This window comes from Schistocerca americana, chromosome 2 (genome assembly GCF_021461395.2).
Source record: "Schistocerca americana isolate TAMUIC-IGC-003095 chromosome 2, iqSchAmer2.1, whole genome shotgun sequence".
In the NCBI taxonomy this organism is placed as follows: domain Eukaryota; kingdom Metazoa; phylum Arthropoda; class Insecta; order Orthoptera; family Acrididae; genus Schistocerca; species Schistocerca americana.
In genome coordinates this window covers 227,254,547-227,326,635 of record NC_060120.1, presented here as the reverse complement: position 1 = coordinate 227,326,635, position 72,089 = coordinate 227,254,547, and positions in this window count along the sequence as shown.

Genomic DNA, 72,089 nt, shown 5'->3' with positions numbered 1-72,089 from the left:
AAGGAAATGCTTTAAAAACCAAGTATTTATAAATTTCAGCTAAAGGCCACGTTAAGAAAAGACTTTAAAGATAATCTTTTACACAGTACAACACGAGACCATCTTAAGAAAACTTGAAGTACCTTGTCGGATGAAGGCCGAAACAATTACTCAAGAATAATTAAAGACAACCTTAAGATAAACATTTACAGAACACTACTGAAGGCAGTTTCAAGAATTCGAGATAATTAAAGAGAAACCTTACAGACAAGGATTTACATATTGAAGCCTCAGATTCTGAAACAAACGCGGCTGAACGCCTAAATACGGAGCAACTAGAATTTTCAATGACACACAGCTGAAGGTCTAATCTTAAAGTTGAAGGCCATACACTGAACATAAAACAGACAATATTAATACACAGCTGAAGGCGTGGCACAGTACCTGCGACCAAATAAAATGACAACCACAAACAACAAACAGTGGTGCTGAGAAGTGTTGCAAGGGTCGGCCTGGGGAGGGAACTCTAACCTCAGTTTAGGTAACACTAAACAATCGGGTTGCAGCACGACCTACGGACGGCTGACGAACCAACCAACTGCATAATCAATTTCCTTCCACCTGACCAACAGCACGACAACCAAAGTATCAGCGAAGACGAGGATCGCAGCAGGATTATCTCTTAATAATAACTGGCGTATAAACACCGTCAAGACGCAATAAACACTCAAAGAGATAAAGTGAACAACACCAAGCCGTGGAACTATATGCCGTGCCGGACAGTGTAAACACGGCGAGGAAAACACACTGCCGCAAACTACGCTAATGACCAGGGCAGGTAACCGGAACGTTAACAGCCACAAGACAGAAGATACCACTGGTGCACTTCACTAATAAATTATAATCATTTCAAAGCTTAAACACCATACAGGGAGACGGCTGCAAAATTTGCCGACTCCAACACACCATCACGCTGCTGCTTGCAGGGACAGCCCAGGATGCAACAACGAAGAGATGTCACAACGGTTGAGCTTTCATGACAGGTTCACTCATTACACAACTCCAGTATGCAGGTGCGGTGGGCGACGAACTTAGTTCTCGCAGCTAGTGCCACACAACTCCGACTGCGAGTGCATGCCGCCAGCAGCCCCGGCCTGATCACATGTCGCACAGCCTTCCTCATTGCTCCGCTGGAACCGACCAACACAGAAATATAACTGCCACACCAAAGAAGTTACAGCAGTACTGGTATCGATAAATGCTGCTGCTACCATTGATGGAGGCAAGTGAGCAACTCGTTCAGATAGTAACTGAGGGAGGAATAAGACGTCACTCGACGGTGACAGAATGCCCACAGCTCAAACTCCCACCATCAAACACCAACCTGGTGATGGTGGAAGTGGGGGGGTGGGGGGTAACTCGATAATCAGACTAACCAAATTTAACTTGGATAAGGTGGACCCGGTACTGTTTACCGTTGTGGTTATCATTAACCAGCACGTTCACCGGGCCCAAAACACGCACAATGATGCAAGGCCCCAAAAAACGGGGAGTGAATTTACTAAGATTTCCAACATGCCCCTGCCTCCTGGGAAAATTGCGGACATAGACCATTTCTTGGCCTTCCCCTAAAAGCTCGCCCTTTAGGATTATAGCGCTCAGCTTGCTTATTATGAGCCTTGAGTATATTACGCCTGGCACGGTTCCAGTTTTCCCTGACGACTTGAGGGGTGATATCCGCCAGAATCAAATCTCGAATTCCCCACAAGTTCGAAAGAGGGGAATTGACAGGATAGGCAAGAATCAAGGAGGCTGTAGTGGCTTTTAAGGCCTCATGGTTGGCGGTATTGAAAGCAAAACTAAGTCAAGGCAGACTAGAGTCCCACTAACTAGCCGTCTTCTGATGGTAAATAATCAAAGTGAATTTAAGATATCAATTGACCCTCTCTGCAAATGATCCCTTTGGACAATACGGAGTAGTAGTGATATGCTTAACACCATTCCGAAAACAGAAAGCTTTGAAGGGAGCCGAAAGGAAGGTGGGTACATTACCACTAACTATTTGTTTGAGGGCCAAAAAAGCCTGAAAACATTAGTTAAATGCGAAATAGTAGTGGTGGCAGTCACGTTACGGCTCGGAAGGAGCCAGCTAAAGCTAGAAAACGCATCGATAGCAACCAATACGTACCGATTACCCCTCTTAGTACGAGGTAAGGGCCCTACATAATCGATATAGAGTTTGTGCATAGGACAGGGTTCACGCTCGGAACTGATTTGTGAAGGAAAAGGAGTAATGGAATGTCAGGTAAATACAATAATGATGTTACTTTATTTAATTATTGCTGCGTCATCGAAATGACTTGGTTATTGTACTGAAAGTTGCTAGATTTGAGAGATAGAAGAGTTTATTGTTTGGGTGCTTATAAGTTCATTAAATTTAAAATGTGCCTTGAGCAGTTTCTCACAGTATACAAAAAACTTAGTGTTGTCATTTATGCGGATATTTCATTTTCTTGCCAACCTTTCTCTTATAATTCTTCTTCATTGATTATCCTACCAAGTGCGTTTGAAAGTCGGTTAGATTTCCTATTAACAGAGAACTCATTAAACTTTTCGAGTGTCTCTGTGTAGATACAGTTTTTTGTCGCTTTAGCGTAGCGGCGAGCAAGACAGAGCAGAACTGCACACGTTATCCAGATTTGAACAGATTAGAGATAAGGAGAAAATATTTTGATTTCCCTTTTTATTTATTCGATCAGGGCAAGCTTATGTTATTCAGAGAGTGTTTTTGTGATCAATTTCGCAAAGCCAATTACTCTGGGTTTCATGTCCAAGTTAATTATTCAGGCAATTTACACTAATCAAAATTCTCGCATTTAGATTGCTAACTTTTTCAGTATGAAAGACTCCCCCTTACATTGTGACGATTAATTGTTATTACAATGCAGCATTGCTTTCACATTACGACAGAACAAGTTTCTTTACGACAGTTCATTTATGATTACAGCTCAGATCTTACAACCAGTAACAGTGCCTCAGTCATATTTTTATTCGCTTCTGTGTCTATGGTATCTTCCAAAGAGCTTTCCGTGATGCTGACTCAAATCAGATCAAAAACAGAACGACGCAGCTGGCGCCAGTCCGGTGTAAAATGAGGCGAGTAATTCTAGCAGATGCCGTGAGTCAAATTAATCATATGATATTTTCCGTTTTCTAGGTTAATCAACAACTTTATTTGATATTATGTTTTCGACGATACTTAATTATGTTAAGGTTTATCATAAACATATTAAATGACAAAAGTTATAAAATGTGTAAATAAAAAAATTAGAAACACCCTATTATGTTTTGGTATCGAAATAAATAAAAAATAACAATAAACACATGCTTCATCCGTGTTTAAAAAAGAAATATATAAAAAGCAAAATTAATATCGAATTCGTTTCAGAGTATTTACTACCGCTTATTTTTCAGGTACTTTTCATCATGTAGGTCTAAGAAGAAGTTTTAAATATATCTCAATACATTTAAATGAAAAATTATATTTACGGAAAAATTGTGTCAAATTGCCAGATGTGACGTATAATTTTATATATATAAATTTTCGGTGCCTACAGTGGCACGTCTTTCAGTGCCACACAAATTTTTATTTTTAAAGGGGATCACTTAAGACTATTTCCATGGGTTCGCCCCTCAGATTTCTCCTTCATATCACAAAATTGTCGTCTGATGTAGTACAAATTGAAAAAATAAATTCCTTTTAAAGCACAGTTTCGTATATAATTTGTATTCAAACCCTTACACCTGTGTCACAGAACAAAGCCTACATCGAGAATACTTTACACAAGTTTAAGGGAAGAAATGCTTCCGATAATTATTACAGTATTTAAAGAACATCAAAATATGAACAGGCTGAAATGAACAAACAGTACATGAACATGAGACTATGTTCATCAATTCAACTGTAAAAAGCTAAGGAGGATATTATTAGTAAAGTGAGAAATATGCAAAAGCGAAATGCCAAAATGAGCACTTCTCAATTGGGAGTAAATCAAAACAATCAGAATGGCTGAAAGAGAGCACAATAACATGAGCCATAAACGAGTAAGAGCTAAGCAAATAAGAGAATAGCCAAAAATGAGATGCCAACAAAATGACAGCTGGCCGAACTCCGTCGGCACATATACAGGACGTTACAAAAAGGTACGGCCAAACTTTCAGGAAACATTCCTCACACAAAAATAAAGAAAAGATGTTATGTGGACATGTGTCCGGAAACGCTTAATTTCCATTTTAGAGCTCATTTTAGTTTGTTCTTCTACCTACGCTCAATGGAGCACGTTATCACGATTTCATACGGGATACTCTACCTGTGATGTGTACGACACAACATGTGGTACATGCACGATGGAGCTCCTGCACATTTCAGTCGAAGAGTTCGTACCCTTCTCAACAACAGATTCGGCGACCGATGGATTGGTAGAGGCGGACCAATTCCATGGCCTCCACGCTCTCCTGACCTCAACCCTCTGGACTTTCATTTATTGGGGCATTTGAAAGCTCTTGTCTTCGCAACCCCGGCACCAAATGTAGAGACTCTTCGTGCTCGTATTGTGGACGGCTGTGATACAATACTCCATTCTCCAGGGCTACATCAGCGCATCAGGGATTCCATGCGACGGAGGGTGGATGCATGTATCCTCGCTAACGGAGGACATATTGAACACTTCCTGTAACAAAGTGTTTGAAGTCACGCTGGTACGTTCTGTTGGTGTGTGCTTTTACTCCATGATTAATGTCATTTGAAGAGAAGTAATAAAATGAACTCTAACATGGAAAGTAAGCGTTTCCGGACACATGTCCACATAACATATTTTCTTTCTTTGTGTGTGAGGAATGTTTCCTGAAAGTTTGGCCGTACCTTTTTGTAGCATCCTGTACAAGGTTGCGCTCGTGGCGGCACCTCGCGGCCCGTACGCAACACGCGCGCCTGCGACCGCAATGCACTCTTAGCGCTCGCGGCGGCGTCTAGCGCAAGTTGTGCGATTTCTGTCGCAGGTCCACCCTTAATCTATGATGTTACACAGAGAACTTAATAAAAGTTATAAATTACGGAATGTACATATGAAAATCAATTCACATGAGGCGTGAATTGAGGGGGTATAGTAAAGTACATCAAGTGAGCAAAGGTTCCGATGAGATTGGATTCATCCCAAGTTCTAATAGGTTGTATTCTGTTATTACAGTGACGGCACTGTGGCATTGTCAACCATAAATATTCTTAGCCATGTCACAGCATAAATGTAACTTACAAGTAATGGTTATCTTGAAGGGTGGTGCCCCAGTTGACTGTAATGGGTGCAACAGCTTTGATAAGTGGCTCAAGGAACATAATGCCAAATTGTCGCCGTTGCCTCATGTTCTAAATGGACTTCTGTATCTATGTCCATACTCCGCTAGCGACTGATGTACTTTCCATTGTACCAGTTATCAGGGATTTTTCCCATTCCACTCATGTATATAAAGCTGGAAGAGTGATTGCCTGAACGTTTCTATGCATGCTGTATTGCATCCTGCATTCGCAGACACTAGGGAGCCATGTGTAAAGGGTTGTAACATATTCTCGGGTTTATTGTAAAAAGTTGGTTCTTGTAATTTTGTAAGTGGACTTTCACAGGGTAGTTTACATTAATTTTGGAGCGTCCGCCAGATCAGTACTTTCGTCATCCCCGTAGCGCTTTCCCGGACAAATTCTTTACTGTTCATAGATCCCTTGTTTGTTAAGTGTATTTGATACTGATTCCTTACACAAGCAATAATTTTCAGATGGGCTGCACGGGTGTTTAGGAAGCTATCTCTATTGCGAACATTCTACTCATAACTTCGCTAGGAATCTACTAACAAATCGAAGTGTGCTACCTGTTTCTCGTACAACTGAATCCATATTACCATTCCACTTTATATCACCAGATATTCTTACTGCTAGGTACCTCTTTCAGTTGCGACTCACAGAGAATTTAACAAGTTATAATGTGTTTCATCGTTTTGTGAAGTGCACAATTTACTTTTCTCAACATTTAAAGCAAGTTACAAATCTTTGCACCGAATTCAAATCCTACTAGTCTGACCCAATATATGTGCAGCTTTTTTCAGACAGTACGGTATCATGTTGAACCTGTACGATAACGTTCCTAGGAACGTATGATGTTTTCTGGCCGATGTTTCAATCTTGCGACTGATTTTAGATTCACATGAAGAAATCATCACCATAAATCGCCATCAGCATGCGGGCTTTCCAACAGAAAATGTGACGAGTGGCCCTCAACTACATACCCTCTGATTTAGAGTAGAAATATTGAAAGTTTTGGCTGGTTTCGTTGTCTAGGAGCTGGGATACGTAGTTGCCGCATTTACAAGCCCAATATTGCTGAGTCTACTGTATACAATACGGCTACACACATGAATCGAATAGTCGAAGGTTCCTCTCACTCGGAAAATGCGGATTTTGAATGTGACATAGAAATTTATAACTGAAAGATTTCAATTAAATAAAACCTGAAGGTACTACTTTAACGACTTTAAATGACGAGTACGATAGCAGAAGTATCTTTAAGAATGCCGTTTATTACGGCAAAACACTTATTGATGTCGATGGTTCAGTAATTAAACAAAATATAAGTTGAATAACAGGGAGACAATAGATTAATACTTCACTTAATTAGTTATGAATGACGACATAGCTCGTGAGATATTTGCTTCCAAATAGATATTATGTCTTCACTGCAGAAGCCACGGAAATCTCACAAGTACACAAGTCGACACAACGAAATATTTCTATCTCCCGCGACCATGCGCAAACTGCTCCACTCTCCAAGTATTTCCTGCGACCGTCCCTCGCGCCTCCTCGCCCAGCACTCTCCTGTCCTATCCCGCACACCTCCCCCACCTCCATCCAGTCTCCCCATTAACGAGCACTGTGACTGGCTACAGCGCTCCCGCCATTTCTTCAATCCAACGCACGCTCACAAACATATTGAAACATATGTGAAATACTGGATTTTCATTTAAAGAACTTGAAATTAAGTAAATATTCCTTCAGCTGGACAATAAACACTCTCTAACACACATGATTAATAAACAAATCAAATAAACATATAGCAAAGGAATAGAAACAAAAGGTAGGCTTGATGCCTAATGTCTCTGTGCTTTCTAAAACATTCTAAAACACGGTAAATATTTAACCACCTTCTTCATGAATATTATATATCCAATATAAACAAAGACATAGACGAATAAATATATTTATAAACATACTGCTACCGTTTTCTTGTGTAACTGATGAGAAGTTATGGCCTGACACGATCAAAAATAATCGGCCACTTTGACCTCCGGTAACTCATGTCCTATTCAAGTTACATGCCTGTAATTCATACCAATTCACGTTTACACTAAAAGCTTTCTAAAGACACGTCGATCGACAAAATTGGATGAACGGTTTAGATTTTGGAAATCTGTTGCTGGATGTTACTTGTATAATTTATAGTCTGATACTAAACTTTAAACTTGAAACGGAAGGAGGTCTTCTACCACACAAAGATGTGTGCATATGAACTGATGTTTGCATATGAACTGAATTTCTTTAATATGTTAACAATTTTTCCTTTCTTGAAAATGGAAATCAGCTTTGGTTACCAGTAGCTTCTATTCAAAATGTTTTTAGCTTAAAAACTGGTTCCTGTTAATAATACATGTCCTTAATTTATTTTCACTTCCTGATTATTTATATGTAGTACAGTAATAATGTAACAGGTAGAGTATTAAATACAGTACTGGCAAGATTTTCTCGCTTGCAGCACTTTAAACTTAAACAGAATATTTCTTCCTGGGTACATGACCACACTCTACTGTAAAACAATTTTTGGACATTTCGAAAAACGTTGACTCTCCGAAATAATTTTAGTAATTTCAGAAAAGACTGTAGCACCTTATACAGTAAATGCTATCATTTCAGAGGGGAATAAAAAAATACATATGTAACACTTCTATCAAGGAGCATGTCTGAAAAGTGTTTAAGCTATGCTACGCACCCCACTTTGTATCATCTGACAAAAGGTGGGATAATTATTAATATTGTAGCAAGCTTATTAATGTACAACATGAAAAACGATGGTTCCAGCATACTTCCCTGGGCAAGACTCAACAAGTTCCTTCAACATTTTCCGGTCACTCTCCCTTTAAGGTAATATCCCGTGTCCTCCCTTCCAAGAAATTCTCAATTCAGTCACAAGTTTCACTTGATGTTCCATATTACAGTACTTTCAATAATAATCGAAGGGGTGGAACTGAGTCAAACGCTTTTCGGAAGTCACGACTAACGGCATCTCGCTGACTGCCTTGATAGGCTCTACGGCTTTCAATGTCTCATGTGAGGAAAAGTGCGAGTTTTGTTTTCCGTGAGCGATATTTTTGTAAAAGACTTTTTCCACCCGCAACTGTGCTTCATCGGACATGTGAATAGCAAATTTTGTTTCTAGCCGGAATTATACGACTGTTGCTCCCATCGCTATAAAGTGTAACACAACATTGCACTACCATTACTGCTAACGTACATTTGTGGTGTGACACTGCGTCGAAATTTTATGTTTGACGATTGCATGTTGCCGAAATTACCACAGCAGAATTAAAAGTTTTGTAACTTGAGAACCTCTTACTCCTTTTTAAATCTAACGTACGTAATTGGTATCGCCGCAGTGCTAATTCACCGGCTCTGAACTTTGTTAATGAAATATGTGTAACATGAAATGTAATGTTATAAAGAACACATATTTAAATAACGCAAAATTTTGGCTAATACGTTGAAGCTTGGAAGTGTATTGTATCCTGTTTTACAGAGAAAACGTGTTGAACGAATATGTAGAACCCATTTTGTATAAACTAACACTACAACATTTATGGCATACTGGATCCAATACAAGCATAATACCGTGCAATGTGTAGCATGTCGGGCTTTGCGATTTTGCTGTTCGAGACTGCTCTTCTGTCCCAAAACTTTACTGTGAAAGAGATTGAGAAGCAAACATCAAAAATTTACTGAATGATTAAGGTCGGTCTGCGCGATGAAGAGAACCCCCAAACCCTCAGGCTATAGAAGAAGAAATTGTAGATGTTAAACTGCTACAGTGTAAGGTGACAGTGAAGATGCCTCTCGGTTGGAGAACGTTATGAAATTTGTTTCTATCGACTACTGTTTCTTAGAGTACGTAATTTAATTCTAAGCCAGTCATTTTTGTTACTGTTTTGTGGAATAAAAAAAAACTTAGGGAGACGGATTGTTGTGATGGGTTACGGCGTCACAACGCATCTGGATACATCATAGTCGCTTCCTGTTGGCTGAGTGGTGGTGGTTGTTGGGATGTTTAAGGGGGACTAAACAGCTAAGGTCATCAGTCCCCCACGTTGGCTGAGTGAAACATATTGTTATTTAATAGCAAGAAACCTAGTGACTCTTGACTGGCTGAAATGTTTTAAGACAGAAACTTCAGTGTCAGTGCATAAAAAACGTTGAGTTGTGCCAGCCACAATTAGCAGTCGTGCAAATAAGGTCATTGTAGATAAGTTTGCTAATTGAGTCAAATCTTTCTTTCTAAGTGTTAATTGTGTCACAAAGGTGCATTATAGGAGCGGAGCGGTGGTAGTATATGGTAGTGCAGGTTGTGACTGTAGCCAATGGTTAATAAATATTGCATTATTAGACTCAGGCATGGGCGGTCACATATGATTGACAAGTATGAAATAGCATTATTTATTACTGTTACTGACAACTGCCATGTAATGCATATTGTGTAATACCTCATGTGTGAGGTTAACAGTGCTGTATTAAGATGTATAGCATGAAACTAATTGCATCCCTTGAAACAAATTTTAAGTGTTGTTTACTGAAAGGTAGTACCACAATTTTTTGTGATTTGCAAACTGCAGCTGCACATTATCAGCTAAGAAATGATGGAGGTACTGAATGCACGTGGAATGCAATAGCTTTTGATGAGGGATGCGATGTAAAGGACTGACATCAAGAAACCAGACTTCGAGGTTCCATGCATGATAGACAACATGGCGTGAGAAGGCCAGAGGCTGCGGGAACCCAGCAGCAGAGGAAGGTTGCGGCGCAGTGCGACAGCCATAACATCAGATGGCACCACAGGGAAGAAACTGAAACTGAAATTCACCTTCTGTATATCGGGCCTATGCAAACCCTCGATACCAGAAGGCCGGACATCAGTAAAAGGGTAGGCTAGTCTGATCTTATCTTTCCTAACGGCGTAGCATTGCAGCGTTACTCCATTCCACGCAACAGCAAAGCAAATCCGCAGGCAGCCTTAGTAATAAATAGATTGTAATTATAAATATTAGCAAAATTTGAACCATGAGTGACAATAAGAAACTTTTGTTTTAAGTTATAGGGAAGTAGTCACTTATCGCATGAAGGGAGGACGAGAACTAAATTTTGTCGGATTTCAATGACGAGATTTCAGATGTCACGGAAGACACTGCTCAAGTGCACACTACATAAGTACGTTCAGATGAACATGTGTCAGATGTAAGTGTACCGAGTGAAAGTCAAGCCACTGCAGTGGCAACCCCTCAACCTATCGACTGTTATGGTTGTGTAGCACAGTAGTACAGCAGTAAATGTCACTGCTGGTGACGATCTGTTGCTGAAGACTCTAAGAGAATCTCAGAAAATTTTAGAAGAAATCGAAAAAATTCTATTGAAAATAAAAGTCAAGAAAATGATACGCATACTTGAAAAATCGTATCTTCAAACTGCAAAACTAAAAGAAGCGGTTCATTTATAAGCCTCATCCTTACATAAAGAGTATGAAGACAGACAAAAATTAATAAATGGTGTTTTATTGAGAGAAATATCTAGGTGTGAGGAACTATTTGAAGCACATGAGCCTCAACTAACGTGTTTACAATATAATGTTATGCAGTTAATGAATGGATAATCTAAAGGAAGCTGATGAGATCTGTGAAATGGTTCACAAGCGGCTAGTTAACAAAATATAAAAGTCTCACGTTGATTTGTTTAAGAGAGAAGTAGACAAAGAGACACGTGGTGCGAATGCCGGCCTATTTCTTTCAGAACTGAAAGGAATTTACGGAAAAACTGACAATAGACATGAAGCAGAATTAGACTCACTGAGTCAGTATGCCACTCGGGATAACTCTGAAATAAAGTAATGACTTGAAGTTAGGTACGAGTAGGAAAAGCAGAAAGGACAAAATTAAAAATTATGCAATGTCTGACGATTAGTATTTGCGAATGTGTAAGTTTTATACTTTTTGTTTGATAGGAACGATACATTCCGCTGTGTTCAAACAACTGTCTCAATTTAAATATCGGAAGCATTTGGAAGACAAGAACATTGGTTGTGTGGTTACTAGGCTAGATGGGGAAGCTTTATCCTGCGGAATGCTAATAGCTTCGCAATGGAACACATACGATCCATTTACAAGTGCATTCGTGAATGAATATTGGTCGAGCAGCGTACAGAATGTCGTAAGAAGAGACCTACTTGAAGACAGCATGTTCAGTATTAGTGGGTGCAAGAGTTATAAACAGTTTCTTCAGGAATGTTAAAAATAACTTGTATTTAGATTATCCATTTAAGGAGTCGGATCTGGTTTCAGTTATAATGATTAAGTTACTAGTATCAGTGCACGAAAAGTTAATTGGAATTCCAGAAACAGACATCGATGCTGTTTTGTAGGTGTTACATCATTTAGACTCATTGGCAGACAATAATCAGAATTTGGAAGGTTGCTGGAGTGTAACAGATCTAAAGGTAACAGGCAGAACATTGTACAATGACATGAAAAATTGTTACCACCGAGATTTAGCATGAAATCAGCGTAAATAGGCACACAACTAGTCGGGAAAGAGAAGTGGCAATATGAAGCACAAGGTTAGTGTAATTACTGTTACAATCCTGCCAGAACGGATAGGAGTGGATTTAATAGAAGAAGAGGAAACTATCATAGAGGATTGAGACATTTTCATGAAAACGTGAAAAGAAATAATGAACAACAGGCTTTTCCTCTGGGAAACTCAGGGGAAGTTCGGATAAAGTACAATCGCGAATGGCTACGAATAAACATTTACAAACATATATGAAGAGGGGACGCATTTTAAAGGCGAGTACCGTGATAAAGATCATATGAACGAGGTCATTAATGTATCTGACAAGGATATACTGACGGCAATTAAGGGTAAGAAAGGAGAATTGATGGTGTCTGCTGAACAGAAAGAGGTGGGGTAAACTTCGTATCAGATTGGTGTATCGTCTTGTACAACATATGGTTACAAGGAGAACACTCCACAGAATTTTATCGTTTTGGAAATCCAAGGTTAGATCCAGGGAACGATGTTTCATTAAATATTAATACCTTAGAAAGCAACGGTAATGAATGTAAAGAGAATGTTAAAATAATGATTAAAGAAAGTACAGATAAGGAAGAAAGGTAAGTCAAAGCTGTGGTAAGATGATCACGGCAGGTGAAGCATAGACTAATTTTTCAGTGTAATTCATGAAGTCAGATTGCAGATAGAAAGGGAGGAAAACAGGATAAATGATAAGGGGGAACAGCATACGGTATTACAGGAAAACCATTAGGAATATTATAAAAATCTTGCATAAGCCAGGGTTACTTAGACGTTGAAGATCATAGAGAGGTTGAGGATGACGAGTACAATAAGTGTAGTAGTCGACAGCTAAGTCTCAGGGGGCTTACCATTTTACAGTGTACGTGGTTGACGTCCACAACGTCCTGAGTTACAGGTGATGTTACTTATCAATCACCAGGCAATGTTCCAGTATTATATAGATGTTTCGAAGCTCAAAGCTGATTTTTCTCTACCTCTATCTACAAATAGCACACTAGATACAAGGGTAAATATCGAACAAGAAACACAAATTTAAAATAAAACAAGTCATAACACGATATTTACAAGAAGGAGTAACACGTGCATTAGAGAAGTAAGTGAGAGATGCAGAGAACAATTTGTGGAGCGGACAGTATGGACCGAAAACAAGTATCATAACACGTTGTGAATGAAATGTCAACCTGGAATGGTGAACATTATGATAGGTATACAGACATAATCCAGAGACAAATGAACAAACAAGACAAATTAACAAATACCTTCATCAGATAGAATTGTTAAGCGTGATGAAATAATTAACAAAATGAGGAACGACGTCTCAAAATTAAGGTAAAATCAATTGACTCACTCGAATAAACAACCAGTGTTAGCAAACATCTTTCATTATTAGGAGCTAGAGGAGAATAAAGAATCTAAGTGACAAGCAGTGTATTACATAGTAATATTCAGATGGTGACGAGTATTCTCACCATTAGAAGTATTTAAGGTAAAGAGAATTCAGAGGTTATTCTTCAAAGGATGAGCAAAATCCTCCTCTGAAAGTGTTAATGGAAATAGTATTAGGCGATGAGTAATTAAACCAATAATTATCTAAGAAGAAAAAAATAATTTGGCAATTACAAGTAAGAGCAAAGTATACATTAATTAGTACCGTATGAAGGTGCATAGTACAATAAGGTGAATAACGGTTTTCATCATTTTCATCACATGACGAAAAAAGTTTCATATATGGTAAGGGGTGTTATAAGTGATAGAGGGAAGTACTTCGTTGACTGACAAGACAATGAAGCACCAGCAGGATCAGTTACTTGGGAAAACACTACCGAGACGAATGTCCACACCATGCACTGATTTCAGGTAGAAAAACATCTCAGTGAAGCAGTAACTGGTACTGAGTGAAACACCATACTCCATAAGTACAAGACGAGCAGTCCTTAGAGCAAAATATCTCAGGTCAAATGTATAACTTCTTCATTTTAACGGGGAAAAGAATAAAATAATGTCTACATTGTAGCGATTGCATGAAAACATATACTAAGATGTATGTTTTAAAAATAAGAATTTTTGCAAGGAGTGTAAGCAAAGGAGCGTCTATATCACTGAAGCCTGAGCAGTGGAACGAAGTAACGCTAATGGATTTGGCTTGTCATCAGGCTAGTGGCACGACGGGTGCAGCGAAAGTGAACGGTTGTGCGCAGCAGGAGGATCGAACATTACTCTTAGCGAGACGGCCCGAAGTAGCGTTACAAAAAAATAAGAGACTGACCCAAAATAGGTCAAGACTACAGCTGGCTGGTTACGCAGCGATTTCAAACTTCACTTTCGGTGAGCGATAAAATACATGCGATGACTATATGAGAAAAAGTACCACCACAGCTTATCTTGGGAATGCTTTTATTCTATCACACGACTAGTTTCAGCAGCACAATACCGCCATCGTTACGCCCCACGACTGCATTTGATTTCCTTGGCGCGTTTACTGTGGGATCCTTTTACTAGGATACGTGGGCTAGCTTTCATCAGAAATCTATGCTCTACATCGTGTTGTCTCCAAGGCACATTTGACTCGTGTGATAGAATTAAGACATTCTCAAGATATAGGTGCAGTGATATTTTTTCTCATACGTATCATAAGCCGAAGTCCCTCGTCCATGTTATCAGATGGAAATCCATAAATTGAACATGTGGCGACATTCGTGGAAAATATGGACCAAAGTGGATCACGATTGATATAACGCTAAGATAGCAGTAAGACATAGACATAATTAGTAAAAATCGTAATTATTTTTTGGGTTTAACGTAATCTAATTTGTAACTAATTAATGTTAATGTCTTCTGTTGATTAATAGTAGATTCATCTGATGAGGACTGGAGAGAGAAATTCACTGAATATCACTGGACTGCTCCAGTATTGATGAGGGAATATATTAACAATGCCAACGTGGACTAATCCTTGACTGGCCCCACACTGCAGGTGAAGCCATCGAAATAAGCAATGTATTATTTGTGATGAGACTTTCTTTAGACAGGTGGCGTACACATATGGAACTTAGTGATGCTTCACGTTTAGTGTTTAAGTATAGGAGATGGTTTGTGGAACACAGACGACAGAGTTTCGAGTAATGACAAGTGTTGATAGAATAAAGTAGCAATTACAAATTACTATGATAAATATGAATAGAAGCCAAAGTGATATTTTACAGTAAGTAACAGGATTATTACTTATTTGAATTTGATGACCGCCAATTACTATAATTAGGTGGTGGTGGTTAGTGTTTAACGTCCCGTCGACAACGAGGTCATTAGAGACGGAGCGCAAGCTCGGGTTAGGGAAGGATTGGGAAGGAAATCGGCCGTGCCCTTTCAAAGGAACCATCCCGGCATTTGCCTGAAACGATTTAGGGAAATCACGGAAAACCTAAATCAGGATGGCCGGAGACGGGATTGAACCGTCGTCCTCCCGAATGCGAGTCCAGTGTGCTAACCACTGCGCCACCTCGCTCGGTACTATAATTAGGAAGAATATCATTACGGTAAATTAAGGTTTGGCAAATAAGTGCGTCAGTCTTAAGTTCACAAAATTTTTATTGTGTATGAGAATTATTCATTTTCAAGAAACAATGAGCGGGGCAGGGGAGCAATGTACAGCAGTTATGACAAATTAGATTGATTCTTAGCTTGGTGCAATATGTAGTAAGCTCCACTGTTGGGAGAGCCGATTACAATGTGGAGGGTCGTTGCGGCAAATTAAGACGTCACAATGCACCTGGAGACAACATCGTTGCTTCTTACAGGATGAGAGAAGCACGCCATTGCTTACAAGCAAGGAACGTCGTGGCAACTGATTATCCGAAACGTTTGAAGTAGAAACTGCAGTATGGGTAAGGGGGTTGGGGGGGGGGGGGGGAAAGAGTCGAGTAGTGGTGGGCACAGTGAGCAGTCGTACAAATCAGGTCACTGTAAAGAAGATCGCTAAATGTGTTAAATCTTTCATTGCAAGTGTTAACTGCATCACGAAGATGCACTTCAGGAGTGGACACATGGCGGCCGCAGCGCACGCCAGCCACATTGCGGCTGCAACCAGCTGTTAACATACATTGCATTATTAGACTCAGGTGCGGGCCGGAGATGACTGTGGTCGGGCATGACTAGTATGAGGGTGAAATAGTGTTACGTACTGAACATTGTGTAATACTGCACATGTTAACAGTGTTGTGTAAAGCAGTACAGCATGCAATAAATGGGATTCCCTCTTTGAAAAATTTCAAGTGGCTTTTACTGAAAGAAATATCAGATTTCCTTCGATTCTCGCTGTTACAGAATCACATCATTAACGAAGGTACCACAGAGTGCCATCCTCCGCAGAGATAGAACGAAAGATCTTACAGAAGACGCTAAGTAGGAAAATAAGGAGAACATGCGGGGTGTTTCTGATGTAGTGCGTCCCTAACAACGACACTGACGCGTACGCCAGTCTGTTATAATTAGATATGGGGACACATCGCTCTTATGACTTAAATGTGCTGTAAAAGCTATTCGGAAGTAGTATTAGCCACAATCGGCACTCCTAACATATCAGGATCTCCATGTGTCTCAAAGTTCTTAGCAGCTCAGACCTACCTCATACTTCCTATAATAAGCATGCAACGAAACAAATGTACCGCCTTCCTATAGCAGCTTATCAAAATGTTCAAATGCGTGTGAAATCTTATGGGACTTAACTGCTAAGGTCATCAGTCCCTAAGCTTACACACTACTTAACCTAAATCATCCTAAGGACAAACACACACACCCACGCCCGAGGAAGGACTCGAACCTCCGCCGGGATCAGCCGCACAGTCAGCAGCTTATCTAAATAAAAAAATTGTTGAAAGTATAACGTATTCCGTGAGAAAGAAAGAAAAACTGGCGAGCAAATGCTATCCAACCATGAAAGCTTCTTAAATTATATATAAATTCTGGATGAAAAATAACTGAGAAGAATTGGGAATAACAATTGATTGTTTTTCAAGAAAAAAATACGAGAAGTCAAGAATGAAACTATAAATGTGCTCCATATGGAATACAGTTACCACAAATACTCGAAAACAGAAAAAAAGGAACCCGTATAATTTCTATGAACATAGCAACGTAAGGATAGTTGGTTGGTTGTTTCGGGGAAGGAGACCAGACGGCGAGGTCATCGGTCTCATCGGATTAGGGAAGGACGGGGAAGGAAGTCGGCCGTGCCCTTTGAAAGGAACCATCCCGGCATTTTCCTGGAGCGATTTAGGGAAATCACGGAAAACCTAAATCAGGATGGCCGGACGCGGGATTGAACCGTCGTCCTCCCGAATGCGGGTCCAGTGTCTAACCAGCAACGTAAGGAATGACATATATTCACGGATAGCTTAATGAATGACTCGTACTGATTCGAGAAAGTGGAACAGTGTTTCTCCGTCTGAGTAACAGATTAACTTTGACCGCAAGAAGCAACATCTATAGAGTTGAAAAATTTCGAGAACGTTACGCCAAAGCACTCTAGCAGCCGACGTTCTCGCCATAAAGTAGACTGCAGAGCTGGAGTGGCCATCACAGTAAAACATTTGTAGATCTCCTATGCGGGAAATGCACTGATGAAATTCTATAACATCTCAGGATACATTTATATGTGCTTTATTAAGACCATGAGGACAACGGAAATATATTCGCACAGCATGGAAGTCAGCAACATATTAACTAACTCCAGAGGGATTACACCTGCCCTTCCACGTTGCGGAAGAACAAAGATGTTCTTAGTGTCAAAGACTGCAGTTGATGACATATTCCACATCTCCGTTGGGTGAAGCCCCCACACGTTAAATACGTCTGATCTCAGCCTATAGAGTCATGAAAGTTGCAAGCAGTATCCAAGTGATGAGAAGAACCCAGAAGGACAGCGGAAACACAGGCATGTTTTGTCTCCGTCCAAATGGGCCACTTAACTGAAATTTCAGTCTTCCTGTTACAGTGTTCGTCATAAGTGCTCCGCTCCAAAGTACCGCTTACGGATATGATTTAGATTTGTAGCCAAAGACTGTGACTTCGCTAGCACACAAAAACAGTGCATAGATGGTCTTGAGATCTCCTCACTAACCTACAGCATGCATACAGCTCAGTTACACAACGGCAAAACAACGAATGCCCATCTCGATGTTGGATGCCGCATGGTGGGATTGCGGGCACGTCACGAGGTAACAAAAGTGTGTAGGCGTAGAAGACACGGACGGGGGATCACTCTGGCGAAGATATGGGGTACAAATGGGGAAATACATTGTTATAAACGACTCTAACAAAGAGCATATTATTATTACGCAGAGCCTGTGCACGTGTACACCGAAAACGGCGAAGCTGGTCGAATGTTCACGTGCTACTGTCATGAACATCTACGAAAAGAGGTAGACGGTAGACGGACAGTAAAACTACCACTAGACACGAAAAGGTTGGACACCAACGACTCTTCACAGAACCTGGTGTTAACAGGCTTGTTTGCTCTGTGAAGTAAGATAGATGGTGATCTGTGGCACCTCTGCCGAAAGAGGACAATACTGGTACACGCACAAGAGATTCGGAGCGCACCGTTCATCTTATATTGTTGAACATGCAGTTCCGCGGCATATTACGGCCACGCGTTCACATGGTGACCTACCGATAACGTCAGTTACGATTTCAGTGGGCACGGGACCATAGGGATCCGACCGTCGATCAATGGAAACATTTGGTTCTTTGGGTGAATCACGTTTTTGCTACACTAGGTCGATGGTTGTCTCCACAAACGCCGTTCGGCGGCTCTAAACGTGCAACGCGTCTCGGACGCATCTACTGGAAGCAGTATTACGCTATGGGAGACATTCTCCTGTGCTTGCATGGGACCTGTGGTAATAATCGAAGACACGCTGGCACCTGCAAGGCTCCATGCTTGATGTCTACCCCTACAGTGATGTCATCTTTCAGCAGTGTATCTGAACAAGTCTCGGACCGAGAACCGTGTCTCAGTAGGTTGTGGAGTATTACAGTGAACTCGCGTTGATATCTCGGCGATCAAAACAGCCTGATGCAAATCCTACGGAACCCATCTGGATCGCTATCGAGGCCCATCACTTCATACACAAACCAGTGGCCCGTTATTTACGCTAGTTACATGGCCAATGAGTAGACATCTACAGCCACATACCTTCACAAATCTACCAACAAACTGTGGACATGCAGAATCATTGATGTATTTCATTCCAATTGGGGACAAAGGTATTAAGTAGGCAGTCATAAGGTTTTGGCTCGTCATTGTACATCAAAGAGGTTTTCTAAGAGACGGATTTTTTCTCCGAAAAAGGGAAAAATATAAAGTTGAAATTTATGTCACTTAGTAGAGCTTCGGATCACTTGGCAGTGTAAAAAATGTAAGCATCTAAGTTAATGCCATCGAAAGATACAGTCAATTATATCACATATTTTGATACTCGGAAACTCAGTTATCAATACCTATAGGGTGCTTCCTGCTGACCTATAAGCATGAAATTTGGGAAGAAGCAAAATTTAACAGCACAAGTAAATGGAAATATCCAACAAGTGGTAATTTGCTATTATATGAAAGAGAAAAAACTAATTTTTTGTCACTTTTTATCCGATTGTATGACATAAGCACAGTAAGCAAGCAAATGGATGTGGTAAACAGAGCCGCGATGAGTTTTTATGTGGTTGCGCTTGAGATGCTAGACATTTGCGGCCAGCAAGTGACGACGGAGAGAAACTCCTGAATAAGCAAAGTGACTTCATGTATAGTAACTATTACGAAATTTTCAAAGACTTTTTATAACTTAAGTTTGTGATGCTCTACCAAACATCAGCTGCAGCGGCCTCATCACACTGACAACGGCGAACTGGTGACGACAGAGGGAACTTCAGCGCGGTGCAGTGTTCGGCCTGGAGCAGTAATAATTCTGCGACCGCCAAATAACAAGAAGAGAAGAGAACTTTGTAATTTTGTACGCTATCTTTATATTAAAGTGCTGATTAAAAAAAAAGTTTTGCTTAGGAACAAATATGTGTTATTTCAGTCAATAGAGGGCAGCCTTGATCGCTAATGGCCCCAAGTTCGCCAAATGAATGGAGAAGGAGAAGATATTTTTGGAGTGTTTTAAAGTTATATTTAAGTTCGTAATAATAACAAAAACCTGATCAGTGTCTCACTTGTTACATTTAGGAACATTTTTTTGTGTATTAAGACAGTCTACAGAGGGCACTTCCGAGCACTAAAAGCTTTGCGTCAGTTACAGTTCTTATAAAAAATATTTAAAAATAATTTTGATGATCGTCATGTAAAGATCTTTTAAAATATTTTAATGCTATTAAATTTCGTATCAAGGTTTCATGTTGTACTTAGGAGTATTTCTTGTGAATTAAGTGATCCACACTCTACAAATAGCGCTTTTGAACTTTATAGGTGTAGCACCAATCAGGTTTCTTAAAAAAAATATTTATAAGTTTTAGTTCCAGTTTCGACCGCTTATTCCGTGAATGTAACAGATGGTATGCTGTAAAGATTTGTATTATAACTAATCTCCCAAGACTCTTGAAACTTTCTAAACCATTTGCAAAAAAAAAAAATGGCTCTGAGCACTATGGGACTTAACTTCTGAGGTCATCAGTCCCCTAGAACTTAGAACTACTTAAACCTAACTAACCTAAGGACATCACACACATCCATGCCCGAGGCAGGATTCGAACCTGCGACCGTAGCGGTCACGCGGTTCCAAACTGAAGCGCTTAGAACCGCACGGCCACACCGGCCGGCAACCATTTGCAGCTGGTCCAAAACCGGTCACAGTGAAATAAAGGAAATCGATTTGGCGACTGTACTAGGAGACGATTTAGCTACTTTCACTGTTTCTCGCCTGCCTGCACAGGGTGCGTTTCTGACAGGTCGGTGTAATCGACAGTTTCAAATAAAATTCTACGTGAAAGATGAACTTTGTCTTGAAAATAGTGGTGGTTAGGAAGGCGTCCGTATGGATAATGCCTACAGTCTAGTTGGAATCGCATGTAAAGATTTAAACAGTTTATATTAATCAGTGAAGCTGTATATTTGCCACCAAGCTCCACAGTGTGAGCCACAGCCTTCTCTCTCTACTCCAGTATGACATGGCTCGTGCTCTTCATTCTCACGCACAGTGATCATGTGTTGATTTACAGCATGCGGATCGCTAACGATCATAAACACTTGCTGGGGCACAGCAGCGTAATCCTTCCTACTCATTACTTCGACATGCGGCGTAAGCGCCACACGCCTGCGGAGAAAGTTCTAACAGCTCTTCCACGAAGCTTCGCCATACAGAAGCTGGAAAAGACCAATGACAATTCCTACATTCTGCTCCTGAGTCGGACTGGTTGGATGCCGTGAATGTAAAATAATTTCATGGAACGTTGTGGAGCTCCGACTTCAGCACTTACGGTGTTGAGGTGGTAAGTGGACCCACTGGAGCAGAATGTGTATGTAGATAGTGAACCTCCTGCTCAGCAAGATCAAAAGTCTGTAAAGCATTCGGAAGTGCGTTCTCGTACGTGGACTTGCATTTCTGCTTCGGAACTTTCCTGTTTTTCCCGGCGTCTATTGACTGTTAGTGAACATGTAATTGTTTTCGGTGGAAAGGGGCTCCAGAGCAACCTGTGGACCCATTAGCTTGCTGGAGCTGGTGTTAGATAAAAGTGAGAGACTTGTCTAGGGTTAACTGAAACAAATAATTGTCGTTTTGTTCTATACAGATTAGAGTATGGTGTTTTTGTGTGACATTAAAAAAAATGAATTTCGTTCAAATGGCTCTGAGCACTATGGGACTTAACTTCTGAGGTCATCAGTCGCCTAGAACTTAGAACTACTTAAACCTAACTAACCTAAGGACATCACACACATCCATGCCCGAGGCAGAATTCGAACCTGCGGCCGCTAGACTGTAGCGGCTAGAACCGCTCGGCCACCCCGGCCGCCTGACATGTACACTTCTGACGTTGAACTGTGTACCTGTTTCGTGGCAGTGGTGATTATCGGTGGGAGTTGCTAGCTACAGGTTTGGACGCAGTGTGCTGAGCTGTTACCGGTGAACATACGCCAGACCAATGATCAGATTTCGGAATGCTTCCTAAGTGTAGTTACATAGATAGAGGAAATATAGTCAACGAGTTTGGAGGTTGTTAGAAAGATAACGGTGTCTCGAGTATCAAAGTGAGGTTGCCGACCTTTACTTAGGCTGATATTACATGTCTAGCAGGGCAGAGAATTACGCCTCGTCATCCAGTAAACGCGTCGCATTAAATCCTCGGAGCAGTGCGTCACCTAATTTGTATCGCGCGCTTTACATCGCTAAGGGAGCGTGGTTTGAAATTGTAGCCGCGAATGTGATTTCGCGCGACACCACGGAAGGTCCGAGCGAACTTTCCAATCTTGCTTCCTAGGCAAGGAAATTCTTTCTCTTTCAGTGTGCATATAGGTAAGGCGCTATCTTTAGTATTTGTCGTCCTCGAATCATGGCAATTGTCAGTTCCCCTTACATACCTGCTCTTCCGAAATTTTCTTTCACTTCCTTCAGAGCATCATCCAAATATTTACATCTACATCTACACTCTGCCTGCCACCGTGAGGTGCCTCGCAGAGGGTACGTTCCATTGCACCAGTTATTAGGATTTCTCCCTGTTTCATTCACGTAGGAGGTGGGGAAGAATGATTGTTTCATTGCCTCGGTGCGTCCAACAATAATTCTAAAATTATTCTCACGATCCCTGTGCAAGCGACAGATAGGGGGTTGTAGTATATACCTACAGTAATCATTTAAAGCCGGTTCTTGAAATTTTGTTTATAGGCTTTCTCGGGATAGTTTACGTCTGTGTTCTAAAGGAAGCCATCTCAATTCCTTTAGTATCTCTGTGACACTCTCACATGGATTAAACAAGCCTGTGACCATCCGTGCTGCCCTTCTCCATATACTTTTAATATTCCCTGTCAGTCCTGTACGATATGGATCTTACACATACGAACAATATTTCAGGATGGTCCGCACGAGTGATTTGCAAGCAATCTCTTTAGTAACTCATTGCACTTCTCCAGTAATATACCAAAAAAACCTAGATCTACCACCTGCTTTATCCACGACTGAACCTATGTGATCATTCCATTTCATATCCCTACAAAGTGTTAACCCAGGTATTTGTATGAGTTGGCCGATTCCAACAGTGGCTCATTAATACTGTAGTCATAGCGTCCTACGTTTTTTTCATTTTGTGAAGTGCACAATTTTACATTTCTGAGCTTTTAGAGCAAGTTGCCAATCCCTGCACCTGGTTGAAATCTTATCAAGATCTGACTGAATATTTATGCAGCTTCTCTGAGGCAGAGCTTCATTATCGATAAGTGCATCATCTGCCAAAACCATGATTTCACTATTAATGTTGTCTGCAAAGTTGTACAACATGGGTCGCAACACACTTCCCTGGGGCACACCAGAAGTTATTTCTACATCTGGTAACTCTCCATGCAAGGTAACATGCCTTGTGCCGCCTACCAAAAGTAGTAACACATCTTCAGTGCTGATAAACTGTGACGTTGCGGTACACCTTACAGAAAAATCTAACTTTCACGCTTCACCTATCAGTCTTAGACTACTACTTTGTAGATACTGTAAATAGTGCGAGTTTTGTTACAACTGTGATCACCTTAGTCGACCTTAGTTTATTGAAAGCCAAGCTTCGCTAAACATAGGAAAGCACACTGACTTATCTTTAAGTCACCGTTAAGAAATTGTGTGACAATTACTTCTCTGGTACGTTTTCTGTTCATGAAACCAACGCGAGCTCTTCCTAGAAGGACTTAATTTCTTTCTTTCTATGTATTTCTGTGTATTACTGTTTGCGTGCGCGTGTTGCCGGATCAATATTTTCGCATTTATCTACACATGCTAATAACTAAGGGTGATCAAGAAGCTACTGAAGTTGCAAATTACGCTGATTTGGGGTCATTGGAATGCACGTAACAGGGTGTCTGTCTCGGAACTGTCTTTGGAGTAAGCCATTTTTAACAGTTCGTTGTGTCACTGTGGTGGCAGCTGCTGCTCATATTGCTGCTGTAGATCCAGTATGATGCTTCATAACCATACGCCGAACACGACTGTTTTCCCTCTCGCATTCGGGAGGACGACGGTTCAATCCCGCGTCCGGCCATCCTGATTTAGGTTTTCCGTGATTTCCCTAAATCACTCCAGGCCAATGATTCCTCTGAAAGGGCTCGGCCGACTTCCTTCCCCATCCTTCCCTAATCCGATGAGACCGATGACCACGCTGTCTGGTCTCCTTCCCCAAACCAACCAACCAACCTTCCTTCTCGGTGGTGCCACGTAGATACTGTAAATAATGCGAGTTTTGTTACAACTGTGATCACCTTAGTCGACCTTAGTTTATTGAAAGCCAAGTTTCGCAAAACATAGGAAAGTCTGGAGCCCGGTATTCTTGCGACCGTACCCGCGACAACCGCTCCCAGTAATTATATACAATAGCTACGTCTCCGCCAAGTCTTCCTGCAGTTTCTCAGAAATAATATCCAGCCAGGTTTCTTATGGGGGCACGAAGTCATAGTAAATACCGACCACGAGGTCTTGACGTTTTAAAAGAACTGTCTGTCATTGCACGATAGGTTGAAAAGATGGGCATTGTATATACAATAATTTGATTCCGAGGTATGTCATGTGAGGGCTCTAGACAACTTTGTAGCCGACGCGTTGTCTAGTCTACCTTATGATACTGATAGAGTAATTAACAAGTAGGGTGCAGATTGTGTGTTTAAAATAATGTACTTCAAGGAAGATGACAGAAAAAGGAAAATAGAAAAATTGTGTAGAAACATAGCTCGCTACCAGAACGAGGACGAATGCTTGAGTTTGGTTAAAACAGAGTTTGATGCAAATAATGAGAGGGATGAGAAACTGATGAAGTGTTAGCGAATCTGTGGTGGTATCCTATACTTACGAGAGAATACAAATAAAGATGATTGGCGTGTGAAGCGGAAAGAAAAACGTGTCCCAGAGTCGATCGATTGTCTTCATATAGCTGATGGTCACTATGGAGCGAAAAAAATGTGTGCATAAGCTAGGTGAATCAGTGAATTTTGACAACAGGAAGAGGAAGGTGTCTGAAAAAATTCGAACATGTGACAGGTGTGAAAAAGTTAGAGGGACAAACGTGACTAGCCATGGTCCTATGCAAAGTATACAATCTTAGAATAATTCAGGAATTCTGGCAACGTACCTTTATGGTTTGTTACCCAAAACAAATGGTAATTTTACATACATTCTGGTCGTATTGGTTATGTATTATCCGACAATGGGCCGCAATTTACACTACTGGCCATTAAAATTACTACACCAAAAAGAAATGCAGATGATTGATGGGTATTCATTGGACAAATATATTATACTACAACTGACATGTGATCACATTTTCACGCAATTTGGGTGCATAGATCCTGAGAAATCAGTACTCAGAACAACCATCTCTGGCCGTAATAACGGTCTTGATATGACGGGGCATTGAGTCAAACAGAGCTTGGATGGCGTGTACAGGTACAACTGCCCATGCAGCTTCAACACCATACCACAGTTCATCAAGAGCAGTGACTGGCGTATTGTGACGAGCCAGTTGCTCGGCCACCATTGACCACACGTTTTCAATTGGTGAGAGATCTGGAGATTGTGCTGTCCAGGGCATCTTCGTTGTGTAGCATTTTTAATGGGCAGTAGTGTATATACAAGCTACTGAATGAAGGTATGAAAGAAAGAGGTGTGGAGGTCAGTCATATGTCAGCTTGCCATCCATCGAGCAATCCTACAGTACGCTACATACGTGAATTGGATCGATATTTGAGAAAGTATGCCATAACAAACATAGAGCGTGGGGCAAGCATGTAGCTGACACTGAAACGGTCATGAATTCGTCTCACGAGAGTACAGGCTTCACACCGGAGGAAATATTGTTCGGTGCTCAGCCAAAAAGTATTAACAGAGGAGCTAATCGATTTCCCACCATGACAAGATTTAGACATTAGACAAAAGAAAGAGATGATGAGCGAAAAGATGAGAAAACGCGCTGAAGTACGAATTAAAAGGCTCGATGCCAATTTAAAACCAACAAAATTCATAGTATGGGACAGCGTCCTCCTTAAAACACGTCAGAAATCAAGTAAAACAGATAAGGAAATTTCCAAGTTCAACTTTATTTATAATGTACCATTCAAAGTTGAAAGTATTCCTCACTCTATTGCTCACCGTCTGATACACCCACAATCAGGTAAAATATTAGGTGTACCCAATGTAGTGCACTTAAAGCTCTACAACATCAGAGACAAATAACGTTATTCAGCGTGTAAATAATTGTAGTTAATTGGGAACTAAAAAGTACCTATTGTTTTAATTAATGATCACAAAATGTGGACCCCCATTTTGAAATAATGACGATAATGTTTTTGTTTAGTTAAATCAATCTTTAACTTGTTACATAACTTGTAATCAGAATATTAATTGTATTGTAATTAGTTTTAGGAGATGTATAGTGCATGTAACTGGTGACTTCAGATGAACTCAGACTCGTCATTTACGTTGCAGCTACAAATGTCGTAAAATGAAAGCTAATTAACGCGCAGGAAACTAAATTATAGCTTCACAAAAGAAAAAAATATCATGAAAGACGTGCCTATGGACGTGGAATACATGCGGGCAGCCACACAAAAAAGAAAGCTGATGAGGACGTGCACGAAGCAGTTCACCAGTAAAGTGTTTCTGCTTTCCAGGAAAAATCCTTATGAGTAGGCAGTGCATATGTGAATAGTATAGTGCAAAATATGTAAATAGTAATTCATATGTTTCTTATGTGTACACAGATAATGTAACAGCTGTGTGAAAAATAATTTTTGGATCACTTTTGAGTAATGAATACCCGTGATATTTAGTTTGCGAGAATTATAAATTTTATGTGAAAATAGATGTTACAAATGCTGTGTAAAATTTTTTTTATCATGTTTATTTAGTGAGTGCTTATGTTGTTTAATTGATGTCAATTGTTAATAGGTTAGTAAACAAATGTTTTCGCTTTTTATTGTCTGCTTTACAGGAAGTTGTTGGACTAAAAAAATTTCCTGTATGACTGAATGTTTTTGTGTAGATAACTGTTTCTGTAAAAAATTATTTTCTGATGAGCTGTATAATAAAAATTGCGAACAGTTTGCATATGAGTAATGAATAGCATATTTCAGACAGTGGCAAATAATTAATTAAATTTTAATTCCATGATACTAAAAGTTGAGTGGTTTAGAGGCTGGTTGTTTCGTTCTGAACGTTTCCGTGAGTCTATATTTGCCAATATAGATCAATGAAACGTGAGGTATCTGTAACATAACAACACATGGCCCACATATAATTTTTTTTCCTGCTTTATTAACTATGTACATTTAAATGAAGTGTATAAATATGTTGTGTATATTATTGTGGTGCATAAGATGTTTTAATAATTTCCTGTGTGTAAAATAACCAGTGGAGAGAATGTAAAGAATTGTAGTAGACGCACTGTCCACATCAGAGAATCTTTCACTTCTTTCTTTCTTTTACTGGTGACATGTCCCGCACTGACGCAGGGTAGGCATTGTTAGGAACAGATTTTGCAAGGTTAGTGGAAAGGGGTGGCCAGATGCCTCTCCTGCTGCTACCACGTATCCCCCGGGGCGGAATTAGTGTACACTGCTGTCTGCGTCTAGTGTAATTCATGGAATAGTACGAACGTGTACAGATGTCTGCGAGTCGTGTAACTGAGGCGGAAAGTGGGGACCAGCCCGGTATTCACCTAGCAGGATGTGGAAAACCGCCTAAAACCACAACCAGGCTGGCCGGCACACCGACCAAAGTCTGTAATCCGCCAGGTGGTTTCGATCCGGGACGGGTGCGCCTACCTGAGTCCAGGAAGCAGCGCATTAGCGCTCTCGGCTAAACTGGCGCGTCCACGTCACAGAATATCGTTATGTTAACCAATTAGGTTATTGTTGTTGTCGTACCGTCGCTGGGCGCAGGAGCGCGGCGCAGTCGGGCAGTGCTGTGTCAGGTGCTAACGAGCGTCGCCTAGAAGCGAGCTAGCGGCTCGAAGTCAAAGGAGGAACTGCGCTGCGAGAGGACGCAAGTTTGTTTCATAGTAAGAGCCCACGTACGATACGGCCAGGGATAGTGTGGAGAAGTAATTGGGCACAGCGCAGAGCATCAAGGTTAAGCAGTATTTAAGAAGAGCGCTGGGGGTCTAAAATTAACTGTGGTGAAGAGCTTGCGGCGGTACACTGTCGTGGTATAATGGACCGCTCCGCACCAACTGCACAGCTATGAAGTAAAACCCGACAAATTTATCACGTAGAATTGCCAAAGGCTTGTCCGTATTAGATGCGAATCGTTCAATAACAAATACTTTAGCAACTTATATCCTAAAGGAAGCAGGTGTTGACAGATGTGAAAATTACAGAACTATCAGTATAACAAGTCACGGCTGCAAAAAACTAACACGAATTCTTTACAGACGAATGGAAAAACTGGTAGAAGCCGACCTCGGGGAAGATCAGTTTGGATTCCATAGAAATGTTGGAACACGTGAGGCAATACTGACCCTACGACTTGTCTTAGAAAATAGGTTAAGGAAAGGCAAACATACGTTTCTAGCATTTCTAAACTTAGAGAAAGCTTTTGACAACGTTGACTGGAATACATTCTTTCGAATTCTGAAGGTGGCAGGGGTAAAATACGGGGAGCGAAAGGCTATTTACAATTTGTGCAGAAACCAGATGGCAGTTATAAGAGTCGAGGGGCATGAAAGGGAAGCAGTGCTTGGGAAGGGAGTGAGACAGGTTTGTAGCCTCTCTCCGATGTTATTCAATCTGTATATTGAGCAAGCAGTAAAGGAAACAAAAGAATAATCCGGAGTTGGAATTAAAATCCGTGGAGAAGAAATAAAAACTTTGAGGTTCGCCGATGACATTGTAATTCTGTCAGAGACAGCAAAGGATTTGGAAGAGCAGTTGAACGGAATGGACAGTGTCTTAAAAGGAGGATATAAGACGAACATCAACGAAAGCAAAACGAGGGTAATGGAATGTATTCGACTTAGCTCTGGTGATTCTGAGGGAATTAGATTAGGAAATGAAACACTTAAAGTAGTAAATGAGTTTTGCTATTTGGGGAGCAAAATAACTAATGACGGTCGAAGTAGAGAGGATATAAAAAGTAGACTGGCAATGACAAGGAAAGCGTTTCTGAGGAAGAGAAATTTGTTAACATCGAGTATAGATTTAAATATCAGGAAGTCGTTTCTGAAAGTATTTGTATGGAGGGTAGCCATGTATGGAAGTGAAACATGGACGATAAATAGTTTAGACAAGAAGACAATAGAAGCTTTCGAAATGTGGTGCTACAGAATAATGCTGAAGATTAGATGGGTAGATCACATAACTAATGAGGAGGTACTGAATAAAATTGGGGAGCAGAGAAATTTGTGGCACAACTTGACTAGAAGAATGGACTGGTTGGTAGGACATATTCTGAGGCATCAAGGGATCACCAATTTAGTACTGGAGGGCAGCGTGGAGGCTTAAAAATCGTAGAGGGAGACCAAGAGATGAATACACTAAACAGATTCAGAAGGATGTAGGTTTCAGTAGGTACTGAGAGATGAAGAAGCTTGCACAGGATAGAGTAGCATGGTGAGCTGCATCAAACAGTCTCTGAACTGAAGACTACAAAAACACAACAACAACACGTGTTAACATGTATAATCTTCAATAAAAACTACCTGACAGGATCCTCCCCACAACTAACCAAGTGTGCCATTAATCAACTGAAAGTAAATACTAAGAAGAGTGATGTTCATTGAATTGGTTGATAGTTTAAATGAAAGTGAACAAAAAAGTTAATTTTTGTGGGCTTGCTAATTAAGTGCTTATTATGGATAAATAATTTGACAAAGCAGCGTAGTTAACAATATTTTATGTTCAGACAATTATGTGTGAGAAGTAATTTATGTAATAATAATTCAATGTAGCGAACTTCCTAATCTATTTGAAAACCAGTTTTTATTGTAGAACAGTGAATTTAAATACTAAAATCATTCTTTTCGAAAAGTTTACCCTTAGCAAAACAGTTATGTTTATTCTCGTATAGGTGAGACGTCTCACTTAAATGTCGCCGACACCGGGCGACTGACTTGCGAGCAAAATGTTTCACCCCAACGGAATATACAAAACGGATGTACACGAACGTGTTGTAGATACATGGTTGACAACGTATGGAAGTTAAGGTTGCACGGACAGCATAATAGTACTTCCTTCTTGTGGAGTAAAATCATTCCTCTCCGCAGATGAAATGGCAGAGCCATTGGTATCCCGGAAACCAATGTGGTTTCACTTTAGTCTTCCTATACTCCCGATAGAAGTCACCAGATCGTGGTATAGGGTCATTCACGATCTGATCCTGACAAACGAACGCGTCCATCGCATTGGTCTTAGTCCGACTGGTCTTTGCGACACATGTCATCAACCTGATACATTACCACAGAGGTTTGTCTCTTGTGGAAGAGAACATTGGCATTGGATTCGCCGACAACTGCCTTTCCATTCCCGATCAGTTGAAGCTGCTTTCTCGATTGATCTTTTCTGTGTCCAGACTTTTCCGTTTTCCATAGTTCTCGTGAAAAGCTTTTGAAATGTTATGCTTTAGAAGAACGTTGAAGATTAGATGAGTCTATCACGTAACTAATGAAGAGGTAGTGAACAGAATTAGGCAGACAAGAAATTTGTGGCACAACTTGGCCAGAAGAAGGTATCGGTTGATCGGACACATTATGAGACATCAAGGGATCACCAATTTAGTACTGGAGGGACGTGTGAGGGGTAAGAATCGTAGATTAATGCAACAAGCAGTTTCAGAAGGATGTAGTTTGGAATAGGTACGAGGAGATGAAGACGCTCGTACAGTGTATGGAGAGCTGCATCAAACCACTCTTCCGACTGAAGACCACATCAACGACAACATGCATCTGGTGGAACTCAGGAATGAAATAGGTAGAAGGTGCAGGAAAGCTAAGACAAAATGGCTGCAAGGAACATCGATAAAGAAATAATTGTCGGAAGGACTGAATCAGCATATAGGAAAGTCAAAATAACATTCTGTGAAATTAAAAGCAAAGAAGGTAACATTAAGAGTGCAACGGGAACTTCACTATTAACTGGAGAGGAGTGAGCGACAGGTGGAAACAGAACACTGAAGGCGTCTTTGAGAGGGAAGGTTTGTCTGACGTTGATAGAAGAAGAAATAGGAGTTGATTTAAAAGTGATGGTGGGTCCAGTATTAGAATCAAAATATAAGAGACCTTTGGAGAACTTAAGGTCAAGTAAGGTAGAAGGGATGGATAACATTGCATCGGAATTTGTAAAATCATTTGGGGAAGTGGCAACAAAACGGCTATTCACGTTAGTGTGTAGAATGTTGAGTCCGGTGACATACCATCTGACTTTCGGAAAAATATCACCCTCATAATTCCGAAGACTACAAGAGCTGATAAGGTGAGGTACGAAGAGGTTCTGCATAGACTCGGAGAGGAATGGAAATCACTGACAAGCCTAAGAAACAGGACCGTAAGACGTCTGTTAAGACATCATGGAATGACTTCTTTCATGGTACTAGAGGGAGCTGCAGAGAACTAAACTGTAGAGGAACGCAGAGATTGGAATACATCCAGCAAATAATTGAGGACGTAGGTTGCAAGCGCTACTCTGGAATGAAGAGGTCAGCACAGACAGAGGGTGGAGGAGGTGATGGACAGAGAGAAGGGGTAGGAGAAGATGGACAGAGAGGGGAAGGACGAGATGCACAACGGGGGGCAGGAAGAGATGAAGAGTGAGGGGGTTAAGAGGAGAGAGTGAGATAGAGAGGGCATTAAGAAATAGAGAGAATCGATGAGGTGTCGAAAAGATATACCACAGGGACGCTTGGAGCAATATCAACAAAACTTGTTGTATATGGCATTTATTAAATAGTAGTTTGAAAGTAAGGCCCTAATAATTCTAGAGATGGGGAGTAAAATGAGAAGGGGTGATACGTAAGAATGTTCTAAAAAAGTCTGTTGGTAATTTCTTTCCCTTATTTAGCTGACTTGGAAAGCTTTAAAAGGTTGAAATACAATTTGTTATTTGTGCCGTTCATTGCATAAAAGACGTCTCGAGAGCAACCACTGCAGCGAGCCAACATTTTTGTCACGGTCTTTCGGTACCAAAGACCATGACATTCTGCTACATGTCACAGAAATTTAACATGCTCGCTGAAGTCGTATGGTGTGAAACAGTAGAGACTCAGAGATATATGTCTGTGCAATATCTGTGACGAAAGCGCGGATTTTCGATTGCGCGACTGTAGGAATCACGTTGTTTTGAGGCGAAGAACTCGTCGACCCATATTCGGACGCATTTTCGTCCGAAGAACAAGTGCGGCGAGTCACATTGTTCTTTCACTATGCTTTAAACAATGTCCTCCTACCTGCATAGGTTTCATGATATCTGCACCTTCACTCTGCGATGGTAGATACTTGTTCAGTCGACAATAGCAGCATTGTCGAAAATTCAGCTAAATACCTACCACGCGGTGGCCACATAACTCCAGTCCATGGGCACTAGCTGAAAGTTAGTTAAACTATCGAGCGTTCGGGATTCTTGCATGACTCGTTTGAAAAAATGTCTAAAATTTCGTGTAAGCTTGTTTATTGTCTTTAAAACGCAGAAAATGTCTATCAAGTCTTTATTTAATATCGCGATACAAATGCTACTGACTGTACCTGTAACACGTTCACACCCAAAAGTAGCCAGAACTTATTTAGTGCGACCCGATATCTTAAACAAGCTAAACAGTCACTGACCAATGACTACTTGCGAGTTACACAGTCAGTCGTTTAGTAATCTTCTTGTACAGAAGTGCTCGTCATAATGTCTCGTAATTTGCAAGAAACACGCAACCCGGTGTTTATGTACGACTTGGGAAATGCTCACACGCGAAATCTCCTAAGATAGATCACTCACAAAGATCAAACTTTCTCAAAATATTTAACACTGTAGTCGTTTTTTATCAACTACACGAGAACCGATCTAATGCCTGGATTTCTTCATTTTGATACAAATTTGATCAGCGCGATTTAATATACAGTAGGTGTTAATCAGAGGACGGCTCTCGAGCGACTATATCGACTCATAGAGCTGAGGCACAAAGCCCTAGTCAAATGCGCGGGAAATGTTGAATTCCTATTGGCTAGTATGTTAAGCACTTCTATACTCGCAGTATTTCTAATGTCACGCAATCAGATTATCACATGTAATTTAGACTAAAAGTCTCGTAATTCTGAAACTAGATAAAAGTTAATGAAAACAAAATACTGTTCCTTTCCACAAAATAAGTTACTAAGAAATTTACTACTCAACGCCCCTTCTGGGTGACGTTGACAAAATCAAACTCACTCGAACATGCGTCACAAATTTCGCTATTACACAACAACTTTCTCACTCTTACATTTACTCAGTTTTTAATAAAATATCTCTTTCTCTCCCTGAGTATGTCCTTCATTCACTCTCTCAGCCTCCACAAAACACACAGCCAAAACGCAAACGCAATGAAATAATAATTTTTCAGTCTACTGTTGATTGCGTCAAAAACCTGTCGCAATGAAACTAACGAAAATGCCCGAAAATTAGCTTATGTGAACCTATCGTTTTGGTTGTATTTCATTTGAGACTATAGATGAATACTTTACAGCCCCTAACTCAGTTTTACAATGCCAGCACAGTGATTCGTGTTTTAGGTAAAAGTTTATATCTCCGAAAGTAGTAAAGGTATTGATTTGAAATTTTGGCGGTATGTTTGTGTTATCCATAGAATGTGGTGTACAAAGTATGAAAAAGATCGATCAATATTTAACAGTATTTCTTCAGATTCATAGAGAGTATGTGTAACGTACTGCAGCGTTAAGCAAGTACAAGGGTCGCCCGGCCCAGTAGCCAGCGTCAGCTGTGCGAGTGTGAGAACCAAAATGCGCTCTCCTCCCGGCTCCACGGCATGCTACACTTTCAATGCAAGATGGCAACTCACAGTACGAGGGCTGTCGAGAAAGTAAGTTCCGATCGGTCGCGAAATGGAAACTACTGGGAAAAACCGGTAAAGCTTTGCACAAATGTGTTGTCAGTGTCTCTAGTATGTCCGTCGATCGTGTCGCGTTGCTCTTTTTAGTTTTGAGTGAACAGTGAGCACGTAAAGATGCTTATGGAGAAGCGTCTCCCGCCAAGTATGAGGGCCTGGTTAGAGATTTCATCTGTGTCATGCAGTTTACATAATACAACTGTCGAGCAGTTCCTTCTTCACGCCAATTCTCGGCCGCACACTGCAGGGGCAATGAAGACGTTCCTGCAGCGTTTCCGATGAGAAGTGTTTGATCACCCACAATACAGTCCGTAATTGGCTCTTCCTGAGTCTCATCTCTGCTCACAAGAACTGCTGGCTATGAAGACAACTAAAAACGAGTTTGTTTTAGTGGTGTCCATCCCAAATCCTGTATCATGATGACACAAAACCTGCTGCTCTCCTTTGAACTTTCTCGATGTACTCCGTTAATCCTATCTGGTAAGGATCCCAGACCGGGCACCAGTACTCCAAAACTGGACAGACAAGCGTAGTGTAGGCAGTCTCTTTACAAGATCTGTTACATTTTCTAAGTATTCTTTGGTTTGTCTCCTCCACAACTTTTTTAGTGTTCTCTCCTAATTAAATTGTTCGTAATTGTAGTTCCTAGGTATTTAGTTGAATTTACGACTTTAGATTTGTCTAATTTATGGTGTAACTGAAGTTGAACGGATTTCTTTTAGCACTCATGTGGATGGCTCCACACTTTTCATTATTTAGGATCAATTGCCAATTTTCCCACCATACAGATGTCTTTTGTAGATGGTTTTGCAATTTGTTTTGATCTTCTGATGACCTTACTAGACGATAAGCGACAGCATCATCTGCAAACAACCTAAGACGGCTGCTCAGTTTTTCTCCTAAATCGTTTATATAAATAAGGAGCAGCAGAGAGCCTGTAACACTACCTAGCGGAACGCCACAAATCACGGCTGTTTTGCTCGATGGCGCCGGCCGGGGTGGCCAAGCGGTTCTAGGCGCTACAGTCTGGAACCGCGCGACCGCTACGGTCGAAGGTTCGAATCCTGCCTCGGGCGTGGATGTGTGTGGTGTCCTTAGGTTAGTTAGGTTTAGGTAGTTCTAACTTCTAGGGGACTGATGAACTCAGAAGTTAAGTCCCATAGCGCTCAGAGCCTTTGAACCTTTTGCTCGATGGCTTTCCGTCAGTTACTAAGAACTATGACCCCTCTGATAGGAAATATCGAATCCAGTCACATAACTGAGACGGTGTTCCGTAAACACGCAATTTCACTACAAGCCACTTGTGTGGTACTGTGTCAAAAGCCTTTTGGAAATCTAGAAATACGGAATCAGTTTGAAATCCCTTGTCAACAGCACTCAATACTTCGTGTTTGTAAAGAGGTAGTTGTGTTTCACAAGAACAATGCTTTCTACATACATGTTGACTGTGTCTCAATAGTCTGTTCTCTTCGAGGAAACTCATAATGTTCAAACACAATTTATGTTCCAAAATCCTGCTGCATATCGACGTTTATATGTGCCCGTAATTTAGCAGATTACTCCTACCTTTCTTGAATACTGGTGTGGCCTATGCAACTTTCCAGTCTTTGGGTGCGGATATTTCATCGAGGAAGCGGTTGTATATGACTGTTAAGTATGGAGCTAATGCATCAGCAAACTTTGAAAGGAACCTAATTGGTATACAGTCTGGACCAGAAGACTTATTTTTATTAAGTGATTTAAGTTACTTCACTACTCCGAGGACACCTACTTTTAAGTTACTCATGTTAGCGGCTGTTGTTGATTAGAATTCTGGAATATTTACTTCGTCTTCTTTGGTGAAGGGAATTTTGTGCGTACGTGTGAATTCCTAAGGAACCAAACCCTCTGAGATCATCGGCCCTTAGACTTACACACTTTTTTTTTTTGGTCATCAGTCTACTGACTGGTTTGATGCAGCCCGCCACGAATTCCGTTCCTGTGCTAACCTCTTCGTCTCAGAGTAGCACTTGCAACCTACGTCCTCAATTATTTGCTTGACGTATTCCAATCTCTGTCTTCCTCTACAGTTTTTGCCCTCTACAGCTCCCTCTAGTACCATGGAAGTCATTTCCTCATGTCTTAGCAGATGTCCTATCATCCTGTCCCTTCTCCTTGTCAGATTTTCCACATATCCCTTTCCTCTATGATTCTGCGTAGAACCTCCTCATTCCTTACCTTATCAGTCCACCTAATTTTCAACATACTTCTATAGCACCACATCTCAAATGCTTCGATTCTCTTCTGTTCCGGTTTTCCCACAGTCCATGTTTCATTACCATACAATGCTGTACTCCAGACGTACATCCTCAGAAATGTCTTCCTCAAATTAAGGCCGGTATTTGATATTAGTAGACATCCCTTGGCCAGAAATGCCTTTTTTGCCATAGCGAGTCTGCTATTGATGTCCTCCTTGCTCCGTCCGTCACTGGTTATTTTACTGCCTAGTTAGCAGAATTCCTTAACTTCATTGACTTCGTGACCATCAATCCTGATGTTAAGTTTCTCGCTGTTCTCATTTCTACTACTTCTCATTACTTTCGTCTTTCTCCGATTTACTCTCAAACCATACTGTGTACTCATTAGACTGTTCATTCCGTTCAGCAGATCATTTAATTCTTCTTCACTTTCACTCAGGATAGCAAAGTCATTAGCGAATCGTATCATTGGTACCCATTCACCTTGTATTTTAATTGCCCGCATCTCGTGGTCGTGCGGTAGCGTTCTCGCTTCCCACGCCCGGGTTCCCGGGTTCGATTCCCGGCGGGGTCAGGGATTTTTTCTGCCTCGTGATGGCTGAGTGTTGTGTGATGTCTTTAGGTTAGTTAGGTTTAAGTAGTTCTAAGTTCTGGGGGACTGATGACCATAAATGTTAAGTCCCATAGTGCTCAGAGCGCATTTGTATTTTAATTCCACTCCTGAACCATTCTTTTATTTCCATCATTGCTTCCTCGATGTACAGATTGAAGACTAGGGGCGAAAGGCTACAGCCTTGTCTTACACCCTTCTTAATACGAGCACTTCGTTCTTGATCGTCCACTCTTATTATTCCCTCTTGGTTGTTGTACATATTGTATATGACCCGTCTCTCCCTATAGCTTACCCCTACTTTTTTCAGAATCTCGAACAGCTTGCACCATTTTATATTGTCGAACGCTTTTTCCAGGTCGACAAATCCTATGAAAGTGTCTTGATTCTTCTTTAGCCTTGCTTCCATTATTAGCCGTAACGTCAGAATTGCTTCTCTCGTCCCTTTACTTTTCCTAAAGCCAAACTGATCGTCACCTAGCGCATTCTCAATTTTCTCTTCCATTCTTCTGTATATTATTCTTGTAAGCAGCTTCGATGCATGAGCTGCTAAGCTGATTGTGCGATAATTCTCGCACTTGTCAGCTCTTGCCGTCTTCGGAATTGTGTGGATGATGCTTTTCCGAAAGTCAGATGGTATGTCGTCAGACTCATATATTCTACCACCAACGTGAATAGTCGTTTTGTTGCCACTTCCCCCAATGATTTTTGAAATTCTGATGGAATGTTATCTATCCCTTCTGCCCTATTTGACCATAAGTCCTCCAAAGCTCTTTTAAATTCCGATTCTAATACTGGATCCCCTATCTCTTTTAAATCGACTACTGTTTCTTCTTCTATCACATCCGCCAAATCTTCACCCTCATAGAGGCTTTCAATGTATTCTTTTCACCTGTCTGCTCTCTCCTCTGCATTTAACAGTGGAATTCCCGTTGCACTCTTAATGTTACCACCGTTGCTTTTAAAGTCACCAAAGGTTGTTTTGACTTTACTGTATGCTGAGTCTGTCCTTCCGACAATCATATCTTTTTCGATGTCTTCACATTTTTCCTGCAGCCATTTCGTCTTAGGTTCCCTGCACTTCCTATTTATTTCATTCCTCAGCGACTTGTATTTCTGTATTCCTGATTTTCCCGGAACATGTTTGTACTTCCTCCTTTCATCAACCAGCTGAAGTATTTCTTCTGTTACCCATGGTTCCTTCACAGCTACCTTCTTTGTACCTATGTTTTCCTTCCAAACTTCTGTGATGGCCCTTTTTAGAGATGTTTATTCCTCTTCAACTGTACTGCCTACTGTATCTGCTCCTGGGTACGCCTTACAATCCAGTATCTGATTTCGGAATCTCTGTCTGACCATGATGTAATCTAATTGAAATCTTCCCGTATCGCCCGGCCTTTTCCAAGTATACCTCCTCCTCTTGCGATTCTTGAACAGGGTATTCGCTATTACTAGCTGAAACTTGTTACAGAACACAGTTAGTCTTTCTCATCTTTCATTCCTTGTCCCAAGCCCATATTCTCCTGTAACCTTTTCTTCTACTCCTTCCCCTACAACTGCATTCCAGTCGCCCATGACTATTAGATTTTCGTCCCCCTTTACATACTGCATTACCCTTTCAATATCCTCATACACTTTCTCTATCTGTTCATCTTCAGCTTGCGACGTCGGCATGTATACCTGAACTATCGTTGTCGGTGTTGGTCTGCTGTCGATTCTGATTAGAACAACCCGGTCACTGAACTGTTCACAGTAACACACCCTCTGCCCTACCTTCCTGTTCATAACGAATCCTACACCTGTTCTACCATTTTCTGCTGCTATTTACATTACCCGATACTCATCTGACCAGAAATCTTTGTCTTCCTTCCGCTTCACTTCACTGACCCCTACTATATCTAGATTGAGCCTTCGCATTTCCCTTTTCAGATTTTCTAGTTTCCCTACCACGTTCAAGCTTCTGACATTCCACACACCGACTCGTAGAACGTTATCCTTTCGTTGATTATTCAATCTTTTTCTCATGGTAACCTCCCTCTTGGCAGTCCCCTCCCGGAGATCCGAATGGGGGACTATTCCGGTATCTTTTGCCAATGGAAAGATCATCATGACACTTCTTCAATTACAGGCCACATGTCCTGTGGATACACGTTACGTGTCTTTAATGCAGTGGTTTCCATTGCCTTCTGCATCCTCATGTCGTTGATCATTGCTGATTCTTCCGCCTTTAGGGGCAATTTTCCACCCCTAGGACAAGAGAGTGGCCTGAACCTCTATCCGCTCCTCCGCCCTCTTTGACAAGGCCGTTGGCAGAATGAGGCTGACTTCTTATGCCGGAAGTCTGCGGCCGCCAATGCTGGTTATTTATGAAAGTTTAGGCAGTGGCGGGGATCGAACCCGGGACCGAAGACGTTTCGATTATGAATCAAAGACGCTACCCCTTTTTTTCTTTTTTCATTTTGTTCGTTGATGATCGTTGTCTATGGTCGTTGCGGACGTCACATGACATCCGTTCAAGTTCGTTGTTGATCCTTCCACTCAGTTTTTTTATTACAGAGGCCAAGCAGCTCTCTGACCGAACACGCTGTGCTACCGTGTCGGCTGCCCCTAGACCACGGGTGCTTACACACTACTTCAACTAATTTATGCTAAGAACAACACACACACCCATGCACGACTGAGGATTCGAACCTCCGGCTGTTGAATCAAGGCCATGGCGCCTCTAATCGCGCGCCCTCTCCTCGCGGCGGGAATTTTAGTAACTCTGCTCTTGCAGCGCTGTCATTGATACTATTTCGATTGTTAACGCACAGACAAGACGTTGACTGTGTCTTCCCGCTAGCATAGTTTACATACGACCAAAGTCTCTTTGGGTTTTCAGTTCCGTTGTGGAAACTTTTATAAGCAACTCGCGTTGAAGTTCGCGCTAAGTTTCGAGCTTTTGTAAAAGATCGCCAATCTTGTAGATGTTACGTTCCTTTAGATTTAGCATGCCATTTTCGTTGTTTCTGGAGCAGTGTTCTAATACGCTTTGTGTACCAAGGAGGATGAGCACCGTCGTTTATTAATTTATTTCGTATAAGTCCCTCAATTGTTGTCGAAACTATTTTTTTGAGTTTGAGCCACATCTGATGTGCACCTACATTGTTAATGTGGGTGGAATGTAGACTGTCTCTGAGGAAGGTTTCAAGTGAACTTTTATGTGCTTTTCTGAATAGGTGTACTTTTCGTTTATTTTTGAAGGATTTGAGGGTTACAATATTCAGGCTCACTAATCCTTGTAGACGTTTTGATGCTCGTTATTAGTTCAGAATTATTTGTTGCCCTGAGGTCAAGTCTGTTCTCACAACCATTTACTACTCGCTTGGACTCATGAACTAATTGCTCGAAATAATTTTCAGGGACTGGGTTTAGCACAATTTCGGCTGACGTTTTATCCATACCTTCGGATTTAAACATGTAATTCGCCAACAGTGTTTGTGGTCTTCAATCCAAAGACTGGTTTGAAGCAGCCCTTCGTGCTACTCTATCCTGTGCCATCTTCTTTAAGTAACTACTGCAACTTACAACCTTCTGAATCTACTTTGTGTATTCATCTCTTGGTCTCCCTCTACGATTTTTACCCTCCACGCTGCCCTCCAATACTACATTGGTGACCCCTTGATGCCTCAGAACATGTCCTACCAACCGATCCCTTCTTCTAGTCAAGTTGTGCCACATATTCATCTTCTCCCCGATTCTATTCAGTACCTCCTCATTAGTTACGTGATCCACTCATTTAATCTTCTGCATTTTTCTGTAACAACACCACATTTCGAAAGCTTCTATTCTCTTCATGTCTAAACTAGTTATCGTCTATGCTTCACTCCCATACATGGCTACACTCCATACAAATAGTTTCAGAAAAATGGCTCTGAGCACTATGGGACTCAACTGCTGAGGTCATTAGTGCCCTAGAACTTAGAACTAGTTAAACCTAACTAACCTAAGGACATCACACACATCCATGCCCGAGGCAGGATTCGAACCTGCGACCGTAGTGATCTCGCGGTTCCAGACTGCAGCGCCTAGAACCGCACGACCACTTCGGCCGGCAAATACTGTCAGAAAAGACTTTCTGACACTTAAATCTATACTCGGTGTTAACAAATTTCTCTTCTTCAGAAATTCTTTTGAAACCTGATAGTAAAGGGAAGGCAAGATTCTATTACGATTGTTGACGGGGCCGTAATCAGTTACAATTGGTTGCCTTGTACAGTTACACACAAATTATTTTAAACCAGTAGTTCCAGATTCAACAATAAATAAAATTACCACACGTTATTAATGAAGGAATAAACAACTGTGTAAATAATAATGTTTTCAGTAAGTTACAATTTAGCAAATCACCATTAAATACAATGCAGCCACTGTGATCTGGACGCCAGGAATGGCAATAAACTAAGAATTGCTTAAAACTAGCTGCAACTTATAAATTACAGTTATTGAATTATTAAAGGCAAGTCACGACAAACACAGGAGAAGGCATCAGACGCCAGGAATGGTAGTAAATAAGGTTTTAAAGGCTTACTACTTAAATACAAATACCAAATTAGATTTTTAAGGCAAATGACCACAATCACAGCTGAAGGACTTTAGAAACCTGCTGTAAAACAGCAAATACAATAGCAAAGGATAATTAAAAAACCAAGCAACTGATCACCAAATGGGTAAAATAAGATGATGGTAAACTTTCTAACATCCACTGAACACTACACTGCTAGATTTATTCCTGAAGGCGACCAGAACTATTAACTATACATATATAACCTTTAATGTAGGCATTACCAGGTATTGTAATAAATAATACATTAATAAAACACAGGGACCATTACATAAGTTCCTAAAAGGGTACTGAGGCAGATTATACCCGTAGAAGGCGTGTGCTGAAGGAGCGTTACACTAAACTACTGGCCATCAGACCTCCTTTTGGAACACACATGTCTTACAAGAACCAAGGGGCCACTGAGGTTCTCCAGGAAACGACTTCTGAGAAGGTCTGGCAAGAAACACTTTCGTGAGCGATGAGATAGGCAGCCAAGAGTTGCCTTAACTTCACAAGATGGTAACTCCGACTAATGATAATCTTGCTGAAGCTACCAGACGTCCGATAAACCAAATGCAACGATGGAACAATACGCCAAAGCCGGAACCGGCGGTCTGCATTGCGTCCCCAGAATACTGTGCTTAGAGGGCCTGGAATAGGAAGGGAATCACTTCCACCTGAGTAGAAGAATCACCAGCCGGTCTACAATCAGAAAGCTGTGAAAACTACGCGCCTTACCGGACAGAAGCGGCAAGGCGAGGACACGTACACTGCCGTTACACACACTAACCCCAAGGGCAAGTAACTGGGGCTTTAGCGGCCACCAGGCATGAAGAATTACAGCTGGTTGAGCTTAACAAATTGTAAAAAGTTGAACGCAGTAAATAGTAATAAGAAGTCGAGGAAAGCTAATCAGATCCGCCTTCCCCAAGCACTATACTCGGTGCTCTTCGGCTTGGCGGCACTACAAGCAGCAACATGAACCCAAGTCACTAGAGAATTGCAAGATATCACAGTGGTGGAGGTTTATCTATTTGGATTGAAATGCACTTATCTTAAAGCTTGATGGATTCGGTTTACGACGAGGACGTATCTGCTCGTGACCACAGCCCTTCCGTCCTGCAGTCTGTGCGTGCCGCCAGCGGTCCTGGTGTGTTCGCGCACTGCACGGACCTGGCTTCTCCTGAGTCCCCAACCGAACTGGCACACTCACACGACCTGAAAAACAAAAAAACCGCGTCACCTCAAAGGTATGGCAACAGTTACTACATATCGATAACCGCCGCTGCTGCCGCTAGCGGACAGGCAACGCTTGCCAAACTGAGTAGCGCCAGTCAACACGAGAAGAAGACAAACAACCGCAACCATGCCAACTAAACGATACTGTCTGGCCGGCCGGCCAGTGTGGCCAAGCGGTTCTAGGCGCTTCAGTCTGGAACCGTGCGACCGCTACGGTCGCAGGTTCCAATCCTGCCTCGGGCATGGATGTGTGTGCTGTCCTTAGGTTAGTCAGATTTAAGTAGTTCTAAGTTCTAGCGGACTGATGACCTCAGAGGTTAAGTCCCATAATGCTCAGAGACATTTGAACCATTCTTTTTTAAAACACTCTTCGCAGGATTTGAGAACAACTGGGAAAATTTATGCACTCAAGAAGTAGGAAAAGGCTAACCATAATTTAAACGTAAAAAATTTCTGTCTTTTACAATGTTAGTGGATACATAATAGGTCTGTATTTTTATATTTTCTATAAAACGTCACACGAAAGTCTCTAAGTAGTCAAAATTCCACAGTCAGTTCACGATTAAAATATTCTGTTCACTCACTCTTCGTTTACCCTTCTATAGAAAAATTCCTGTGAAATCAGCACTAATTATAGACGAACTCCTGTCCTAAATGAACAACATATATTAAGGTCACCACTTTTTTATTTTAACAATAAATTAATATTTGCATTGTTTGATGAATGTATGAAACGTAGTACTTGAAAATGTCATTGACAATACTAACCATAAGACGTCCAAGACGTCTTGGATCTCATTCACGAAAGCGTGTCAGTAATAATTAAACTGTGTTACATGTGTAACTCTTGCACCCATGGTCCTACATTATTTGTTGGATTTAACCCAATGCCTGCCTTTCACTCTCTGCCTTTTACTCAGGACAATGGAAGATATTATTAGTTGCTTTATTATCCCATTCCCTGTTCTTGTCAATGTTTACCACGTTCCTCTTTTCGGCGATTCTGAGGAGAAACTTTTCATTATTTTTACCACTGCATGTAATTTGCGACATATTTTTGTACCAGGATATATTAAACGATTCTGTTTCCCCCCGCGTTTTTCACAGTCCATAATTCACTTCCACACAATGTTGTGCCGAAAATGTATATCCAGAGAAATTTCGTAGTTCATTGAATGCCGGACTATTTTTGACCAGAAATGCTCTCTGGCCTATGCTAGTGTGCTATTTATCTACTTTTTGCTTCGTCCACCGTGGATTATTTTGTTGCCAAGGTAGCAGAATTGCTTTACTTCCGCAACTTCAAATTTTTCAAATGGCTCTGAGCACTATGGGACTTTACATCTGAGGTCATCAGCCGGCTCCGCAACTTCATAAGCTCCTGTTATGGCTTTACGTTTATTGCAACTCTCATTTCTATTGCTCCTCGTTACCTTCGTCTTTCTCTCAATCGATGTTGTGTTCTCATTAGACTGTTCATTCCATCACCTAACCGCGCCATATAATTGTAATCCCTCTCCTGAACCTTTCATTCTCATCATTACTTGTTCCATGTATGACTGAAAAGTAGGGTTGGAAGATTGCTACCATGCCTTACAGCCTTCTCAAACCGTTGTTGTTCTTCCAGTCTTATTTTGCCCCCTTGGTTCCTAGGCATATTGCAAAATGTACATCCTCCCCTACAGCTTACACCTACACTGAAGGAAAGAAAAGTGATTCACCCAAAAAAACGTATAATGAAATTTCGGGAATACAATTGTGCAGCTCACGTATTTAAGTGCTTATCATTGCAAGATTGCAGGTTTAAATAAGAGCGGAATAAGCCATTGCAAATGTGAATAACCGGTGGAAGCGCCGATTGTTGGATGCGTGCATGCTAACGTGTACACATTGTTTTGTATGTCAGTTTGTGGATGGAGTTCCATTCTCGTTGTATGCAATGGACAGTGACGGTTAATGCAGGTTGTCGTACGATGATGTCCCATATGTGTTCAATTGCAGACAGATCGGATGACACATGAGGCCAAGGCAACATCTCGACACGCTGTAGAGCATCATGGGTTACAATAGCGGTATGTGGCAAGCGTTATGCTACTCGAAGGCACCCCCTGAAATATTGTTCATGAACGGCAGCACAACAGGTCGAATCACCAGATTGTCGTACATATTTGCAATGAGGGGCGATGGATAACGAAGAGAGTGCTGCTGCTGTCATTGCATCTCAAACCAAAACTCCAGTGTGTCTAGCACGCATGCAAGTTGGTTACAGTGCATCAACTGGCCTCCTCCTAACGAGCACACAGCCATCTTTGGCACCGAGGCAGAGCCAGTTATCATCAGAAAACACAACAAACACAACTGAAACCACAAATGGCTATGGTTTCCGGTCAGTGCAATGCACGCGACGTCTGGCTTGGAGGTGTCTGGAAGTAACCGATTTGTACCTGTTCGTTGCGTCACTGGAGTGCCAACTACTGCTCAGATTGCTGCTGCAGATGCACGATTATGCGCCAGAGCCATGCGCCGAACACTTTGGTCTTCCCCCTCTGTACTGCATCGTGGCCGTCCGGAGCCCGGTGATGTTCCCACCGTACATTATCGTGACCACCGCTGCCAGTAATCGTGTGCAGTGCCTACATTTGTGCCATGCATTTCTGCAACATCTCAGATAACATCCAGCTTCTCGTGGTCCTATTACGCGACGTCGTTCGAACTTAGTTGAGGTGTTGATAATAGCGTTTTTGTCCCCTTAAATGCTTTCTTGACTAACATCACCCCTCCATGCCCAGTCTCAAAGGAAACTAACGCTCACGACCGTTAACAGCGTGTATTTGAAGAAAATCTTTATGGCACTACTAATGCCAGCCGCGCGGGATTAGCCGAGCGGTCTTGGGCGCTGCAGTCATGGACTGTGCGGCTGGTCCCGGCGGAGGTTCGATTCCTCCCTCGGGCATGGGTGTGTGTGTTTGTCCTTAGGATAATTTAGGTTAAGTAGTGTGTAAGCTTAGGGACTGATGACCTTAGCAGTTAAGTCCCATAAGATTTCACACACACACACTAATGCCAGTCTTATGCGACTTACTTACTTTCCGTGTCCGGAACTAGACTTCAGACTTCCAGAAATCAGCAGCCAATATGACCTTGTCATTTGCCTCCCATAAGTTATTCATTGTGCAGGGCTGGTCTAAATTTGGACAGATAAGCAGGTGTTGAGGATCCTGGACAGAACCACACAGACAGAGAGTGTTCTCATTCTCTTTTAGGAAACACCATTGCTGCAGGTTTGTCTTGCACTTTGGCACTTCTACCCTCATACGGTTTAGGGTTCTCCAGACTGTGTATGGTCGGTCTCCACCTGGTAAGGATTAATTGAACATAATATAATTAATAACGATGTTATTAATACAAATGTAATAGAATCCTTGAAAGCCAGTTCTTGTTTTACATCTTTATCGGGGTTTCTCAGGTCGATTTCCCACCTTTTCAAACGATTCTCTGCAGCCGACCCTTCCAGGGCTCGGTTACCTGCAGGAAACTCTTCCTCGAACAAAGCCGTCGGTCAGCAGGCTGGTGTCCATATAAAGGATGACGCATGTCCTTTTCTTGCTTGGTTTTTTCGGCTTCGGCAGCGATGTCACGTCGTATGTTGGGCGGTGCGATTCTCATGATTAAGTACATCTTGTGCTCTTATGTGACTGAAGCGAACTTACAGTAAATATCATCTCTGAGATGTAGAAACACGTCTACCAACTTTTTTTATCGCACAACAGCTTCTTGATGCTGCGAAATTTTTTTCCCGTCAGTCCGTTTTTTTTCTGAGAATTCGAACATCTTGCACACTTTTCTATTTTGTGTGTCGTGATGTTTTCAAAGCCTTGTGCAGTTACACAGCATTTTACCGCGCGCTCCTGATGGAGGAGAGAGCTGGCTCGACGCCTGGCTTTGTCGTGTAATACACTGTCCCGCCGCTGTGTGTCACGTGCAGGAGCCATGCAAAACAGTTGCAGATGCGCCGTTAATCTCTGTCCGTGTGTACGCACAGCGAGGTAGGCGTCAGCTGGCTACCCAGCGGAGGTTTCTGCGCGGACCCTGCCGCCGCCGGCTCGCCTCCACAAAGCCGCCCGCTTCCTGGCCGGGGGCGCAGCGGCGCTGTGTCTCCAGCCTGGAGGCAAGGCGAGGTGCTTTTTGTGGCCACAGCCGCGTCATTAGGACGCGGGCGTTTCTTCTCTCCCGTCTCCCAGTCTACGCACAGACGCCGTGTCCTGCCCTCCTGGGGGACTCCAGTTATTAGCGCCGCGCTGTTTGTAGAAGCCGGAGGGTGGGCTGGGGTGGGGGTGGGGGTGGTGGAGGACTACCGCCGGCGGTCCAGACTTTCGCAAACTTTTCTTCCTGCAGAAATGGACGAGACAGCCGCGCGCACAAAACGAAATATTTCATCAGCTGCGGCAAACAGCGCTCCTTCCGAGAAAGTCTCTCCCGTCCATCAAATGCTTTTGTATTCCTTCCTTTTCTCGTTTCCGAAAACAGCTACACCGCCCCCCCCCCCCCTCCTTGATTCCCGCAGGGTATCCTGCTCGATGATTAATCGAAATGTCTCTTATTCTGGCGTATCGGTAATAGTCCAAAGACGACTATAAACGATTTGTCTATTACGGATCAAACGCGCGAAATACAAGGGCAAGTCAAAAATTAAAGGGACTTTTCGTAAAATGAAGAACAAACCGCCTTCAGTCACAAGTTGCGTTTATTTACTGCACTATGCATTTCAAGCCCTGGAGGCTCATCTTCAGGTGCTTTTTAGTGATTTACATCATGTTTTTTTAGTTGCTTGCAGTTTGACATTGTATGATGTCTGCTTCTGTTGTGTAGTTGGTGTACACAATACACATCTTTTGCAGTACACAATGGGATATATACATAATCACGCACTTTTTCGCACTATATATATATCCCAGTATGTACTGCAAAATTAAAGATGTGTATTGTGTACACCAACTGCACAACAGAAGCAGACATCATGCAATGTTAAACTGCAAACAACTAAAAAACCTGATGTAAATCAGTAACAAGCACCTGAAGATGAGCCTCCATGGCTCAAAATGCATAGTGCAGTAAATAAACGCAACTTGTGACTGAAGGTGGTTCGTTCTTCATTTTACGAAAGTAAAACAGTCGCGGATAAAACACTGAAAAACAATGGATAAAATTAAGACATATTTATTCTAATGGCTGAAAACTGAAATATACATTATTTTTCTACATAACTTCCCTGCAAGTCAAAGCACTTTGTCCAACGTTTCACAAGTTTATCGATTCCGCCGGAAAAAAGGTTTTTTTGGTTGCACCTGTAACCAGTATTGCACCGCTTCAATGACTTCTACATCGCTTGCAAAACTTTTCCCCCTGAGTGCTTCCTTCAATGATCAAAACATATGGAAATCACTTGAAATCAGGTTTGGACTCTGTGATGGGTGTACCAGAAATTTGAATCCCTGTCCGTTTGACAGAAAGTCGCAGACCTTGTGTTGCTGCAGAATGACATCACTTTGCAGTTTTCCGCGATGTCTGGATGTGATTGCAGGTTTTAGTATGTTCAAAAATGGCTCTGAGCACTATGGGACTTAACGTCTGAGGTCATCCGTCCCCTAGAACTTAGAACTACTTAAACCCAACTAACGTAAGGAGATCACACACACCCATGCCCGAGGCAGGATTCGAACCTGCGACCGTAGCGGTCGCGCGGTTCCAGACTGTAGCGCCTAGAACCGCTCGGCCACCCCGGCCGGCTTTTAGTATGTCTCCATGCTCTTCGTCAAATATGTGGAATTTAGGAATCCTACTACTCGGTTCGCTAGACAAATAGTTCGAACAAATCGTATTAATGAGTTTTATTACAAAATGAAAAGGTATAACAGTTAACTTTGTCAATTACACAGATGTGTCGCAGGCAAAGGGCGACATACAAAATAATCAAGCTTCTTCAATATAAACAATCCTAAGTCGCTGCTATGCAAGTGCCTAATCTTGAAGGTACTATTGAACTGGTTCGTCACCAGTCGGTCGCGGCGCTTATGTCTTCTTCACATAGAGGCCGCTGCTATCGCGTTGTCGTCCTGGAGAGAAGTCGGTCAGACTACAATTGGCTTTACGCCGTAATGGGTTCCATCTTATTTCGCAGCACATCGCAATAGTTCTCACTGCTCACAGTTTCGCGTTTTGGGGTGAAGTGAACTGCTACCACACCTTCCATGTCCCAGAATAGTGTCAGTGTAATCTTACCAGCTGATGGTTGACATTTAAATTTCTTAACTTCTGACGATGATGGGTGTTGTCAAACCATGTTCGCAGCCTTAATTTCCGGTTCATGATGATGCACACACGTTTACTGTAAAAAATCCAACTCCCTCGCGAAGATGAGGGGCCAAATGTTCACGCGCTTTATGTTGTGCTGACAGTTCTAAGGTACTCATCTACCAAACACTTTACGAAGCTATAGCCTGTAGTGTAAACACACTGAACCATGTCTGATTTGTAAAGTACTGGCGATTTCGTCCATTGTGATTCGTCTATTTTCCATCGCCATACCCTCAACTGTTTTCCATCACCAAACCCTCAACATTTTTCCATCACCATACCCTCAATTGTTTCCATCACCATACCCTCAACTATTTTCCATCAGCACACCCTCAACTGTTTTCCATCACCACACCCTCAACTTTTTCCATCACCATACCCTCAGCTTCACACAGAGAAGTTCTTCCCTGTTTGCCTGTTTGATGCTCTCTATCCATCCAGCTTTGCGATAAACAACTGTCATCATATCGCGCTTTAATTCAAAAAGTAATTGCCGCTGGTTTAACACCTTCCGTAAACAAAAAGCGAACTATTGACTTCATTTCCTCCATAGTGCAGATCAACAATGGAGCTGCCACGTTTCACGGTCTACTACAGTACAGAGACTAACGCGGGAATAAGAGTGACACGTTGTACGGCGCTGTTGCCGACGACAATGCTTCAGCCCTGGATACTAGAGGTGTTACCAAGCCCTACAGCGACAAACCGCGAAAGCCCCTTTAGTTTTTGACATCTCCTTCACATCAGCGTACAAGCGTGTGCCTGTATTAAGGCGGGTGGTAGGACTATGCGCAATAACATGTAGCATTGATTTTAAACTAGTTACGGTACGGTGAAAATACTTAGCCACTGTAGTACTTGCAATCACTTCGAAATTACAATTAAAACACAGAGTCTGTCGCTTGTAATTCAAGATCGCACAGTGGTTAAGCATCACATTACGAATTCGTTTGTCTAAGACACTGTTTCGAGGTGTCTAACGGGGTATACTTTTTAGGGCTTTCTACGATACGTGTTTCTGATTAACACCGTACAGGAAACTAATATGCCTCATTTTGTGGATAAGAAAAGCAAACGTTCTACCTCTCATTTCATTTAAAATATAGTTGGGCACGAAGGCTTGCGAAATCCTCATTGTTGTAATTCTCTAGGTCCCACAAGCTGCAGACTGCTGCTGTTACGTTCTCGTAGTGAGAATTGTACCTGTATGACTTCCAAACTGCTCACGTAATGTATCATTTCTGACAAACACAGAACAAAATCATGGGAGATTTGTAGTAACATAACCTATTGTTTTTTAATAATCACGTAGAAATGACGTCTTCCTTGACTTTCGGAAGGAATAGGGGACAGATAGACGCGAGTGTTTGGAAAACAAAGTACTAGCTCACTGATTTGTGATTACGTTCAAGATTTTCTGACAGGTAGAACTCGAGAGTTCATTCTTAACGTATCGGAATCGACAGACGTATTTTCGCGAAATAGGGGAGAGAGTGTCAGGGATATGATAACGCCCCCGTTAACTGCGGCGAGATCTTTTCACTAAATTTCAGTCACCAAGTTTGTCTTCATACACGAAAATATTTTAATGGCGCCAACCTATCTAGGGAGAAATGGTCACAACAATAATAACGAAATAAGAGAAAACAGACCTCGCACGGGAAGTTTCAAATGTTCGTCCTTTCCGCGCTACTCGGCAGTTGACGCAGGGACTGAAAGTTGTTCCTGAAGGTGAAAAGAGGTAACGTGTTGCGCATAAATGGACGAAGAGATCCGTTATTCTTCGATTTTGTTCTTGGTGATAAATCGTTGGAAAGAATAGCAGCCTTAAATTACGTAGGAGTAACTATTCAGAGTTACCTAAAGTCAATGATGACGTAAGATTGTGTTTGCCTTGCTTGTGCTCTGTATGTTCTAGGTCCCGCAGTTGGTGCTTGTGAACTTCTTTTTGCTTCCTATGTGCTTATTTATCTTGCCATTTTTGCTTTTTGCTGTTTGTATTTGTGCATTGCTTCATTGCCTTGTTATGCGCACTGAATCGTAGAATATGAGTACAAATTCGCAATCGCCTGCTGCGCTACCTGCGGTTGAGCGAACTCATTTTATTCACTTCCAGAGCAAACAAGTGGAGCAACTGCTTGAACTGATGAATCGCTTCATGACGGTGCAGATGACTTCACACAAATTGACGGATCCAACAGCAGCGCCACCACTTGCACTGGCAGCATATAAGCCACCATTTCGTAAGTTTCACGAGGCATTGTAAGACAGGACAGTTAAATGTGCACATTCGAGATACTGACAAACATTCCCCCATCTTCACCATGGTGGGAGTCATTATAGATAGCTTGTGCGCCAAGTTATTTCCCACATCCCGCGCTGAACTAGTCGCGTAGAAGGACCAACGGCAGTTGGTTACAAAGTATTATGAGAACAGGGTTCAAGTGGTGTTGCGTAAGCGAGAGGGAAGACATACTGTCGGTGGGTGTCTGAATTGCAAGCCTTATTAGACAGTGTAGATTCAAATGTGACTGTGGCAAATATTACAGCGATACCATGGTTCATGATGCCTTCACGCACGATGTGGCTGACTCTCAATTTCGGGAACAGATTCTTAAACACCCGTACCCTTCCTTGTAACAGATTTAGTAGATTCTAAATTATCAAGATTCAGACAGCTAGCAAACGCCAGCCCGGCGGGCCACAATCACAGCGCTCACGTCAACACGTGCCGCGTCGTGATGCAATGCGGCTCGCCTACCTTGCCCCTTACTTCAAGCGACTTGCTTCTTTTGAGGAAAACGGGGACATGCACAGTCTCTGTGCTTACAGAAGCGTCAGGCACCAACTTCTGCTACTCCATCATGCAAGTCTAAGTTACAAACGGTGTGTAGTGTGTTTTCCAAGCCATACTGTGTCGTTAGTGCCAAAAAACATTTTAACGGCCTTTCAGGAAAGGAAGCCGACTTACCTGCAGTGCTACGAGAAGACAACAAACTTTTTGTGTGACTTATTGTTTTTGCATAATCAGTCCATTTACAACTTCGGGGCTTCATCGACAATGCTCGACTGCAGCACTTGAATTTCTTGGCAAATATACGCTGTGAACATTACGCCATACACCGACAGGGCATAACGGCCAAGAGGTTCCTGTGTCAGGCACTTGTAGCGTTCCTACAACTTTCCGAAATTTGTCAAAGACCGTGACATTCACAGTGCTTCCCAACCGAGACAATGCCAATACTTTTGGTCTAGACTCTTTTCATTTATTTGCATTACGCTTTCAGGACAATATACTTTCTGTTTCTTCCTTTGATCTTCGGGAGAGTGTTGATCAGTTACGCGCAGAATTTTAGGATTTGTTTCCTGAGTATTTAAGACAAGCCAGTAACAAATTGCCCATGTCATACTGAAGAGTTTACGGCTGGTCCCGGCGGAGCTTCGAGTCCTCCTCGGGCATGGGTGTGTGTGTTTGTCCTTAGGCTAATTTAGGTTAAGTACTGTGTAAGCTTAGCGACTGATGACCTTAGCAGTTAAGTCCCGTAAGATTTCACTCATAATTGAACATTTTGAGCATACTGAAGGACAATGCACAGACACGTTTTGTTCAAGTTAGTTCTGTCCCTCAGGCTGTACGAGGATAGGTGGCTCATGAAATTACTGATTTGCAGTTATTCTGAAGAAGCCGTCTGGCAGACTTCAGTGTGCGCAGATTTTAAGGAAACTGTTTGGTCGTAAGAGGTTGAAAGTATTCGATACCTTGTTCTTATTGCTCCACCAAAACCAGTTATGGTGGCTGTGGATGATTCCTCTTACAGCATAAACTTACTGTTGTCGGCAGGTAGATTGCCGTTGCTTCGAAGCTGTTGAACAAATATCAATGCAATTTCCGCAAAGTAAAAAGGAGGCTCTCACCATTGTGTATGGTGTCACTTACACCAGTATCTTCTTGGCAGAAAATTTTACTTGCTGACTGGCTATAAACCTCTGCAATCTTCGTTTAGCTCTTCTCAGTTCCATCTCGCACAGCGTAGAAGCTGCAATGTGGGCTCTTGTTTTGTCAAATCACCAGTGTGAGAATGTGTATGGGCCCACTTCTAACCACGTCAAAGCAGATGCTCATTATCGCCTCCCTTTTCGCCCAGATTCAGCATTCAAGTGGTCTTCCACTTCCTGTTGCTCCACTGATGCGCGAGACACACATGCTTTGAAATGATAATTAAATCAAGACCCTACTCTGCCGACAGGCGTTGATATACATCAGCGGGGACAGTTGAAAATGTTTTCCCCGACCGGGACTCGAATCCGGGATCTCCTGCTTACATCGCAGCCGCTCTATCCATCTGAGCCACCGAGGGTACAGAGGATAGCGCGACTGCAGGGACTTATCCCTTCTACACTCCCAGTGAGACCCACATTGTCAACTTAATGTCCACACACTACATTCGTACTGGCCCTGCCCTTTACACTCATTGCTCGTGGCAGACTATCTTAGCGGGTCCCGTAAGAGTTCGGGCAATACGTGTGCATCCACACAGAAGAAGAAGAAGGTCAATGGCCGGTTAGCCTTAACTATATGGTATCTGTTCTTTCCGACATGTCCGAAAGAACAGATACTATCTTCATACACATGTTTTGGTTTTCTGCTTAATCCCTCGAGAATTTCCAAGGCGACAGCAGCGGATCCTGATTTGCGGATTCTGTGGCATTACATTCGCACCGATTGGCTGTGTTCAGCCAGAAAGATTCTTAGCTCTCTGGTTCGCCGATATTTGCCTGTCGGCACCCACTTGCTGTTCACTAAATAATTATTTTGTATCGCACCGACAATGATCAGTCGTGTGTTCCGGTTCCCCAGGCTCTCCAGCCTGACGCGCTTCCTTCCTTCACTGGTGTCACTGGGATGTTCTTTGAACCAAGGATTTGGCGCCACGTCATTGAACTTGGCACGATGTGGATGCACAAACTGGTTGACTTCTCAGTGGAATGCCTGTGCTGAACATCAGTCAGCTCTACCTCAGCAGCTGCCTGAGTGGCCCAAACCTCAAGCACCTTAGCACTTGGATTTCACGGCTCCTTACTTGAATAGAGGTTGGCTCATCGTCGTTGGCACTTTCAGCAAATTTCGCTTTGTAGTTCCTATGCCCTCTATACTGCTCTTTCCACAGCCCAGGTCTTGCCGTCGATCTTTTGCCTCCAGACATTGCCTGAAGTAATTGTGATTGACAACGAACTTTAATTTATTGCCGAAGAATTTGATCATTTTACACAGTTTCCAGCATCAACCACATCACGAGTGCCCCGTTCCACCTGCAGTCCAACTTCGAGGCTGCACGCTTTGTATGAACATTAAAACAACAGACAGGCGAAGTTCGTGCCTCCGACTCACTGGATCAATCTCTGCTGCTCTTCTCGTCTTCCTACTCCTGGCCACGTGACGAACCATCGCCGGCCGAGTTGTTACATGGATGGCATCACCTCACCTTACAACAGTAGCTGCACCCGCCAATGCGGTCGGTGTCCTCTCCGCCGAGACAGGTAACGTACCAGTCTAACGATTCAGTCTTGTACAGATTGCATGACGGACGGAGGGGCTGGGGGCTAGGCACAATGTACTAAGTATTGAAGTTCTCTCTTTCTACTGCAGGGACCGAGATGATTGTTGAGTTGCCATCAGAATCAAATTCGTCCGTGTGAATTCCGTAATCGTGCCATAGGCTTTGAGCTTTCGGATTCCGTGCCTGCCTGGCTGCAGAAACTCACACTGCCTCGAGCTCCCGCAGAGCACGTGCCGTCGGCGCCAGTCCCCGACCCAATGAAAGTCGACGCACTTTGCGGTCGTCGCCGTCTCGATAGCTACCGTCATACGGGGATGGACTTCTCGGAGGCTGGCCCACGTTCCGCCTCGTGACCCTCTGCAGACATCGAGACCCTCCGTCTTCGTTTGTTGCACCACCTCTGAATGTTGATGCGTGCCCTCTGCCCGGTTTTTCAGCTGGTGTTCCCAGGTGGCGTAAGTGGGTATAACAGCACGCGGACGAGAGCTCAGTTTCTGCTCTCGTCTCCTCATTGCCGCCTGTATCCAGCCTTCACCCCCTGCAGATCTGAGGGGGGAGGGATGAGGAATCGCATATCGGTACCATCCCACGGGCGTCATTACATTGGCAACAGTACGGTATGTTTCCATCCGATCCTGACTTAGAACAGAAGCCTGTTGCTAAGGCAGAATACTCAAAATTTCTGGTTGTGTGCATTTATGAGAAGTTGAATTAGAAGAAACACATTGAAGATCTGCTGAAATGGTTAGGTTCAGCTAGTTACGCCGTTAGGGGTGTTGCAAATTTTGGTGATAAGCGTATCAGTAAATTAGCGTGCTATACCTATTTTAATTGACTGCTTTCATATGGCATTATATTTTCTGGTAGTTCGTCGTTAAGAGGAAAAGTGTTCATCGTACAAAAGCGTGTAATCGGAATAATAGCTGGTGCCCACGCAAGATCACCTTGCGGACATTTATTTAAGGCACTCGGGATATTCACAGTACCTTCCCAACACATATATTCTCTTACGAAATTTGTTATTAATAACACATCCAAGTTCAAAAATAATAGTGAAGCGCATAGCTGCGACACTAGATGAAAGGATGATCTTCACTATCCTTGGTTAAATATGACTTTGGCACAGAAAGTGTTGAATTATGCTGCGACAAAAATCTTTGGTTATTTGCCAAATAGCTTTACCGAGCAAGGTGGCTCGGTGGCTAGAACACTGGACTCGCATTCGAGAGGACGACGGTTCAATCTCGGGTCCGGCCATCCTGATTTAGGTTTTCCGTGATTTCCCTAAATCACTCCAGGCAAATGCCGGGATGGTTCCTATGAAAGGGCACGGCTGACTTCCTTCCCGTCTTTCCCTAATCCGATGAGACCGATGACCTCGTTGTCTGGTCTCCTCCCCCAAAAACGAACAACCCAACCAAATAGCTTTAAAAGTCCGACAGACATTTAAAAACAAATTAAAAGAATTTCTGAATGACAACTCCTTCTACTCTACAGAAGAGTTTTCAGATATGAAATAGTAACTGAAAAAAAGTTATATCGTGCAAAGAAAACTTATGTAAAACTGACACATTCCACATCATTACGAAATGACGTATTCATGATCTAGTCTATGGAACAAGTGTTAACATAATATCATGTAACGTAATGTAACAGCTGTTGCGCGGGATCGAGCAGATACAATGGTGCGTGCCTGCTGAGGTGGCTCCGTACCGCGAGCACAGTCTGCCGCCGAGAAATAGGATGGACGATGGCAACGACTCAGCCACTTGCACTAGGAGCCACTTCCCTAGAGGCGGCTACACAGACGTCACCTAGCCATGGTGCCGACATCAACGATCGTGCTTAAATACAGAGAGACTCTTCCTTGTTGATATCGGTAGCTTGACTCTATTTCTCGCTGCAACATTTATAATGAGTCACAGTACGTTTGGAGAAATACAGGTCAAAAAAAATTTCGGTTTGCTGTGTTACTTCTGCGTTAATCATTTATGCTCCTGTCTAGTTTTCTTATAACGATAGTTGCAACACCACTCTGTAGCACACCTCTCCTTATCATAGAGTACGAGGTCGCACAGAGCAGATAGTCCATAAGAACTGCTGATATCCTTGGTAGAGTCAGTTTCGTCACTAAACTATTCCACCTGGTGTGCAAGATATACGAGACAGACTCCAAGAAGAATGTCATAACTCCAATTCCAAAGAAAGCAGGTTCTGAAGGTGTTAACGAACTATTAGTTTCATAAGTCGTGGTTGCAGGATACTGACATGAATTATTTACAGAAGAATGGAAAAAATGGTAGAAGCCGACTTTTGGGAAGATCAGTTTGGGTAGAAGCAACACTGCATCTACGACTTCACTCAGAAGACAGCTGAAAGAATGGCAAAAATGCGTTTATAGGTTATCAAAATTTGGAGAAATCCTTTGATGTCGACTGGAATACACTCTTTGAAACTCTGACGGGATCTGAGGTAAAAGCGAGCGAAAGCTTATATACAACTTGAAAAGAAACCAGACGTCAGCTATGAGTCTAGTGCCATGAAAGAGAACCAGTAGTTGAGAGGAGGTGTAACAAATCCCAGATGGTATTCGATCTCTATATTGAACAAGCCATAAAGTAAACCATAGAAAAGTTTAGAGAAACAATTACAGTCCATCGACAGCAAATAAGAACTTTGAGGTTTACCAATGACAGTGAATTTCTCTCAGAGATGGCAAAGGACTTGAAAGAGCAGTTGAACAAAGTGGACAGTGTCTTAAGAAAGGAAGGCACAAGATGAAAATTAACAAAAGCTAAAAACAAAGATAATGGAAGGTAGTCGAATTAAATCAAGTGATGTAGAGGGGATTAGATTACGAAACGAGACACTAAAAGTAGTAGATGAGTTTTGCTATTTGGGCAGCAAAATAGCTGATGATGGCCGAAGTAGAGAGGATAAAATGTGGAATGTCAATAGCAAACAAAAGTGTTTCTCAAGTAGACAAATTTTTCAACATCGAATATAAATTTAAGTGTTAGGAAATCTTTTCTGGAGGCGTCTGTGTGGAGTGTAGCATTGTATGGAAGTGAAAAGTGGGCAATAATTAGTTGAGACAGGAAGAGAATAGAAGCTTCTGAGATGTGGTGGGCTAGAAAATACTGAAGCACAGATTGGAAGAAAGGAAATATTTTATTAGTAATTTGACTAAAAGAAGTGATTGTTTGACAGGACACATTCTGAGATATCAAGAAATCCTAATTTTAATATTTGAGGTACGTGTTGGGGGTAAAAATTACAGAGGAAGACCAAGAGATGAATACAGTCAACAGATTCAAATGCACGTAGTTATTCGGGGATGAAGAGCCTTGCACAGGATGGAGTAGCTTGGAGAGCTGCAGCGAAACAGACTTCAGACTGGGGACCCCAACAAAAGACAGGATGCCTCTGGAGGTACCCAGGAATCGTCAGTTTACCAATGGAGGGGCCAGCTAGGGGTGGAAATTGTAGAGAGAGACAAAGATTTCACTACACCAAGCATATTGAAATGGACGTAGGTTAAAACAGTTGTGGCGAGACAAAGAAGCTTGAACAGTATACGCTGCTGTGGAGAGCTGCAACAAACCAGCCATCAGGATTGAAGACCACAACACAACAAAGTAAACATGACAAGCATTGACTTGAGAAAGGATAGCACAGATTTTTGAGCTTATAATTATTTTTAGGGAGAGACAGAAACAGAACAGGGTCCAGCGAGTTGCCTACTCTGGTGTTGACAGTTAACAGCGTAGGCAATGGATGTGGTTTGTACCGTGGAGCACAGACAGCACACCGACACCTCAAAGTATCAAGTACCTTTCATGCCACTGTAGTGCTGGCCGCGAACCCATTTTTGTGAGTTAAGTGATTTCGCGTCGTTTCATTGGTGAAGTTCGACATTCTTCGGTTGCACAGAGAGTGAAAAAATTTCAAGTAAATTGGTGTTTTGTGGTGTAAAGTTTGGTTTGCATGGAAGCGAACACATCCGAAACGAACATCAGCGAACGGTCATTCTCTCTAGTGTGAACGGTAGGCGAGCGCGAGAGAACTGCATTCGGTCATGTTCGGTTCAGATTTACAGCGTGTTCCGCTGGATGTCGGTATTCTGGTGAAGCACTGAAAGAAGTTCGCACAGGGAGCATTCATCTGCTCTCGTGTTTTCGAATTAGTCTTTTTGTGACATGAGCTGAGTACGAGATGGAGTGGTCCGAAGACAACTGCAACGATAGTGAAGAATATAGAAACGTCTACAAAAGATTTCATGACCGCAGTATGTCTTGCATGTGTGTTCCTGTTGCGACTGCTGCCCCGATCGGAAGATCATCCCTGGCCATGAGCAATATCAATGGGTAGAACGCAGCACTATATTCGAGCACGGCAGTATAGTTGAAAGTAAAGCTGCAGTCGTGAAGAAGCCTGTCGTATAGTGGAGTGAAGATCCACCATGCCGTTGACCGTGTCCTACCATAAAATAACGCACAGAAGGGTTGTCAACCGGGGATGTTGCTCGACGTGTGCACTGCAGTCAAAGTGCTTTGTGTGGACGTGGAATCGGTTCCAGTCGACAGGAAATGTTGAGGATTTACATCGCACAAGCTGTATAAGTTCGACAGGCGATAAAGATCACCGATATCTACGACTTTTCACTCAAAGCAACCGTGGGTTGAGTACTCCAGAACTGTATTCGGTGTTCGAAGGGAATACATAACGTCATTTGTCGCATCACACTGTTAGGAGACGATTGCATGACGCGAATCTCCATTCCTGACGACATGGCAAGCACCTAGTCGTGCATCACAACGCCGTGGACTCCGTTAAAGCGAGAAACCGTGCAGAACGGACGCCCCAGGAATGGCGCCGAGAGTTGTTTACAGACGAAACTCGGATCTGTTTGCACGCCGATTTGGAGACAACCAGGTAATAACGAAAGCCTCCAATACTGTGTCCCACACGTGCAATAAGGTGATGGTAGAGAGATGTTCTGCGGTGGCATTACATGGGGCCACAAATACCTCTCGTGATTGTCAAGGACAACCTCTCATTTCTAAGGTACAGTGACAAGATTCTTCAGGCAATAGTGCGACCGTACAACAAACGTTTTAGTCAATTTCGCCTTGATGGATGATCAAATGCGTGCTCATCGTGATATTTTCGTGAACATTTACCTTCGGCATAGTAGGATTACCAAAATGAAGTGACTTCACTGCTCCGCGGATATGAACCCAATCCAACATGTATAGGGTCTATTGAGCAGTTTCTGGACGTCGACAGTGACCACATGTCTCCAGGCGGCTTAAGAAGAACCACCATTGAAGAGTTTGGACCACGGCTGACTCGTCATCTGAACGAGGGTATACTTCGACGGATTCACCAGGTGTTGACGTTGCTCAGGAATGCTCTGAAGACACTCTAATGGGAAATAGATAACTATTTAGTTACAAATATTTTCATTATTATTTGTAACAATATTATGAAAAGGAAAGTTGCTACTCACCATATAGCAGAGATACCGAGTCGCAGGTCAGGTCAGAAATAAAGCTTTCGGCCAGTAAGTAATTTGTCAAGGCCTCGATCCAAATTCTGTTGTCCCACTCTACTTTAAATTCCCACTTACACACGAACAGAACAGACGAGGCTTTCTATGTTCTGGTATAGCACCTAGGCATCGAAATGCTGTGCCAAGGCGGTTTAGTGGCTAAAGCACCTTCAGGACACCCGGATTCGTTTTCCACTCTTAGTACAAATTTTCATTTTTCACTCCTTATACATAAAATAATATCCGTATGAGCCCAGTAAAGTCTTTGGAAGTGAGTCACTTCATTTTTATATGTATCTGCTGCTAGCTTTCAGGCTGAAACCTTCATTTACGCTCGATACTGAGGTGCTATTTCAGAAGGTAGAGAGCCTTGGCAATTCTGTTCCTGTGTGAGGCGTAATTTAAAGTTGTCTGTGACGGCGGTGAGAATTTGGATCGAGGAGGGAGGGCGTGCTGGGGTAGCCCGTGCAGTGGTGCGAACCACTCTACGAAGGTGGTTTAATGGTAACCCACCTGTTTAGTAAGCAGGAGACCCGCGTTCGATTACCGTTCTTGGTATATATTTTCACTCGCCTCTTTAGTCCACATACCCAAAAGATTTGTATTTCTTTTCATTAAAACGGAACAGCGCAGCGCGTTTCCCTGAAAATAAACAAGTTCGACTATTGGGCTGGATGCTCATCAGTCGTGGCGATTTGAATTCCAGCCGCTTCTTGTGTGCGAGGCTGTAGCGAGCCCTGATGGCGGGTTTCCTAGAGTGCGAGAGGGTCTCTGCGAGTCGTCGGATTCCTCCTGTCAGCTGACTGGTGCGGAAGCGGTAGTAGCCGATATCATGTGCCATGCTACGGAGAAGTGTACTCTACGAAAAACTGTTAACCCCATACTTGGCATATGTCACACCGACAGGTTTTCCTGGGGTCGCTGAAAGTATGTCACTATATTTGTGGATTTAGTACGACGACGTCAAGGGCCCCTTGTTTACCTTAAAGGTTAGAGGATGGTTGTGAACAGCCATGAGTTGGGTGCACCATGCACAGTCGAACAACTGGTTTAGACCTTGCCTCTATATTACGGATGGTCTAGCTGACCTCCATGCAAAGGCGGTTAATACGTGCCTAAGTGCGTTCGTCCAGAGCACGGTGTGATCACATCTTGGGAAATGAGGTTTGTCTGATGGTGCGATTTCCACTATTACGTGCGTTTGGTGTACTTTTATTGTCGTATGCAATCCGCCTGGAAATTTAATTGCTGCTTACATTTGCCGGTTGGTGTGCACTCTCCGTTGTTGATTGACGACGTTGTGTTTGGAATTATGGCGTCAGAACTCGACTGTATATACCTATTGCGGTCGTTGTGAGTAATGAGCAGGCTGTCGATCGTTGAAGAGGTATTCTGCACGTTATGCAAGGGGAACGTCACAATCGTGTTAGCTATTTGTTATTTGAGAAACTACGAGTAGCAACGTAGCGAGTCTTGACAGAACATCGTTGGCTAAACAGCTGATCAGGGCAAGTGTGACCATTTCGAATGCTACGTCTGAGCGTCGTGAGTATTTTTTGGATTTTGTTTTACGGATTTTGGTTTGTTGCTTCGATTTGTCTGATCTAATTTCTCGTCGATAACTTTAAGAGCGTGACTGCACTGGAAAAATTTGCTGTCGTTGTGTAACGCCGGAATTGCATATCCTCCTATTTCCATCTATTGTGCTATTATTTTCTTTCCTTGTTTTGTTACCTTAAGATATGACATTTCTGTCTCTTTATATATTGTAATTGTTTTACTGTTTGTATATATATATTTATGCACTCATGTCGATGTATAATTAGTTTGTTTCGTAAATATTATTTGTATTTTTACGCTGGGTCTTGCCTAGGGAAACTGCTATCGAACGATTACATCGATGGGTCGTGTGAAGAATCAAAGTGTGTAGGATCTTTGGTAGTGTTAACTCTGCCGCGGAGAGCGCGGGCAGAGGGAGTGAGGGTCTGGCTGGAGTAGCGAGCGGAGCAGGTGTGTTGTGTGACGCTCCCGCGAGTTGCCGCGCTTTCGGGGTTTGGCAGCATGTAATTGCGCTCGACTCGCGATGATAGTTTCTGACATGGTGTCGCGGACGGGAAGCATTAGCTGGCGCACATCAAGAGCCCGTTTCGCCTGGTGACCGTGTCGAGAAGAAGGCGCGCCAACATCCAGCTTCTGCAACAGCGACGGCCGACAATGAGTGACTGTCGCCACCTCCTCGATCGACGGCTTCGAACCTTCAATCAACCAACAAGGAAGACTAAAAGCACGTAAAGTTTCAGAACTGTATGGCAGACCTCAGCTTTTCAAATTGTTCCATTTGCCTCGCAAAATTACAGCAACTTAGCATGAACCTTTGTTGCTCATTGTCCCAATTGCATTGCCAAGCAGGGTCCCTTCCTTTTCCGAAATGAACCCGAGTGTCGTTGAAATTCAAACGCCAGCATTAAAATAATATAATTAGATTTCACTGCTTTAATTTCAAAGTTCAGTAGCTGGCTACAATATTTAGGTTACACGAGCACAAATTTAGAGTGCGAGTTTTGTTAGCATATTTTAGCTTACCTGTGACTGCAGCTCAGCTTGGTACGTACTAAATTTTACTATTGTTAATAGTTCAGAATCATTTAATTCAAGTTCAAAGTTAAATCTCTTGTTTCTAAATTGCGTAGAGTCAAGTTGCTTTTGAAATGATTGTTGAGGTAGTCCAAGACTAACCGTATTTTACTGGATTTCGATGTGCTTCAGAAAGAAAGCTCACTATTAACTTCAGTCACTAAATTAACTTTCGATTTTCCGGTTTTATTAATTCTTTTGCTAAATTAAGTCAGAGTGTAGCGAAATTTATTACTTCTGACAAACTTTCAGTTTTCACACTACACGTGTCAACCTTCAGTTGCCACGCTTCTAGTGTTAATTATATGTGTAATAACCTTTCTTTTTCAGTTACTATAGTAATTGTCCTTAGGACTGGCGACCGTGATTTCCCCCAAATCTCAAATATCTAATTACCGCTAGTTAATTGTTAACGTAACGGCCGCACATTTACTTTCTTTATTAACTTTACCCCTTTTCAAAATTAATTTCCACCAGTTTCATTTGCATTTTTCCTTTCATTTAGATGTAACCCTTTCCTCCCTCTTTACCGACAGGTTAACTTCGGTGACGATTGCTTTTCCAAAACTCCCATTAGGTACACGCGGTTTCATTTTTCACTGTCATTAAGGTCGGTAAGTGAGGGGGAGGTTACACGTGGCGACCTGGTGACAGGACAATCTTCAAATTTGAGGTTGTTCTGGACACGAATTTTGCATTGTGCAAATCTCGTAACAAAGTACTGGTTACGAAATGGTCGATACGTCAGCGAGAATATTCGTGTGAGGAATCCTAATTAGAGTTGAGATTTTGCATTTATATTGAAAATTATTAAAATGAGTGAAGGCAACAATTACCAAAATCTGGTAGACTTGGATACGGAACAATCGGTCGAACAGTGGGAAACGCGCACAGCGGAATCCACTGTTCCGGGGCAGGCGGCTAGCATGAAAGATGCGACCGCCGAAACGCAACAAAGAGCAGAAATGGAATTCCAGACTTTAGAAAATGTTTCGGAATCGGAAGTGAAAATCAAATCTGAATCCCTTGATGACGAATACGGGGGGACAATGAAAGAGGAAGCCGCTACGGAAGTAAAACCGGTGGTTTCCGGGAATTTAACTGATTTATTGAATGTTTTGATTAACGAAATCAAGAGTCAATCGGCAGAAATTAAAGATCAGGCTGCCAAGCAAGTAGCTCAGTCTGAAAAAATTGAACGAATGCTAGACAATCAGAACAAAGCTATTAATGTTGTTAACAACAATGTTGAAGTTGTTAACACAAAAGTTGATAAAATCAAAGACGATATTGTCGTGATTAATACCGAAATCGGTAACCTTAAACAGGAAATGATAGGCGTTCAGGCGGAAATTGCGAGCATAAATACTCGTTTTGATTCCGAAATTAGCAGAATCGAGAAAAGTGTAGGAGACGCAGTTGCTCCGATCATCGAGAATAAGGTGACGGAACAAATTCAATTAGTGAGAAAAGAGGATCAACAGAAGGTGGAAACTTTAAAGGCTTTAGTATCCGAAGTAGATACCAAAGTGACGAAGCAGGCTAACACCTGCGAAGAGAAAAAGAGGGAAGTGGAAACGCTTGCGACAACCACTTGCCAAGTGATTACGAGGGTGTCGGAATTAGAAAGGAAACTTGACGAAAAACAGAGCTATGTGCCAATCTGTGCACATAGTTCGGAGTTGTTGACGAAAGAGGAGCGGTTCGACCCCTTGAAAAAAGGCGGTATACACCCGACGGATTTCATTAAAAATTGTGAAAGAGTTTTACCCAGATCATGGACTAATGAGAGAAAAATTAATGCGGTTATTGATGTGCTGGCTGGTGACGCCAAGCGTTGGGGCTTAAACCTCAACATTACGAACCTGACTTTTGACGAGTTTAAAAATTTGTTTCTGGCTGAATACTGGTCAGAGCAAAAACAGCAAAGTGTCTGGCGCGAATTTGTCGTATCGAGGCCTTTCGATGCGAATTCGCGCGGTTCGATGAGGGAGTTTTGTGAGGGCTGGATCCGCAAGTTGGAATATTTGCGTGATCGCCGCACGGAATCCGAAATAGTCTGGGAACTCTACAAGAAGCTTCCAGATGATACAAAACGCTACGTAGGAAGCAATTACAGGACAATCAATGATTTCCTGGAAAGAGTTGAGGACGAGGACAATTGGCGCAATAATCGCGACAGTGGTAGAGGCCGTGGTAACAACAACGGGTACCACCCCAACCACAACAACGATAACTATGGGAATAATGCATACCGCAATCTTGGCAGCAATAACAAAAATGGTTCGGACCGTAATAACAATCGGTACAATGCAAATAATAACAGGAATGACGGAAACCAGTATCACACTAACGTGATATGGGCTTCACAGAATAGTAATAACGCCAGAGGGTGTGATCAGCCGCCTCAGCAGCATCCGGGGAGCGTATCTGCTGGGACGAGAAGGGAAACCATTAGCCGCGCCGGTAAGGGGCCGACCGGGCGTGGAGAAATTTTGGCGGCCCAATAACAGGAGAAAACCCAGGTATCGTCGTTATGAAAATTCCGTATGGAATAATCAACGGCGGGAGAGTGTGCCAGTGTTAGGAGAAAGGAGTGCGCCCACAAGTAGTAAATCAGCTGTATACATGGCAGCAGAAAATACATTCACTGTCAGTGAGAACAATTTAAGTAGTGTTCCGGAAATCGATTATAAAGTGGCAGCTGTAATACCCACAGCGGAACTGGAGATTGAGTTTAAGAATGATTCGCAATTGTTGAGAGAAGATCAGATGTCGGATAAAACGTCCGTCATCGAGCGAGGGGATGCAGAGAGGGATGAGGTCTGGTTAAGGCAGTTCGGTCGCTTATACGACGAACTAAGAGATTATAGGGGCCTGTACGGGAGGAGTGTTTATAGGGAGCGCGGGCAGGATTTGCCGCGTCTCGTCCCACAGGAAGATAGTATTTGTGAAGTGATGGAAAGTTCTGGCCCTAACCGGCAGACTTTACCAGAAATAGTTGATGTTAAAGGGGAGCACGAGCAAGATGCGTCGTGTTTCGTCCCGCAGGAATTGAATATTGAAGTAGTAACGGAAAGTTCTGGCCCTAACCGGCAGACTTTACCGAAAGTTGTAGTGGTAGAAGTAGCCGACCCATCCGACGCAAACCTCCAGTTTAAACATTGCGAGAGTATTAAGGAGAAAGATTACGAAAATTTTAGTGATAGCCGGACACGATTGGTAGAAAAGCACATAGATTACAGCGTGTATGAGGTTAGAGTTGACATTATACAGTCAGACGATAGCAGTGTGGGTTGCGCAGATCCAGAGGAAGTAATTGCAGATACTACTGGGCACATTTCTCCAGGTAGATTGGCAGATGAGATCAATCTGGCTAAAGAGGAATCAACGAAGGTGACAACTAGTGAATTGATAGCAAAGCAACACTCACTAGTTGACGAGTTACAGGAAAAGGTTTCGGTACTGGAGGCGAAGCTACAGACAAAGCCTCAGGACAAACGTGTTGAAATTAAAACTGTATGTGAACAGAGGCTGAAAAAGCCGCCAGATAAACCGGATTTAGGATCAAAGCCGGATGGTTTTTTCTGGAATGACCTGGATATAGACGAGGATTTACTGTGGGAAAATAAAGAAACAGTCGAGGACAAGTGTAGTCAGATAGTAGTGTCTGTTAATACGCACGACCTACAACTAAACGTGTTGATTGACACCGGTGCAGAATTGAGTGCTGTATCTGGGAACATATTTGAGTTACTGAAGGACAGACCTGGCATCGTAGTTATGCCAGTAACAGGAGTGAAAATTATCGGTGCTACTGGGAAGGCCAGTAAACCGGTCACAAAACAGATTTTTGTCAACTTCGAGATATGTGGGGCACGATTTGAACAAGAGTTTGTCGTCGTGCCAGACTTAACTGCGGAAGTAATTATCGGGTTAGATTGGCTATTAAAGTACCGTGCAGTGATTAATTGCGAAAGCAAAACTTTGACATGTACGTCCCAAGATAAAACAATAGTAGTTAGTTTTGACGAGGCAGGAGACGGTGTGCATAGGCAATACCAGCCTATACACATTGTTAACTGGCCGGATGGTATTGATGTAGGTATGAATTTGAACTGCCGTAAAGTGAGGAATCTCGGCATTGACAAAAGTGTAGAAAGTTTAGTGGAAGAGATAATCAAATTCCCTCCACGGATTAACATTAGTATTGGTGTGAAAAAAGATCGTTTGCGAGAAGTAATGAAGTTAAAAGCCGATGCTCGCATACGTCGTCATGACGCTAAAGCGCGTTTTGCTAAGTTTGCGATCGGAGACTTAGTACTTGTAAAAGCTCATGAAAAATCGAGCGAGATAGACAATGAAATCTCTAAATTTAAGTTTGTTTACAATGGACCATATAAAGTCATTGGTATACCTCACACAAATGCTTATTGCTTAGAGTATCCAAGCTCTGGAAAGCTATTGGGTATACGAAATATAGTAGATTTGAAATTGTACCAACCTAGGATCGATTAATACCACACAATGGGTAATTTGTACAATATGTAAATATAGAGTGTAAGATTTAAGGTTTGCTAGATTGCCATGCTTTTGACTGACCAAGGTCATTAAAGAAGTTGTAATTAATAAGTAATTAATTTTGATTAATCAATTTAATTTTAATCAATTTAATCATGATCTAATCAACTGAAAAAATCCAAGCTGCTAGTTTAAGTTTTCAGCTGAGTCACAGTAGATTAAGGAATGTAAATATGATTTTGTAAATAGCTGTAAGATTTCATAAATATGTGATTTACTAGTCATTGCCGATGTACTTAGACGCTGTTTTAAGTTTCAGGCTAGTACATGCGTGTGATGATGGACAGTGTTGAGTTATCCACTGTGATAGTATTAAGAGACTCCTTGAGATTACTCGGGAGTGAGTTTTTCCTAAAGAATTCAGTGAAACGGACGTTCTGGAAACGCCGTCATAAGGGCGAGTGAGATCAAGCGTGCCGCACACGCGGGCGCAACAATACTGGCGAGGCGAGCCGCTGTCGGCTCTTGTGCCGCTGTTGGCTCTTGGGCCGCTGTCGGCATTCTTTGTACTTGCGAGTACGGAAGGCGGAATTGTTTTTCTTCCTGGACAGCTGAAAGAATTCTACTGTCAATATTTATGGTTTTTTCGATCTGATGTGTGTTATTTTCTTGTTTAGCGTTTAATGGACTCCCATGACGAGAATATTAATTATGAAAGCGTTATATAAAAATGTGTATTCTATGTAATTAATTATTAGTTTGCGTATTTTGATATACCTGTTTTTTATGACCATGTACTCTGATCAATTTTGCAAATAGTATTCCATTTCTTATAGTGTTACGAATTTTAATGATTTTGGAATAGCTAAACCGTTTTCTATGTTTTCTATGAATTTTAATATGTTGTCAACCTGTTTTATTTTGTGCAAGATGACAGAGTGGAATAAGATTAGGAGTGTCTCCACTCAATTATTATTGTATAAAAATTGGTTTATGGTTAATTAGAAGAATGCTAAATTTTGTTGATGTTTTGAGCATATGCATTTCCGCTGTTTCTTTTTTGGGACATTTTCTGAGTCTGTTTACGTTACACGAACATCCTCAGACAATGTGGGGCACGTGTAACGCCGGAAATGCATATCCTCCTATTTCCATCTATTGTGCTATTATTTTCTTTCCTTGTTTTGTTACCTTAAGATATGACATTTCTGTCTCTTTATATATTGTAATTGTTTTACTGTTTGTATATATATATTTATGCACTCATGTCGATGTATAATTAGTTTGTTTCGTAAATATTATTTGTATTTTTACGCTGGGTCTTGCCTAGGGAAACTGCTATCGAACGATTACATCGATGGGTCGTGTGAAGAATCAAAGTGTGTAGGATCTTTGGTAGTGTTAACTCTGCCGCGGAGAGCGCGGGCAGAGGGAGTGAGGGTCTGGCTGGAGTAGCGAGCGGAGCAGGTGTGTTGTGTGACGCTCCCGCGAGTTGCCGCGCTTTCGGGGTTTGGCAGCATGTAATTGCGCTCGACTCGCGATGATAGTTTCTGACATGGTGTCGCGGACGGGAAGCATTAGCTGGCGCACATCAAGAGCCCGTTTCGCCTGGTGACCGTGTCGAGAAGAAGGCGCGCCAACATCCAGCTTCTGCAACAGCGACGGCCGACAATGAGTGACTGTCGCCACCTCCTCGATCGACGGCTTCGAACCTTCAATCAACCAACAAGGAAGACTAAAAGCACGTAAAGTTTCAGAACTGTATGGCAGACCTCAGCTTTTCAAATTGTTCCATTTGCCTCGCAAAATTACAGCAACTTAGCATGAACCTTTGTTGCTCATTGTCCCAATTGCATTGCCAAGCAGGGTCCCTTCCTTTTCCGAAATGAACCCGAGTGTCGTTGAAATTCAAACGCCAGCATTAAAATAATATAATTAGATTTCACTGCTTTAATTTCAAAGTTCAGTAGCTGGCTACAATATTTAGGTTACACGAGCACAAATTTAGAGTGCGAGTTTTGTTAGCATATTTTAGCTTACCTGTGACTGCAGCTCAGCTTGGTACGTACTAAATTTTACTATTGTTAATAGTTCAGAATCATTTAATTCAAGTTCAAAGTTAAATCTCTTGTTTCTAAATTGCGTAGAGTCAAGTTGCTTTTGAAATGATTGTTGAGGTAGTCCAAGACTAACCGTATTTTACTGGATTTCGATGTGCTTCAGAAAGAAAGCTCACTATTAACTTCAGTCACTAAATTAACTTTCGATTTTCCGGTTTTATTAATTCTTTTGCTAAATTAAGTCAGAGTGTAGCGAAATTTATTACTTCTGACAAACTTTCAGTTTTCACACTACACGTGTCAACCTTCAGTTGCCACGCTTCTAGTGTTAATTATATGTGTAATAACCTTTCTTTTTCAGTTACTATAGTAATTGTCCTTAGGACTGGCGACCGTGATTTCCCCCAAATCTCAAATATCCAATTACCGCTAGTTAATTGTTAACGTAACGGCCGCACATTTACTTTCTTTATTAACTTTACCCCTTTTCAAAATTAATTTCCACCAGTTTCATTTGCATTTTTCCTTTCATTTAGATGTAACCCTTTCCTCCCTCTTTACCGACAGGTTAACTTCGGTGACGATTGCTTTTCCAAAACTCCCATTAGGTACACGCGGTTTCATTTTTCACTGTCATTAAGGTCGGTAAGTGAGGGGGAGGTTACAGTTGTTTGGATGTGAATGCTTCAGCTTATGACAGTTAGTATGTGCTAGTTAGTTGTTATGCACGGCATATAGGTATTCGTGTGGTATATGTCTCGTGGTTAGTTCCTATTGGATATTAAAAAATAGGCGCTGTATCGCAAACTGTTTACCGGTGTCAATATTCCAGTTACGACCGATGTTATACTTTCATAACTATTTTACCCACATTAATATATGTGGGGGAAGAGAGGGTCTAATTCCTAATGTTAGAATAACTGTTTGGTGCCCGATAAGCTAAGTAAAAAACTTAATATTAACGGCTAGAACTTTCTCAATCGCTCTATAGAAAAACACTAGTTGCATCATAGCGCAGCCAAACGTTGAAAGTGCTTTGTTGATATTACCAGAACTTAAATTACTGGAGCCATAGTGACAGTGTTACAAGTGAACTAAGTTTGTGTTACGTAGAGTAGTCGTCAACTTTTCTTGTCCGGTAATTCCTAAGTGTTATCAAGTCTTAAGGAAATGTTCTAAGTCATTGATGCTTTCTGCTTTATGGGGATATCCATTATTTAAATGTTGCAGTCTACCAAAGATGCAACATTGCCGTAAGGAGTGTGCCAGTTAGAAAGGCCATGTTGTTTGTACAGTTTCACGTCAGAGTAAACCGTTTCTCGTGTCTAGCTGCTTTCCATTTCTAGGGCGGCGCCGTAGTCAGCCACCAGAGACTAGCAAGCAGGAAACACATGTCTCGAAGACGCACGCGGACTTATTTGCTATTCGGGTTTAAAATACAAGGAATATTCATCTCAACATTCTACCAATCAGTAAAACCCATCTCCTCATTACCCAACCACGTTAACAGTCTGTATGTATTACGCAAATTAAAATAAAGCATATTATGGCTAGAACGAAAGATTATAAATGATCTACAACTGCCTTTTGAGAACATCTTTAAAGCTAAAAAGGTTCCAGAAGAGTGTAAAATAGTTTTAATTCTCCAGCTACATAAAAACGAAGACGAACAAAATGTCCTGCCAGTGGTATTCAAAATTTTATAGAACATGCTTCTGGGTAGTGTTGTAGAAACTTTAGACAAACAATTTGGAAAATATCAGGGATATTTTCGAAAGCAAAGATCCTGTACAAAACAGATTTTTAACTTAAAATCAATAATTCGCCACGGAATGTTAATCAGGAAATCTATAGTTGTTGTTGTTGTTGTGGTCTTCAGTCCTGAGACTGGTTTGATGCAGCTCTCCATGCTACTCTATCCTGTGCAAGCTTCTTCATCTCCCAGTACCTACTGCAACCTACATCCTTCTGAATCTGCTTAGTGAATTCATTTCTTGGTCTCCCTCTACGATTTTTACCCTCCACGCTGCCCTCCAATGCTAAATTTGTGATCTCTTGATGCCTCAAAACATGTCCTACCAACCGATCCCTTCTTCTACTCAAGTTGTGCCACAAACTTCTCTTCTCCCCAATCCTATTCAATACCTCCTCATTAGTTACGTGATCTACCCCCTTATCTTCAGCATTCTTCTGTAGCACCACATTTCGAATGCTTCTATTCTCTTCTTGTCCAAACTGGTTATCGTCCATGTTTCACTTCCATACATGGCTACACTCCATACAACTAGTTTCAGAAACGACTTCCACACACTTAAATCTATACTCGATGTTAACAAATTTCTCTTCTTCAGAAACGATTTCCTTGCCATTGCCAGTCTACATTTTATATCCTCTCTACTTCGGCCATCATCAGTTATTTTACTCCCTAAATAGCAAAACTCCTTTACTACTTTAAGTGTCTCATTTCCTAATCTAATCCCCTCAGCATCACCCGATTTAATTTGACTACATTCCATTATCCTGGTTTTGCTTTTGTTGATGTTCATCTTATATCCTCCTTTCAC